We start from the raw sequence: 72,089 nt of genomic DNA, 5'->3' as shown, positions 1-72,089 counted from the left end.
GATAGGGACAAAGGGGCAAGGTGGACTCCTTCCCCCTGCGGGTACAGGATTTCTCCACCAGGACCTCCAGTGCTGCATCCGAGAACCTGTGTGCCCTCTCTCTTGGTCCCTGAGTCATCCTGAAACATGCCGCTGTGCGTCAGCCAGCGCACTCCACACTTTCAGTGGAAGTGGATGCATGGAGCCCACATATACTGCTCCACGAAAATAGCATTTGAGTGCTAATCCTACTGGTGTCTGTTTTAGTACTTCCAGGCAAGTTCAAATTATGGTAATCAGCAATTAGGACCAGAATTGTGCTAAAACCAGACTTTCAAACAGGTGTGTCTTATTAACACAGCAGCCATTTAGCGCCTGTTTTCAGCCTCTAGCCAAAATAATACCCCTCCTCCCCCATCAACTTTAAACTCCGATTTGCTTGTACTCTGCAAACCTGCTTTTAATCAGTGTGTGTGCATGTGTGTGTGCACCAGAAAGGGAAAATTATCTCCAATAAAATAGAGGTCAAAGCTACACTTTGAATGATATCTTTCTTCATTATGATAGCTCAAAGATTTGGACTGTTTAAACATTATGGCCAGAATGTTGCCTACCTGGGCAGGTTTGGTGTGGGCGGTGTCCGTAGCGGGGCACGACCCCGCTGCTGGCTCCATCCCGCTGCTGAAAATGACTTTCCCTTAATAGGGCCTATTAAGCCTGCCCTGCACGATACCCAGCCCAATTAAATGGTGCGGGTCTGGTGACGTCATCGATGACGCGTTTTCAGCCAGGATCTTTAAAGGGGCCATGGCCACATTGGATTTAAATGTCAATGTGACATAGTGCTGTCCGTGCACTACAGCATTGGAGTGCTGCAAACACTGACAAAGACTGCACAGAGGCAGAGGACAGCACCCAGGTTCTCTGATGACTCCCTCCATATGCTTATGGAGGGAGTCAGAGCACGCAGGGAGGTCCTCTTCCCTTCCAATGGGCGAGAGAAACCTCCCCAGGACACCAAAACAGCCTGATTGGAGATTGCAGAGAAGGTCACCAGCAGGGATGTGGTCAGGAGGACCTGGGTGCAGTGCCACAAACATTTCAATTATCTCATTAGATCAGGAAACATGAGTACAAAGCCACACTCACCTTCATCCTACTGTGCCTCTCATCACATCCCCATCACTCTGCCTTCCCAACCCTACCCCTGCACATCCTTACTCACACCAACATACCTTGCACCTCCACCCATCCCTCTCTATCTACATTATCACATCCCCATCTCACTAGCCACCCCTCTCACTCACCCTCATCCTAGTGCAATCATACCAACTAACAACACACAAGAAGGCCACTTGGGTGTTTTAATCAATGTTTATGTAAAGTTTCTGTTAATGTGCTGTCAAATATAAAAATCTTTATCTTCAACACTTTCTGGTGTTGGACAGATTTGTGTGCATCTTTGGAAGTGGCATAGTGAGTTGCAGTGAATGGTGAGACATAACGGTACCCCCTGCAATGGTAGTGAGTGTGAAAGGAATGGTTTGGTCATTGCAGGGACGCTTTATGGTGTTGGTGTGGGGTGGTGCCAACCTGGCGCATCATGTGGCAGCCAGGGTGTACAGCATCAAGTGATGTAAATCTGGCCATGATGAGGCCATCCCTGGCCTCCCGGGCAGCAGTGTGCTCAGGCGCTGATGCCCTCTGTCCTGTGCAGCATCAGGTGATTGCGGAGAAGGTTGGTGGTGGTGTTGTTGGTGCTGCTGGTGTTGGGGCTCATCATGGTCCGATTCTGAGGACCAAGGTGAGACAGTATAAATGGCATCCATGCTGATGGAATAGACGGCAGGTGAAGCAGAGATGACAGATGCAATCTCTCAATGGTGAGAGACTTTGCTGGAAAGATTACAGCCTTCAGAATCTGTGCTGGGAATGCAGTGAGAAACAGCTTCTGCTGAGGAAAGTGATCATCTGTCAGGTGGGAGCTTTTATAATACATTTGATGCTGTCAACTAATCAGCTGGAGCAATGGCCAATGAACTCCCACCTCAGGTTGACAGACGTGGTTCCCGAGCAGTATGTTTCCTGTGGCCATACAGTTAAATTTAAAAGGTAAGGTTAAAACCACTCTTAAGAGTCTGACAACTAGCTACTGATAATTTAAATTGGGTCGCCTGCCTCTGCCGGTCGGGTTGGCCTGGGGGAAAGGCGCGTGGGAGCGGGATGACAGCAGGTTCCCAAAATGCTCCCAAAAATAGCAACTTTCCCACCCAACCTGCTCACTACCACCCCGGAAAACTCCGGCCTATATTGCTAGTAAATGTGGTCCCCGTTTATAAATTGCCACTGTAAATCTAATTACTTACTTTTTGAACTTCTGCAAACTGTTAACGATGTAACAGATGACAGCTGATATGACACTCACTGTACTGGCCTTGCTAGACGTGCTCCTATCTAGTTATCCAGCAAGTTAAACACTTATTCAAATAATTCCTCGTGAAGCCGTTTTGCTGTTTGAAGCTTTACTTGAACAAATTTGTGAAACTGTAAACAAAGACAAAGTATGTTTTGTACATAAACTGAGTACTATACATTCAATATTACATAAGATATAAACGTATTTACAAAAGTAGAATAGACTAATTGTATAACTAACTAACATTTGGACTGTACTTCTGTAAATATCAACTATTACTTCTCATAAACATAGTATTGTCAAAATACTACACTGACAAAGTTGCTGTTATGCTAACAAACAAAGATACTCACAGATATTGCACCTGGCCTAACATATGAGATCAGATTACATTGGATTGAGGATCCCTCATGGAAGATCCTCCATTACTCAGTTAGGTTCTTCCTGGAATTCTACTTCCTGGGTCAAACAGGAAGAAAGGTAGAAAGGTCAAATGACCTCTGCTGCATAGAAACACTGCTAACACAATAACCACCACCAGCGGGTGCTATCTGCATGTAAAATGTCCATAATGTCCATAAGTCCAGAACACTCCCCGTCTGGGGTCGTTAACGACTCCACATAGTCCGAACTCTACTTGTCACTGGAGTCCTCTGGCGACAAAAGAAGAACCACCTCAGAGACGGGCCGTCGGTGTCGACGATAGGATGCAGCTTCCGTAGACTGCTGTGAGGGGGTAGGTTGCGTTCTGCTGCGCACAGTTCCAATCTGGGTATGGTGAGGTCTGGCTGGGGCGCCAACTTACCCCTATCAAAGACGAAGCCGATTTTGCTTTTTCCATCTTGAGTGGTGACCTTCAGATAAGCCACACTTGCAATGGCCTTAGCGGATGCGTCTGCAAAGACACAAAGCTCTTTGAATTGGGCATTTAAGGGAGAGAAGGACATATAGCAGCAAGGTATTCGGATCTCCTGTAAGTCTTGGAGTGAGTCTCTCCATCTGTCCCACTCTGCTTCCATCTCTTCAGCGCGTGTGGAGAGTTCCCTGAGGAGCAGCCTGCCTTGTATGGTGACAGGGGCTAAGAAGCCGAGAGGGTCGTATAGGCTGTTGACTGTAGAGAGCACTCCTCTACGTGTGAAGGATTTCTTGGCATCTAAGACTTGGAACGTGAACGTGTCTGTTGCTATGTTCCAAGACACTCCTAGGTTACGCTGTAGGGGGAGGTCATCAGTGAAGAGGTCTAGATCCTTGACGTCCTTAGCACGATCTTCAGGGGGGAATGCCTTCATCACTGCTGGTCTGTTAGAGGCTATCTTGTGCAGCCTGAGGTTGGATAGTGCAAGTAGTTCCTGAGCTCGTCCGAGGGTACTGATAGCCTCTGCTTTGGTCGGGAATGACTTCAGTGCGTCGTCGACATAGAACTCTCGTTCGATGAACCCTCTCACATCACTGCCAAAGTCATCGTCTTCTTCCTTGGCAGCCCTCCTCAGTCCGTATATGGCGACAGCAAGGGACAGGCTATTCCCGAAGACATGGACACGCATCCTGTAGTCCACAATGTCTCTGTTGGGGTCATTGTCTCAATACCACAGGAAGCAGAGGAAGTCTCTGTGGTCTTCTCTCACCACAAAGCAATGAAACATGTGCTGGATATCGGCAGTGATGGCGATGGGCTCTTTCCTGAATCTCATGAGTACTCCCAAGAGGCTGTGGTTAAGATCAGGCCCCGTGAGGAGTATGTCGTTGAGAGAGACTCCCTGATATGGTGCACTGGAGTCAAACACCACACGGATCTGTTCCGGCTTTTTGGGGTGATAGACTCTGAAGGAAGGGAGGTACCGACACTCTTGGCCTTCCTGGAGTGGAGGAGCTATCTCTGCATGATCGTTGACAAGCATTTTCTTTACAAATTCTAGGAAGTGTGCTTTCATCTTTGGCTTCTTCTCTAGTGTGCGACGAAGTGATTTAAGACGATTATAGGCATACTCCCTGTTGTTTGGCAGCCATCGTCTGGGGTTCTGGAAGGGTAAGGGTGCAACCCAGCTGTTAGAGCTGTCACGAGAGACCTCATTGTCCATAATCTGGAGGAACCTCATGTCGTCGATCGATGGAGCAAGTTTGTGGTCATTGGCGGTGCGACAGAAGACTGACTGACCCGGGTTCTCTCCAGTGAGCATCATCTGTGTGCTGTCTGCGGAGATCAGCGCTGGGGGTTTCTGAGGCTGGGCCGTATGACTGAACTTCTCTGTCACTCGGATCTGACTACTGCATGGGGTAAGGTAGCTTGGACGACCATTCTCCAAGATGGAAGTCTTGAGTGTGCTCAACTGAGATGGCTTGTGAGCGCCCTTGAGGCACACTTCTCCAACAACGACCCAGCCGAGGTCTAGCCTTTGGGCGAAAGGGGCGTCATGTGGACCATTGATCTGTTTCCTTATCTTATGTACCCTCAGGATGTCCCTTCCCAACAACAGAAGTATGCCTGCATCTGGATCACGAGGTGGGATCTCGTCTGCAATGCGTCTCAGATGACGGTGATGACGAGTTGCATTCGGAGTGGGAATCTCAGAACGGTTGTCGAGGACTTGATTACATTCAATGAGTGTAGGAAGGGGGAGGCTAATCTTCCCGTCGGCTGACTCAACAACATAACCGCAGGCCCTCCTGCCGGCTGTCTCTGAAAGTCCAGCACACGTCTTCAGCGTGTAAGGCGACGGACTTCCTTTGATCTTGAAGATGTTGAAGAACTCAGATCTTGCTAGAGAACGATTGCTTTGTTTGTCTAGTATGGCATACATCTTCTCAGGTTCTTGGCGACGTCCTACAGGGTACACATTAACGAGGCATATCTTGGAGCATGCTCTTGCACTCACTCCTTCTCCACACACCTCGGTGCACCTGGATGTAATCTCCGGACCGGCAGCTCCCTCTCTCTCCCCGCCATGCTCTGAGGCGGGAGGAGACGACTCTGACTTCCAAGGAGCTGGGCCTGGGTGGAGTGCTGAAATGTGCCAATCACTTTCACATTCTGTGCATTTTGCATCTACCTTGCAGTTCTTGGCGAGATGGCTCGTGGAAGAGCAGCACTTGAAACATATAGAGTTCTCTTTAAGATATTGTTTCCGATCTTCCAGGGACATCTCCCTGAAGCCTCTGCACTTCTTTAAAGGATGGGGCTTGTTGTGGATAGGGCATTGTTTGCTCATATCCTCAGGTTTCTTCTGAACCTTTGTGTTCTCAGTTGAAGACACTTGCATTTTGTGGACAGATGTTGGTGTCTTTCCATGTCTGTCAAACTTGTCTCTTCTGGCAAGTGCTGGGCGGGAGGAGAAGAGGTTGAAGCTGGGGTTGTTCTTGGCTTTGGCTTCTTTACGGATGAATTTGCAAACGCAGAGAATGGTGGGAAGGCCATGTTGTGCTTTAGCTTGAACTTTGATCCAAACGTTATCCACTTCTCCTGCAGGTTAAATGGAAGCTTCTCAATGATGGCACTTACCCCTCTGGAAGTGTCTAAGTACGATAGACCGGGTAGGTAGCCATCCTGCTTTGCGGCTTCGAGTTCCGACAGCAGATCTCCAAGGTCGCGGAGCTTCTGGGGTTCCTTACTCGTCAACCTCGGAAAGTTCTCCAACCTGTCAAAGAGAGCCCTTTCAATGGCTTCAGGTGAGCTGTAGCTTTCTTCCAGCCTTGCCCAAGCCGTCTTCAACCCCGCTGGCAGATGTCCCGCATTGGCCGCTTTTATCCTGCATGCCTGTCCGGCGGACTCTGGGCCGAGCCATTTGATAAGGAGGCCGAGCTCTTCTCCTGCCGACAGGTCTAAGCCCGATATGGCATCGTGGAAGCAGGACTTCCAAGCCCGATAATTCTCCGGCCTGTCATCAAACTTGATTAACCCTGTAGTCACCAGCTGGGTGCGTGCAAGGTATTTGGCAAGGTCATAGGTACTGGGACCTGTGCCAGGGTTGCCCTGAATAGGGGTTCTGTTGGGGGTCTCAAGGAAACGAGAGGGGGTTCGCTGCTGACTTTCTCTATCCAGCGTTCTATTCCTCTGCACCGTGTCTTCCATCCTGCTGGGGGAGACACTGCGGCTTGAGGCACGCTGTCTACTTTGACCTTGATTGGCAACTTGGGGCATGTTATATGAAGTGCTTGCATCTGTACAGATGTGCGGGCCTTCATCCCTTTCTCTTGTAAACTGTATGTCGGCATGGTCGCTCACGTAATCTATGGTGCGCTGTCGTCGACTCTGCCGCGAAACGGGAATTAAAGGTTTGGAAGCTGCCTCGGGGTCAGCTCCCTCCAAAATTGCCTTGAATACTTGTGTCTCAGCTAATGCAGCATCTATCTCTTTTTGTTGCTGCAGAGCGTCTAATGTGGCTTGGAGACGGGCCTGTTCAGCCTGGCGTTCCACTTGGTGACGGGTCTGTTCGGCTTGGAATTCAGCTTGGGGTCGGGCCTGTTCGGCTTGGAGTCGGGCCTGTTCGGCTTGGAGGCGGGCCTGTTCGGCTTGCGGTTCAGCTTGAAGACGGGCCTGTCTTACTTTTATTTCTATTTCACTGTTCGCATGCGCAGCTCTGGCTTGAGCTGCTACTAGCTTAGCTCGTGCTCTGGCGATGGCCACGCTTACTCTAGAACCACCAGATGACCGTGAACCAGCTTGCGATCTGAAGTAACCGGAGCTTATAGACCGATTGTCACATTCTACAGTTTCATCTGCCTGTTTAAGGTCTTCTCCTCGCTGCAAAGCATTTTCGTCATTATCTTCTGACATGTTGATGTGAGGTAGGTGTGGTCTACGAGGTTAAGGCTCACTCTGAGTTCCTGCTGCTCCACTCTTCACAGCTAGCCGTATTGCTATCTTTTCACTGTACTGGCCTCGCTAGACATGCTCCTATCTAGTTATCCAGCAAGTTAAACACTTATATTCAAATAATTCCTCGTGAAGCCGTTTTGCTGTTTGAAGCTTTACTTGAACAAATTTGTGAAACTGTAAACAAAGACAAAGTATGTTTTTTACATAAACTGAGTACTATACATTCGATATTACATAAGATATAAACATATTTACAACAGTAGAATAGACTAATTGTATAACTAACTAACATTTGGACTGTACTTCTGTAAATATCAACTATTACTTCTCATAAACATAGTATTGTCAAAATACTACACTGACAAAGTTGCTGTTATGCTAACAAACAAAGATACTCACAGATATTGCGCCTGGCCTAACATATGAGATCAGATTACATTGGATTGAGGATCCCTCATGGAAGATCCTCCATTACTCAGTTAGGTTCTTCCTGGAATTCTACTTCCTGGGTCAAACAGGAAGAAAGGTAGAAAGGTCAAATGACCTCTGCTGCATACAAACACTGCTAACACAATAACCACCACCAGAGGGTGCTATCTGCATGTAAAATGTCCATAATGTCCATAAGTCCAGAACACTCACGCCAAAGCTGAGTCACAATTGATGCAAGTTTAACTGCTTTGGAATGTTACTGTTTAATGAAGTAATGAATTTCAAAGACTACGTTGACCCATTTTTATAAGTTTTCTCAATCACAACTTTACAGCGAAAAGAACTCGTCCTACTAGTATGACCTAAGTAAATGTGCAATAGTTTGCAAGACTATGTAACTGTTAATGCGTCAATCCTGTTATCTACTATAGAAACACAACCCATTAATAGGTACTTTTGCCTTGCAATTGGATGGTATAATAACCCTTCAACATGGCACCCAAAGGGTTACAATTCTTGTGGCAGTCACCTAAGCTGATTAACAGCACTCCGCAAGCACTGTGGAACACTATAGTTTACAAAGGTTCAACCTTCTTCTTCCCCTAATGCGTTATTTTCCTCATGTTTTACTTTCTACTAAACCATTCATAATCTCAGCAATATTATTCCAGCCCATTATGTGTCATGCTTTTGAAATGCCTGCTCCATGATATGTGAGTGTGCTACTGCATGACTCAGTCCCTGATTTTCCCTCTGTGGAAGTACTTCACATCTCCAGTCAATGCTGTTCCCCAGTCCACCCAGCTGAGATTGATAGCTTACATTAGAATCATAGAATCATAGAAAGTTACAGCACGGATGGAGGCCATTTTGGCCCATCGTGTCCGCGCCGGCCAACAAAGAGCTATCCAGCCTAATCCCACTTCCCAGCTCTTGGTCCATAGCCCTGCAGGTTAGGGCATCCCAAGTACACATCCAAGTACTTTTTAAATGTGGTTAGGGTGCCTCTACCACCCTTTCAGGCAGTGAGTTCCAGACCCCCACAACCCTCTGGGTGAAGAAATTTCCCCTCAAATCCCCTCTAAACCGTCCCCCAATTACTTTAAATCTGTGCCCCCTGGATTTTGACCCCTCTGCTAAGGGAAATAGGTCCTTGCTATCCATTTTATCTATGCCCCTCATAATTTTATACACCTCAATAAGGTCTCCCCTCAGCCTCCTCTGTTCCAAGAAAAACAGACCCAGCCTATCCAGTCTTTCCTCATAGTCAAGATTCTCTGCTCCCAGCAACATCCTTGTAAATCTCCTCTGTACCCTCTCTAGTGCAATCACCTTGTGAGGAATCATTGGAAAATATCCACATTGTGTGACAGAACACTACAGGCCAACAGTGGTATTAATATTTGGGTTTTTTGTAAACATAAAATTATAGTTTGATCTTGGGGTACGAAAGATAATGTGCTTATGCTTCATTATTTTGCAGTCCAGGATGATTCTCGAATAGTGGGCAGTTTTGACAGAGGAGAGTACGGCCTGGTAAAGCTTGATGTGGTCCTGCCAGTTCTTTTGATGGAAGGTCAAACCAGTTGTGCACAAGATACACTTAAGTCTGCAACCCTTGGACTTAAGGGAGCACAGATGCGGGCCATACAAGGGAGGATAACCAGGATAGGAGAGAGTGAAGATTTTGCTGGAGACAAGGTCATCAAAGATGGAGATGAGGGAAAGGTTGAGCAAATCAACAGCTGCGAAGGTATCATAGCAAATGGAGGGCCCAAAGGTTACACAATTGGGAGCTTGAAAGCGGAGAGGTTTTTCCAAGGCCAAACACTGGAGAAAATGCATCTGGAAGGGGGTATGGGGGTGTGGGTGATGAAAGGTACAAGGAGGTGGTCAGAGGTGCATTATGAGTGATCATGACCAACATAATCCTGGTCAGTGCCTGAGCAATGTACTCCACCACTGAAGTATAACTGCAGCCTTGGTGACATTTTGAAAAGAGAAAGTTATCTTGTCACCCAAGTGCCAGTAGGTGACTACAGTAAGGAATAATCATACCTCTTGACGTAATAAAACTCACTACTCACTTGGTTTGAGTATAAAGCAAGGCTTTAATCAACTTGTTTCAGAACATGGAGGTCTAGTTGTACTTCACTCGCTCCTTGTCTTACAAAATGTCCCTGGAAAGCTGGGGCCGACGCCCGAGTATTTATACTCCTTGGACGGCGCCACCAGCTGGCCGTCCAGCGTTATTTCACGAGTAGTTTCTTGATGAATGATGAGATTTATAACACCTCTCAACTGCCCATTTTGTGATCGAGGTCAAACACCAAAGTCACCAAAATCAACTGATTTGCCAGTTGTACAGAAAACCATGATCCCATTTTCAAATTATTAGAGCAAATCACATTCCACCCTTTGAAGACATTGCTGGTTGAAAGCTCTATGGATAACTTACTATGCCACAACTTTCTACAGTGAAGACCAGAGAATCTTTTTAAACATCAAAGTCAGGCTGCCATTATACTTCAGATACCAGTCTGAGACTAGTATATTTATAGAACAATATACAGCCAACAGACTCAAACTGCAAAGCCATTTGCATCTCATTGTGATTCCACTGAGATGAGCAAAAAGGAGCACTGCGTATGCGTACTTGCATGAGCAGTGCTCCGCTCCCCAACAGCTAACCTTTAATATTATGAGAGCAGAGGTAGAAACATCACTTTTCTCATAACATTGAAAATAGTCAAAATTTTGTAAAACACCGAGTCTGTTGGACTGCATGGGTGCTTTTGAAATGTGGCTCCTAACAGGGCTGAAAGTAGATCTATCCAGCACAAAGCCCAAGAAATGCAAGATCAAACAGCACAAGTAGTCTCACACCTGTTGCTTTAGCTTGCTCAAGAATCAGTTCGTCAACCTCACTCCTGAGTTGTACTGTTAGTCTTTCACCGACGCTGAATCATAAACCATTGCATTGGCACAAGTGGTAGTTTAATGGCAACCTAAGATTAACATCAAATCTTATCAGAGAACCTGTCTTGTTTTCAATACTTTAAATACAGTTTGTAACTCACTCCCAACATTGTTTTTTCTATTCTAAACTGAGGTTGCTTATTAAGAAATTAGATTAATTTCAAGATAATCATAAATCATCTATATGTGAGGGGTACATGGCTTATCTCACGGGATAACTTGTCTTCTAAAATCCTCAGATAATGAAACAGTCCATGCATATCTGCAGCAAGACCTGGACGACATTCAGGCTTGGACTGGTAAGTGGCAAGTAACATTCGTGCCACGCAAGTGCCAGGCAATGACCATCTCCAACAAGAGAGAGTCTAACCACTGCCCCCTTGACATTCATAGAGTCTACGGGCATGATCCTGCCAGCCCTGGGGAGGCGGGTATGGAAGCAGGACTGCCAGGAAAATGGCAGAATTTGGGGGCGGGTGCCCAACCCATCTCCATGCCATTTTGCCAGGAGGCGGGTAGCCGTCCGGCACCGGGTCCCGTCTTCTTGGAGGCGGGAAGGGATTACAGCCACTTAACTGCCTGTTAACAGGTAGTTAACAGACAGAAAATAGGCTTATCCCCATTTTGCCCACACAAGTGAGGGCTTCCCGAAGGCTCCGAACACCGCCAGGGTCACCGAGGCGAGCAGTAGGTCTGCGGGGATCGGAGAGGTGCAAAAGTGCACTGTGAAGGTAAGTGATGGGTGCAAGTGTGGAGTGGTAAGTATCTGAGGAAAGTGGAAAGTGTTAGAAAAAGTGTACTTACCTTTGTTTCTTCCTGCAGACTTCAGTCGGTGGGGATGCGGAGAGTCTCGCACCTCCGTGGTAGAGATGACAGATGGCTGTTGCATTCTCCAGTTCCACAACCATCTCATTTCTGCAAAAGAAAGAGGTTTGATGTGGTCTTGAATTCAAGACCTCATCAAACTACAGAGAATGTCACTGTTTGACAGCTGCATATAGCTGTCGAATGATGACAATTCATCTGTCAAAAGTTTTTGATAGATGAAATGTCATACGTTGACGTTCTCTGCAACTGGCTTTCCCTTAATTGGCCCGCTAAGCCTGTTGGGCGGGCTTAACAAGCTCAAACAGGGGAAAATAGCGTGGGTTGGCCATAAGTTGATGGAGGTACGATTAAAACCCGAGAAGTGGGAGTCCCACCTCCAAAAGCTCCCCATTGGCAAAATCACCCCCATAGAGTCATAATGGCACATAAGGAGGCCATTCATCCCATTGAGTCTGTGCCGGCTCTCTGTAGAGCAATCCAGTCAGTCCCATTCCCCCGCTCTATCCCCGTAGCCCTGCAAGTTTATTTCCCTCAAAAGCCTATCCAGTCTCCCCTTGAAAACATCGAGCGTCTCTGCTTCCACCACTTCTGTCAGCAGTGAGTTCCAGGTCCTCACCACTCGCTGCGTAAAAAAGTTTTTCCTCACATCCCCCCTGTATCTCTTGCCCAAAACCTTAAATCTGTGTCACCAAGTCCTTGTACCATCAACTAGTGGGAACAGCCTTTCCCCGTCTAGCATATCCAAACCCATCATAATCTTGTGCACCTCTATCATATCACCCCTCAACCTCCTTTGCTCTAATGAAAACAAATCCAGCTTCTCCAACCTGTCCTTGTAGCTAAGATCCCCCATCCCTGGAACCATTCTGATAAATCTCCTCTGCACCCTCTCAAGGGCCTTCACATCCTTCCTAAAGTGTAGTTACCAGAACTGGATGCACTACTCCAGTTGTGGCCTAACCAGCACTTTATAAAGATAGCATTCAATACCATTACCATCGCCGAATCCCCACCATCAACATCTTGGGGGTCACCATTGACCCAAAACTTAACTGGACCAGCCACATAAATACTGTGGCTACAAGAGCAGGTAGAGGCTAGGTATTCTGTGGCGAGTGTCTCACCTCCTGACTCCCCAAAGCCTTTCCACCATCTACAAGCCACAAGTCAGGAGTGTGATGGAAGACTCTCCGCTTGCCTGGATAAGTGCAGCTCCAACAACACTCAAGAAGCTCAACACCATCCAGGAAAAAGCAGCCCGCTTGATTGGCACCCCATCCACCACCTTAAACATTCACATCCTCCACCACCGGCGCACCGTGGCTGCAGTGTGTACCATCTACAAGATGCACTGCAGCAACTCGCCAAGGCTTCTTCGACAGCACCTCCTAAACCCGCGACCTCTACCACCTAGAAAGACAAGGGCAGCAGGTACATGGGAACACCACCACCTCCAAGTTCCCCTCCAAGTTACACACCATCCTGACTTGGAAATATATCGCCGTTCCTTCATCGTCGCTGGGTCAAAATCCTGGGACTCCCTCCCTAACAGCACTGTGGGAATACCTTCACCACACGGACTGCAGCGGTTCAAGAAGGCAGCTCACAGGCAATTAGGGATGGGTAATAAATGCTGGCCTTGCCAACAATGCCCACATCCCAGGAACGAATAAATAAAAAACAAATTGACACAGACCTTCACCACATGGACTGCAGCGGTTCAAAACGGCGGCTCACCACCACCTTCTCAAGGGCAATTAGGGATGGGCAATAAATGCTGGCCTTGCCAGCGATGCTCACATCCCATGAATGACTAAAAAAAAATGAACATTTCTATGCTTTAGTGGCTACTAACCTATTTGCTGTTAATTACAATGAAGGAATGCTAAAAGAAATTAAAACTGCTAATATTTCTAATTTTGTTGATGTTTCAAATTAGTTTGCATTATTGTAATGCATATTTGCTGCCATAAAATTGCTGATGAAAATATGTAACTATCTGCTAACTGTGAACAATATGTCCTAAAATAAACCAAAACAACACAAAATTCTGCTAAAGCGAAGTGCTGAGCCAAATAAAACCGGTTCACTAAATGGACCTTCAGACTTCCATTTCCAGCATCCCACACTATCCGAGATTACTTCAGACTAGTTATTTCAGCACTTTCAGCATTTCGGACTAATTTAAGATTTTACGTGTACCTAAAGGAAGTCGCAGCCAAACATTTCTGACTGGAATCTGACTCCAAATGGAAGCACCAGAGACATGATTTAGCAGTTTGCTCACACTGTTTGTTCTGAATTTTTACAAAGTAGCTTGAACTCAAGCTGAGAAGTTTCCCAAGCCCTCCGCCAAGTTGCAGGTCCAACAAGTAAACACCAACACCAGCCGGTATCGTCCTCAAAATTCTGAGAACTTTGCCATCATGGGAGACATTTTTTCATAGTTTAGTGCAAAAAAAAAGCAATCAACTCTAAATTGGCTTTAGAAGAAACAATTCAAAAGGGAAAAGAATGTGAACAGTTCCAAGTGATGTTCTCATTGGTTAATCTATAATACTTTTCCAAAAGATTATTTTTCTTCTCTGCAACAATTTTTTTAAATGCTACTGCCAAAATTTCACAAGTTGCTAATAACCTGACTTTCATATATAAAATAATATTGTTTTCAACCTTGACTGGTTTTCAAAATACTGGGTTTGTGACTTATCTAGAAGACATAGTTTACTGAAAATTTCTATTAATGATGAATATTTTAAAAGGAGAATTATAAAAATATACAGAATCACAGAATATATCTTCATCCTTCATTCTTAGACTCAAATTGAAAAAATAACCACTATTAGAGTTTTGGTTTTGGTGAAGAAATCCTACTGCAACCTCAAGGGCAAAAATTGAGTTATCGAATGACTGAATAAGATGCTTTTCATTTTTTTAAAAATTATTTTCATAACAGTAACCAACTTTGTAAAGACAGAAATGAGAATTACAAGATTATGTTATAATACGACAGCAGCTGCATTCTGTAGTGAGCTTTAAAAAAAAAACTTTTTTGAAGTCTTGGGTAGAACATGCAATCTATTTTTAACTCCAATTTTTTTCCTTCAGACTCATACTGTTGCATCACATCACTACACGAACTCTTGTTTTTATGTGTAGAGCCGGATTGCTTGCAATACATACTTTTCTGCTGTATGCTCCAATACCATTCTCTAGTGTATCAGCGGGCGGTCCATTGATGTGAATTAGGACTGCCCCCGCTAGCTTCCTTCTCCTCGGCCCGCGCCCAAAATAAAATGCTTCATCTAGCAGCCAAAGAATCAAGTCCGAGTGACAGTCGACACCGGGTTTGAACCCAAGCACTCCAAGGGTCGAGTACATTACAGTACCTCTAAAGCTACAAGGCTGCAGCAATCCTGGCTTTAAGCTTCTGTGCAATCGTAACACATGCCATTTCACAGCTTGCTTGCAAAAGATCCATCTGTAAAAAAAAAAGACCAGAACACATCAGTTTTTTTTTGCCTCTTCCCAAACTCAGAACACCTACCACACAAGCCAAAAACCGGTAAAATCTAAACTGTTCCGGCAGCCAGCCACAAAATGCAATCCTGTAACTATCCACTTGAGAAGTTAGGACTGTAACAATTATGCTACCAAGCTGCCCGTCGGGAGCCAACTATATTAATTACAAAGTGCTTAGATTCAGCTAATTTTTAAAGGGGAGCTGAGCCTAACTCCCAGGATTTGGGAATCTTAGAAATGTTTTCAGGTAGTGGATGCACAATAGCGTTTTTTTATAAAGAGCCAATATGAGCAGCAGCGAAACTTAGCTGTCCAAAAACAGATTACAGAAGCTGTTGGTTCTAAGCTGACAAATCTCCAACTCCCCTTAAATCTTCATCTTTGTGGCAGTCCTGCTCGGTCTCCTATGAACCATTTTAGCAGTCTAAAATAGTATGTTTCAGTTCTTAATGTTCTTTTTGGATGCTGTAGATATTCTATGATGGAAAACACATTTTGAAAACTGTTAAAGATACCCTGTACTGAGAAGAGTTAATCAAATTCTGTTAATCCACATTCAGGCATGCCATGTTGTGTTAAAAAGAATTTCTGTACAAAATCACTTGAAAAATGCAACTTGTGCGCATTTTCTCCAGAAGGAGGAGAAATTAATCGCAGAACATAGTTATGTGACTTTAGACTTTATTCAGAGACAGAATCCAGAGCAAATTTTTCTGTTGAAACACAGCAACTTTGACTACTAGCTGATTGAAGGTGAAAGGTATAATTGTAGGTGAAGTATCGATCATAAGTAATCAGGTCGTGATACTCTGAAATATCCCTGATACTTGGAAACTCCATCCATAGGAAATGAAATCATATTGAATTCTTGTAGATTACTCAACATGCAACAAATTGACCGACCCATATTTGAGTATGGAGCAACAAAATTAGGAATGCACTTTTATATAAAGAAAAATCCCAATACCAGTTAAAACTTCAGACTTTAGCTGTCCTTTACTGTCGGAATAAATCAAATAACGAGATTACAAAATAATGCATATTTACAAATCATCTATCATCTCATGTACTTCTTTATCTCAAAATGAGTTTATGTGCTCAGCATTTAACTCCCCACAAAAAAATTAATACAACTTCAGGGATATTTCAGGGACAGGGAGACCAACAGACACATTTGCTCTGCTTTAACCATCACTCCTGCTGACTGATCCATCACACAGCATTTGCAGGCGGTGCTGTGATCCCCAGGAAGAGAATTCATCACAATGAGGAAGGTCATAGAGGGAAAAAAATAAATCAGGACAATAGTAGTGAAGGAAGAAGAGAATGTCAACAGAAAAATCACCACAAATCCTTCTTGGACAGCCTGCACAAAACTTGAAGCTTCAAAACTTTTAATACTCAAAACCGTTAATGTGCTCAAAGTTTCATTCTTAAAGGTACAAATTTATGCAGGAGCTTAAAAAATAATATTAACACAGGATCTTTCAAGCATTTTAGGAATTTAAGGCAAGGAAGTTCAAGAATTTGCCTCTAAGTAGGTGGAAAGCAAAATTCAGAAGTTCAACTGAGCGTTTTGCAAAGCAGGATGCTTTATAAAAACAGGGCATGTATCTATGCAGGAATCGTCATGCCCATCCTATGTCATTCAAAGGGAGATTAAATGAGCAGAGTTCTGTATTAATCAACGGCCACTTGACCGTGGATAATTCTCCAGGCAACCAAACTCCCTGGCATCAAATAAGCAAAACAAGCAACCAATCTAATAGGTTGACCATGAATTAATTCAAAAAGAAAACTTTTAGATAAATCTACCAAACAACAATAAGCTGATGAAAACGTGTAATTTTATGGGTAAATTTAAACCCAATCCCTCTCGGTCTCCATTCAGAAGTTAAAATCCCCAGGCTTGTGACGTTGATTTGTATAAACCAATGTCAGGTATCTCAAAAAAGTGACAAAAGGGTTTTCCTTCCTACATTGAATGAGTCATTCAAAAAGCAGAATGCAAATTTGTTTAGATTCAAATTTAGTATTTATACCAAAGGAAACATATGACATAACTTCCTAAATCAAATAAAAGAATTTGTCCTTGCAAGTGAATTATAACCTTCTCCCCTACTGTACAAATAATGATGAAACTTATCATGCAGTCCTGTGTAGTTAGTCCTCTCTATAAGCATACATACACACTATTGAAATTTGAGCACAATACAGTGAACAAAACAGTTGACTGTAATAATTAAATGAAAGCAACAAATTGCAGTTACGTAACGCCTCTAATATAATAAATTAACCAGGTGCTGAGAAACGGGGGGGGGGGTGAGAAAAATTAAGGGCGGTACCGGAAAACAAAATCAAAGGGTAGCTTCTGAAGAGGCTTTTGATAGAATGGAGAAAGGTAGCAAAGCAGAGAGGTTCAAGGAGCATGTTCCAGAGTATGGGGCTGCAATAGCTGAGAGATTTGCAGCAGAAGTAAGCGGAATGCAAAGGAGGCCAGAGCTGGAAGACTGGTTGGGAGGGGTGAAAATTTGTAAATGAGGATTTTGAAATTGATGTGTGTGGAACAGAGAGCCAATGAAGTATGGCAAAGCACAGGAGTAATAGAGGAAATGGGACTCAGTACAGGACAGGATGCAGGCAGTTGAGCTTCGGATGAGTTGCATTTTCTGAAAGGCAGAACCTGGGAACAATGGAGTAATTGGCCTAGAGATTCGGGTATTGGCACGCGGGGGGCAAAGGGTACATGCCCTACACCTGAATGGCGAGGCCCGAGGCTCCCCCGATATTGGGCCTTGGGATAATGGAGCCAGCGAGGCGAGACAAACCCGCCAGAGAAGAGGAGTGCAAGATCGGGCCACTGCTAGCACCGCAAAGGCCCACAGGTTAAGTGGGTCTGGGGGTCAGGGCAGGGATCAGGGTCAGGGATCAGGGTTGGGTCCGAGAATCACGGGATCGGGGATCGAGGAGACCGGGGATCGGGGAGGGGGAGGCGGGGCCAGGGCTGGAGGGGGCCAACGATCGGGAGAGGTGTGTTTTTAAAGGATGGGTCGATGTTGCAATGGGCAATCTTGAAAAGCAAGAGGCAGATCTGGGCTAGAAATTCATTATAGCCCAGGAATTGCCGGTATCTTTAGAAAAGTTTGAGAATTAGCTCCAGGCGCTAATGCTTTAGGCTGCACACAAAATTCATTCTCACTGCTCAAAGAAATGATTGGGACACTAAATCAAGTCTTAAAGGACTAGCTCAGTAGCGTTACACTCAAAGGGTGGAGCAATATCGGGTGCAATCTAATCTCAACTCATCATTGCCACAGGCTTCTCCCAGTACTTAACGGGGAGGATCATTGACACTGCAGCACCTCATTCTCAGCATTGCTCGCTGTGCAGCTGCCTCAACAAGGAAAAGCACAACAAGGAGAAGGAGCCAGAGGACTGAAGCAGGTGTGCTCATGGCAGATCCACCCCAGTCGGGTGGTATGGGTGATTGAATGCTTCAACAAATGCTACATATCACCATCTGTACCACAAGCTTCACACACTGCCCAAAGAACCAGAACCCCACCAACAATCTCTATCTATCAACACTCACACCCACATCTCACACCTTGCACATAATGGCAGCTATTCAACTATGGCAGGCACAAGGGTCATTCATTATTAGAATGAATGTGATATATGCGATATCTTTATGTGTAAATGTATTAATGAAGTTTGCAATATTTTGTGGTGTCTCTCATTTCACCTTTGCACCCAGGAGGATGCTGTGATATGGCATGAGACAGGGACAGTACGATGGGCATGTGGTGAGCAAAAGGGATCTGGGGTTTAAGTCATCCTGGTGTGAGGCTGGAGGTCTGTTTGGAGGAGGTGGCAGAGTTCTGTGACCACCACCTTGGTGATGCGGAGCCGTCTAATACACTGCTCCTCGCTTACTTGAGGGTAGGAGAGGTGCTGTCAGAATACCCTCGGAGGGTAAGGCCTCCTGGTGAAAGCCCTGATGGCCCTCCTCATCCCTCTGTGCACATGTTCCCATATTTCTGGCTGCCTCCGCTCCCTCAGCCGTAAATCCTGGCGGACGTGGTGGCGCCAGTACAGCCCCCATTAATGTTGCCAAGTGTAGCAGTTTGAATCTTTGAACAATAAATGTAGCCACTTTGCACTTGCCAGAAGACTGCTGATAAAAAAGAAGCTTGAAATTACTCATACAAACTGCTCCACTGGCTGAAATGGACAAGAAACCACTGAAACTAACCTGCTCTGACAGCTGCGAGTGATTAATGCTGATGCCTTTAAATAACGTCGCTGGAGCCGGCTTCCTGCAGCTGTGGTCCTGTTCTCCCTGTCGCTGTCTGGTCGAGGCATAAAGGTAAGTGGCGACAATGAACTTTCCAGATCCGGCGCCCAGTTGTACGCTCACTGGTGTCCCGATCTGCCTGGCGTTGAAGTCCCCAGTGGTACCTCATACCGGCGGCGCAACGGGGCGGGGGGGTGGATTTGCTTTGCGGGGTTGGATTCACCTCGCCCCGGTGCTACTTCATCAGCGACCCATTATCGCCCTCTGAATCTTTCCCCCAAAGCCTGAGGAAAGGGAACTGATGAGCCCATGAAAGAGCATTAGGCCAAAGTTGGTCTAATGGAGGATATGAGCTTGGTGAGGGTCTGGGAGGAGATTAGGGAGAATCTGTAATGTGATATGAAGCCATGGCAAAGGTATGGGGGTATTAGGAGAGTATAGGGTGGGAGAAGGGGAGGGGGCGAGGGATTATGGCTAGGGCAACTAAGTGGATGGTTTTGCCCTTTGAGATGAAGAAATACATACGTTCCTCACATATGAGGTTTGAAGCAAAGATGGAGGGAGCAGAGGCAGGAGATCAGAGAGGACAGGTAGATAGAAAAGCCTGGTCTTCCACTAAAGTGGGTCTAGTTGTCAATGAGCTTCTATTACGCTACTTTGCTGCCATAATAACTAAAAATAAACCACTTCCCATTTGTTATATACAAGCTGGCGTGGACTTGTCTTGGCATTAAAATAAGGAACAGAGCCTACTCAACCAACCTTACAAGAAAGTCACACTTTCAGGAAACCAAATTGAGAAATTTTGTGAAGGAATTTTTAAAGCAACAGGACATTTATTGAGTCTCCTGCAAAAATAGTGTCAGAAAGTGTTTGCAATCATAACAAAAGGTTTTTTTAAAAAAATACCCAGCACCACCAAAAATACATGAAAATGTTTTTAAAACGGTCTAATGACCATACAAGAATGGCTTTACTGAAGTTCGCATACAACCAGGAATGTAGAACATCGTAAAAGTGTAATCGTGCGCTACCAGCTGCTAAAAGCCATGGGGTTATGATCATCCACATTCTTATGGCGAAGACCAGAACAACTGACTCTGTCTCTAGTACGTTCATTTATAACATAAGATCATGCAACTCATTCTGCTCGTATATCAAAAGAGAGTAGATAAAATTAGATATTTGAAAAGATAACCAAAAAGACAAAAAGCTGGTATCTTGTAACTTAGTTACATTTTCTAAATAGAAGAGGAATTTTGAAATTAACAACTTACTTTTATATAGCACCTTTAACATAAAAACGCATCCCAAGGTGCTTCCCAGATACTACAGCATTTCCTCCTCATGGAGGGTATGGGCAGAGGTTTGTGGGACCACCACCTACCACCAATCTCTCTCTCTCTCTCTGCAGTCATGTGCTATCTTTTTGAAAACAAATGCAAAGAGTGAGAATTACATTTGGTTGCCAGAGGATGCAGTAAAACCCAGGTGTCAGCATGCAGGTCACCATGCACCAAGCAATTTCTTGATGCTTTTAGGTTACATGTAAGGCTTTGAGTGAAGCAACACTTCCAGGTGAATGCTGAGAGCATAAAGGGCACTGCACATCCTCCTGAGCATTAATGGTAGCAATTCAAGTACTTTAACAGAATATGAGGGGAAGAGCATTATAAGTGAGAGACATGCTTAGCACAACGTACTGTTGAAAGGTGTGGCTGGTCCTTCTGATCTTGGTAGACCTGGTAAGGTCATTAAACTTTTTCCACCGCTGAGTTGCGATGCGTACAGTGGTCAGGTTTGGTTGTTATCGCCCTGGCCGCCTCCTGCCACTGCAGCCGTGTTTCTCCCTTTGAGGGCCTGATTCCATTTGTACGCAACAAAGCCGCCCTCCACTGGCGGACATCCTGGAGACACACTTGCACGGTTTTGTCTCTGAACCTGGGTGCTTTGGGCCATCCACCAGGCCTCACTGAGGCTCTTCAAAGAAGCCAGCTCTTTGTTCTGCAGCCAAAAAGTTTTTTAGTATTATGGCCCTTTTAAGCACACTAACTCCTTCCCCCAAATGGCAAGCTCCCAATGACTGGTATCCTAATGCCAGGAGCTTGCCATTATTATGGTAATTAGCAGGGTCAGTCTATTTCCTCACGCTCTGCCAATTTTCTCCTTGGGAATCTGCCTGGGTGAAAACTCTAGGCTCTTGTCTCTGGGCAAATAAACAGCAGGAGTTTTAAATACTCCCTATAATATCCATATCTATTAATTTGCTATGAAGCTAATTCTGAGATGATTGTTAGTCTCCTTCGGCTGTTGTAGTCCTTATTGCTTAAATAAAGAATGTTCTATACACCAAAGGAAATCGCAAGACACTGTCCCTTTAGAAGCCAAAACCCACATGATTTTTGCTTTGCTCCCTCAGCCAAAGTCAGTGCAAAGGTAAGGTGCTTTTTTTTAAATGAGCAACATGAAGTTAGTGATAGCTATAGTTTCAAAAGAAAGGAAGATTTGTTTATGCAGAAACAGAGTAAAGTCCCAAGCCATAACTATAGATTCTACCGATGACCTAATTTCCCATGTCCTGTTCATAAATTTAGAAATTGAAGAGTCCTTTGGGGACACATGAAAGGCTAATCTGGCATCACAGTCTAATATCTTTAAGTTTGAAGCCCTCATCAAAACGAGAGCACAAATGAAATAATACAGATGGGATCAGGATTCTAATAAAAAGAATCCTCTTTTCAGCCCTGACAGCACAAAGCCAATTGCTATTACTATTCTATTTCTATTACCTTTCCAGGAATGGAATTCCTGCGCCATAATAGTGGTAATGACCTGATACTGCAACCCAATGGTATTCAAACACTCACTCTTAGCAACTGATACCCATTCATAGCAACAAATGCAAACCAAATGAATCTGTAATTTAGCTCCCATTTACAACCATAAATGACACAACTTTGCATAATCCAAATGCTTGAAGCTCCAACGTTAATCGCTGCCTTTGCTTTCCCACCATTGTAAAGAGTAGTAACGCTGAAGGCAAAAGCTACACAGTCAGAATGTCTGACTCTTCCAAAACCTACTGGTCAAAGGCCTCCTGCATGACCCCAATGCCATAATCACAGTACAGTGATGTTGCTCCTACTTAACAGTATCCTGCTTCTCTAGTTATGGAAGAGGTTTGAAGGTGTTTTGAACATACTGCATATGAACCCACACGCAGCATGAGTAAGCAGCAGCTCCTCCAATTATTTCTGACCTTTCACCCTAAAACTTCACTCATTGCTGGAGAAGCAATGTACCAGTAAATACAAGCAAAGCTGCTGTGTTAATGGTAGTGGGGAAAGAAGCAAGAAGGTTCAACTTCAACAGGCCATGTTTTCCATTTTGTAATCCCCTTTTTCACAAAACTGGCCTGCACTATAAAAAAAGGAGAATTTACATTTATATAGTATCTTATCACGTCCTCAAGACATCCATGTAATTAAACAGGATGGGTTTTTTGGCAGGAGGGGAAAAGCCCTACAAGTACAGAGCTGCTTTTGAAAGGAGCTCTGCAATATAATGGGGAACCAACAATCATTCCTACTCCACTGTTAGCAAACAGAAAGTATGCTTTCGCTGACGAAGAATTATGCTGCCATATTATTCCCCCTTCCATAATCTACCAGCCCATCAACTAATAAACTCTCACAGTGCTGACAGACACATTTAAATGTCAGCTGCAACTGAGATTTAAACTCATGACCAACATATCTATCACTGGAGATGACAATATATTTTTTTAATTTTTCAGCTATTGCACCATGGAAGTATAAATTAAACATACACATCTGTACCTTGGACCTCACGCTCTGTTGGGAACATTTCAAGGTGCCTACTCAATAAGTTATGCATACTTCAAAAGAGAGAAACAGAATCATATTAGGATGTTAATTATTTTTCCTAATTCCTCCCCCCCCCCACCCTCACCCACCACCACGAGAAAAAGTTTTCCTCATTGTTCTCTCCCTGCGAGAAATACTTTTCATTCAAGTTCAACCCAGATTCTTCCCCCCCAAACCATCCCTGAGTTCCCGTAGCTCAGGACAAACAAATCAGCAAACACCAATTCCCAGCCCTCAAACAATCCAGGGCTCCAGTCACAAACAGCCCAACTGTAGAGATGTTGGCTAAAGCAAACAAGAGGTCACAGGAGATGGAAAACTGCAGCTGCCGTAGCAGAGAGGACGATTAGGACAATACACTTAGTACTTAATTTCTCTTGCGACACAAGGTGGGAGGTCAAAAATTATTAACACTCACTCCATGAATTAACATGAAGGTCATTGTTACAGTACACTTGCTGATGTAAGCAAAGCGATGGAATGGGCCCAGTGCCATGTTGACTATTTAGAAAAAGCATTTTTTAAGAAGCCAAAAGTACACTTGTGGTTACAACACTTCCAACACTGGAAGCTCTTAGGATTTTTTCATACATGTAATTAATTTAGAAAATCGGCTTCCAAAAATACTTCTAAAAAGGTAGAAAGTTGGTATTTGCCATAACTAGATCTGACTGATGCACTAAATAAAACCTTTGACAAAGTACACATTTTCACTAAGAAGCTCTCCCTTGTGCTAGTCAACAAATGCTTCCCAGCAATAATTAAGCCATTTTCTTTGAAAATGAAAATTTGAAATTTTATATATCAAATATATGTTCCTGCTTTATGCACATCTTTACTTTTTTCTTATCCTCAGTTCCTCTCTTCATCCCTCTAAAAACCACTATGCTTCCATCTTTTTCTGACTTATAGCATTTTCTGCGATCACCATGAATGATAAACTAACATAAGACAACAGAAGGCACAGTTGCAGCAAGAAGTGACAAGACTATTAGTTTTTCCCCTTTAGAATTGGACTTCCCGCCATTGCATAGAACTTCATCTTGTGGACCAGCCAAGGAACTTGTTTTCGCTAGCAGCACTTGGACTCAATGGACAGGTGAGCCCTGGACTCAAACCAATAACCATCCAAATACCAGGCAATTGGTGTACTGCTTATATTTCAATTAGTTGGTCTTCTTTCTGTAAACGCACAATACAAGAAACCTTGTAAATATTTCCTTTCCAGTTACATGATGTTGCCTTGTAAAACCACTTCTGTAAAACCAGCCAATGTAAAGTCTAAAGTCACCCATGGTGATAAATTCACCTAGCTGAAGCAGTCCTGGAAATCAAACACCCAACCATACCATTCAGCTGCTGGGCCATCTGAAGTTTAATTTGTTTTTATTTTAGTTGTGATCCATCCAACATTTCAATCAAATTTTTGAATTGTTAAAAATAACCAATCTCAGCATATTTGGAGTAAGTTTTGAAAAAGTCTAGCAGATCAGAGTTAAAGAAAAAGGTGCTGAGGCAAAACTCCGTACCCAGTCCCAACTATTTCAGAATGAAGTACTAGCACTAGAACTCTAGATGGAAACCATTCATATTGCCTCAACTTTAACTGTGCAGGAGTAGCAAACAGCAGATAAGACTTAAGTGCAAGGATAAACTGAAATGCTAAGAACTCTACTCAAGATTTACACATCGAGCAGAATTGATTCAAAGCAGATTGAATGCATCCAAACCAGAGCAGAACCACAGCAAGGAAGGCAAAGAGAGAGGAAATTAACAAGGGGAAAATAGGGGTAAAGCAAAATGGCAGGCAAGAAAATATTTGACTTTGTCGAGCCTCGATGTGACAAAGGCATTGTTGGGAAATAGGTGAGGGTGGAGGTGGAGATGTTTTGGAGGTGGAGGAACACAATCTCGGTAACAGCTCAAGTGTGGGAAGAAAGCTGAGCTTAGGGTTAAACAGTACACCAAGGTTCTGCACCTTTGGATTCAGTCTTGGGTGACAGCTGGAAAAGTTCATGAATTCAAGGCCGTAGGCATGTAATTGCTGTCGGGAGCCAAAGAGGATAATTTTCCAAGAATTAACTAGAGGTCTAAGCGCCAGTCAACTAGTTAAAGAGTGTGGCAACGAGATCAATGGGCGAGGCGTAGAGTTAAAGCTGGGTGTCAGCAGCATATGGAAGTTGGCTCTAAGCTTCCAGAAGATGTCACAGGGCACGTAAGTAATGAAGAAAGAGCTGGGCGAGTTTGGAGCCTTGTGGCACAACAGAAGTGGCTGAGTGGGCATTAATATTAGCATTAATCTTATATGATGCTTCCACAAAAAGAGATAAATAAGTGCTATAGAATTAGAATGCAAGCAATAATACAAGTCCTCCCAAAATCAATGTCAATGGAAAGCTATCTTCATCAAAATTTAGTCTTGGGACATAGGTCAATGTTAGACTAAAGTTACCCGTGGTGATAATGACAATCGGTTTGTCCCACTTTCCCTATAAACCAAGATAATGTTATAGGTTCTTAATCTTGAGTCAGAATTGAATTAATCTCTTAGCTCGCACATCAATGATTGTGTTTTGAAGTAATCATTAATGGACCAGTTGGTCAGCTTTGCATGTTCCTATAACCTTTTCTCACTAGATGATGATTTCAGGGAAGCTACAGATGCTGATGGCTGAAATACATGGAGAACTAGGATCTCTTTAACTGTAAAAATACTAATGATTAAACAGAAGAGTTTTCTGCGCAATATAACAAAACTAACTAGGTACAAATCTCAGGACTTCCTGCTTTTCAGGCAGATGCAGGTCATTTCTTCAAATCACCAACCAGTGCAAAAAAGAAGCCATTTAAAGAAAATAGAGGCAATTCTGCATTTATCATACAAGTAAAGTTGGCCTTATAATTCATTAGTCCAGGCAACAATGTTGTGAGTGAGTTATATATAGGGCTGGTTCACAAGTGTGAAAATTACAGCCTTTCCTGGCAAGTATTCTGCTTATACAACTGTGCTGGAGTTTTGGGGGAAAAAATGGTGGATTTTATCTGAGTGTAAGTTTTTTTTTAAAAACATGGAAACACGGAGCCCCATGAATTGTTAACTTCCGACACTTTAAGGGCTGACAATTCCTCAATTGCCTGGGGTCTAGTTTGCAGTCTAGTTTTTTTTTTGCTGAATCAGAACTTGATTAATTTTGCTATGTTAAAGAAAAGGTTTATTTTTGGATTCAATTGGGGGCTAGCTTGGTGTTTTCTTTCTGGCCTTGCGATAGTTTTTGCCCCCCCTCCTCAGTCTGCAGCAAGAGGCAGCAACAACTGCTGCAGAGTTCACAGGTGGTGCAATTTGCAACCCTCAGACACTGACTTATTTTTGCTCAGATCCTCAGGAGGTACAACTGCAGTTTGCAAACATAAATGAAAAAGAGAATACTGGAAACGCACAGCTGGTCATTCAATCAGGGTTTTGCTTTTAATTGACTGGCCAGCTGTGCATTTCCAGCATTTTCTGTTTGTTGCAGCTTTTCAGCATTTTGTGTTTTCCTATTTTCCAAACACAATAGTGTTACACTGCAATAAGAAACATTTCACATTCTGTTGCAATAGAACAGCATCGATTTATCGAATTACAAATACCTGCAGAACAACACCTCCAAACCGTTTGATGAGTGCTACCATAAAAGTGGATAATATTCACTTGTAAAATTATTTTGACTGTGTAAATGAAATTGTATAAAGTAATGATGTTAGCAACAAAATACTGCATTTGGAGTGTCGTACACACCAAATGTAGATGCACTGGAGACTCGAATTTTCTTTAAGATGGATTTGATTGGCCGCATAATTACACTACAGTGAATAGTAATATTTGTGCTCATGGGGAAAAGCTGACTTTAAGAACGTCCCACTGAACTTATATAGCCATGACTGCTACCTCTTCATTCCACAAAACATAAAGAGTTTCATAACTAATTTATTGTTGCTGTGGTTAACTTATTCAACAAATGTCTTTTGAAACTAATCTATGATATTTAAAATTAAAATGCTTACATTTGCAAATATCAAAACAATTGAGGGCTATTTACATATCAACTTGGAAATCACTTGACTCGCACTTGATATCTTTTGTGACACATTAATCCTTTAAACCCCAGTCACGTAAAAATATAACTATAAAATGCTATCACATTTGAGTAAAAGTAATTAGGTTCCACAGTAACCCAATGTCGATTCAAAATAATTCTAATACAAATATACAAAATTGACGGGCAGGAAAAGACCAGCTGGCCCATCACACCATGATGGCTGGAGCATCGTGACTAGATACTTCCCAATGTTGCCTTTAATTTTTTTGGGTGCGCAGCCCCTTTAAGGGGCTGTGCGGACCATTCACAATACAGCGCATGCGCGGTTTTTCCTATTTAAAAGCCGATGAGCTGGCTGCGTGGGAGCTGCAGAGCGCTGCGCGGCCGCGCAGCTTAAAGGGAACATTGCCCCTTACCCCATACCCCGTGGCCAAGTAATCCTGGGAGAGGCAAAAAACAGAGGAAAAAACCCAGGGTCAATAAGGGAAAAAAATACCCTGAAAAATTCTTCTCTGACCCCCTCAGGTGACCAGAACCAGTCCAGAAGATCACACGGACCACGTGTTCTCTATAAAGCCACTTACTTACCTTCTATATGATACACTCTCTGCTCCCAGTCTAATAACAATCTATAATGTGGATAAATTCCAAGTATCAATATATGTAAATTTAAAAGGTTCAACTAGAGTTCTAGATTCTACAAAAGTGGATTAGGATAGCATGAGCTGCCAGAACTTAGTGTGTTGAATTCTATAGGGTTTAGCGACTACCTTTGAAGCATCTCTATTTCAAAACACCTGAAGCAGAACCATTCAGCTACTCTCAGTCCTCAATTAGGATACCCCACTGCAGAAATTCAATCTCCTCATCTTTGTTGGGCTCAAATGCTATCCCCAGTGTGCTCAGCTCTTCAAAGTACAGTTCAGATAAAGTTTGTAACACAGAAGGCGCTGCTTACATTTAACTGAGTTATGGGATCCAACCCATTCTAACTGTACAGAAAAACCTGCTGTTTTGACAGTCAGAGACTGACATTGTAATATTTTTCTTTCAGGCTCTCATTATCTAAAGTCCAGTTGCGAGATGCTGAGCCATAATTAAAACTGGACTTACAGACCATCTCACAGCCTAGACGTCCAATCCACAAGAGATTCTGTGTCAAATGACTGCAATTCAGAGCAAATTCCTTGACAAGGTTGGCAGGCTAAATGGAACAAAATTCATTCTGCTTCTAGTACCACGTGCAACAATTAAGAAACATCACTTTCTTAATGTGATTTCCACATGGAATTCTACTTTCCACAAGTTTTTTTGTTTCCATTTTCCTCTTTCTTCAGACAGACATCTTTATGAGTTTGTATGTAATCAGAAAGCTGCTACATTGTTTGTAACTCTATTTTGGAAAGACAAACATCTTTCGGTAGTACTTCAACCTTCACTTTCTCACGTGCGTAATCAAAAGCTGTCGGAGCACACATGTTTCCATTTTACAAACACAGTCCGTATTTTAACTGAGTTCATAATTTTATTTGCAACAGTCAAAATATTCAGGCTTAACAAAAAAATTATAAAGTATCATTTGTTAAATGTGCAGAACCAGAAGTGATGGTTGGGTTGGAAACGTTAAATCCTGGAACCTATTTGAAATATTACAAAGTATGAAATGTTCAGAATGTTGAGGTAGATTTTCAAGTTCACCACCACCCAATTTTCAATCTTTTGATTTCAACGGATGAAAATCAGATGAGTTCTATAAAAGACACACTCCGCCAGATCGCCACTCCGGTGGTGAAGACGAATGTCAGCACCGCTGTCTCTACAATGTTTTGGGTGAATTGTTGTATTCATAAGGGTAGCAGGTCGTTGCTGGGGGAGTAGAATATTTTCTATTTTTAGCTCCCAGTGAAAGCATTCATCGCTCCCAGATCTGGCAAAGCATGGGTTAGATTATTGTAATGTGGATTCTGCAGTGCCCCAACTATGTGCCTTAAGTTCAATAGCAAAAGTGCACCTGCTATAATAGTGTGACATTTCCATTTTCCACACCAGGCTGCCTGTGTCCCAGAGATAACAGTAGTGACACTAACCATCCAGCCTCAAAAATAATATTTCTAATTCTAATAGTTACTGTTATGAATTAGTCATAGAGTAGTCTAAAATAGCACTAACATTGATATTATAAGATTTTGGAGCATTTATTTGTCTGATGGAAATAGTGAATGACAATAGTCTACAAAAGATGCAATGTCAAGTAAGTGTAAATAATATAGAAGCATTGCTAACCAATTCTAGAGCTGTTACATTAAGGAAACCATGAAAATCACATTTATAATCAGAACAGTGACACAGATTACAACCCCCTTTCAACATACGAAGCTGTGCTTGTTTTAAGACGCTATTTTCTTTTAAAATCAAATAGTATAGCTGCTATTCCTAAACACTGGCACTTGCTGTATCTTCAACACCAACATTTTTACTCCCTGGCCTCATATCTTTGCTTATTAATCGTTAATTGATTGACGATTCAATAATGGGGCTAAACCAGTACAGAAGTACATTAAGTATATGCATTAATATTATAAACAGTGGAAGCCTAGAATACATGCATGTTTATTTTTCTTCAAACTCCTTTTATCTTTCTCTGGTCTGTTTTATTGCCCGGCCTTTTGCTCCAACAAGGATTCCCACCTTTGCCCCCACCGGCACATGGGTGTCGTCGCGGGGCTGGCCTGCAGACGGCGCATGCGCAACCTCACCTCTTGCCCTCTTCCGCCTCCCAAAATAAGTTGCCCAGGAAATAAAGCAACATCTGGAATAAAATCATGATACCCTGACAACGATACAACAAAATATCACAGATCACTGCGCGGCAGGCATACAAATCCCATTTCGCTTCCATTCTGCTGATGTTCCTAATAATTGATTTTTTTCTTTTACATGGACCCACTCTTTTAATCACCAACTGAAGACCTTGCAATTTCACTTGCTTTTCGACTTGTTATTCCTTTTTGGCGGGGTTTCTGGTCTATTTCGAAACATTCTGGCGTGACTGATTATTGAAATGCAACCCAAAAATGATAGCGCTCTGAAAAATCTGACAGATTGTATCGAATCAATTGTTAAACCGCTTTTCAAATGCACTATTTTTCGACTCGCTCAGAACGCTTGTGAGCAGAGTTCAGACTTTAGCAAGATTGCTACCTCGGGAGGAAGAGATGGGGCAAGTGATTGTCTCTGGCACTTCTCAGTTTGTGTGAGTGCAATGTGGAGCGGAAAACATTGCCAGTGTTTTCATTAGATTTGCTTAAAAAAAAAGAAATAGGTTTCAGTATTCGAGCTAAACCTCACGATGTGCATAGCTGTAGAGTGATCCGAAATTTAGCAGCGGTGTTGTGCATGTTTGCCTCTACTGTGTTTTTTTATATTTACTCGTCACTTACAAGTTTCTAACTTGCTTCTCGTACGCCACCGATTATTTTCAGGATGCCTCTCGTGTATTCAAGAGAAGTAAAATGAAACAACAGGTTTCAAAGTAAAATGAATTTATGTTCTTGTCAGGGAAGCATCATCTTGCCCTGGTGTGCCCTTTGCTTATTCAATGTTTGTCGTGGCTTCGAGATTGTACGCGCCTTTGCTGTGGGCCATTGAACTTCACTTTCCAATATTTCGCGATAAATTCAAGAGAAAACACAGCCATAAAACGGTAACATTGCAAACGAGGAGCAATATAGATCCAGAGTACAATTCGGTGAATGCTGAATTCAAAAAAATTGGACCATTCTTTACACAAACACATGGAATGTGAAAAACTTTAAACGCAAGTGTTACAATACGTTATAAAATAACCTCCCACGTGTTTCGGAGAATTATTTTTTTTAAATGGTGTGGACTTTGAACCAGAAGTTTGACCTGAGTGACTGAGAGGACGCACAGTTGAGCAGGGAGGAAGAGGGGACCACTCTTTTAATTACACGTTCATTAATGGGGCAACAAATGGAGATTATGAATCGCAGCGAATATATAAATAAACTTGCGGCTCGGGGGCACCGAGATAATAACGAAAATGGTTTGTATGTATTTTGAAAAGTCCCTGTTTCGTTTTAAGCTGGTGTTGGCATATAGTGTTTCAGGTTCATTTCAGCAGGAGCGCTGACATAACGTAAATAAACAAATGTTACAAGCTGCAGAAGACCAAAAGTCCCCCCTGCAAAACACAGGACGCGTGCTTTGAAATGGATTTGGCCAGCGACATCTGAAAACGATTACAATTTAGAAGCCTCCAATTAGCTCAGGTGCCCGCAACCACACGCGCTGCCCGTATTACACCCAGGAATTATATTTCCACAACTTTAGAAAACAAAATAAATAGCCGGACTACATAACAGATTTGTGGTAACTTGGCGAAAACGGGACTCACAGGGCGAATGCTTTTATAAACCCGAATAAAATGTTAACAGTCGTTTTAAAATCGATGAATAATGCAATACTGTCCATGTGTTCTAAATTGGAATCCGTATTATTGTTATTTTCTTCTGTGTTGCTTTGAAATGTCCTTGTTTTATCTGGTTACCACGACTTGTGTTACAAGGGGAGGCTCGTATCATCGCCCAGCTGACAGGTAGTCCATATGTCGCCAGTGTCTCTGTGAAATACCGCATTCCACATTGCTCCCAGTCCCCTGGCTTACGGTCGCACTAAAGTCACTGTAACAAGCAGAAATGTTCAGAGCAAATCACATCACCATTCCGAGGGATTTGTGGGCAAGACTCAGTAATAAAATTCATTCGACATGGAGCACCAGAAATTGTAACGAGAGCCTATTCTTCCTGAACAGTAAAGAATTGCTTCGTGCGTTATTCTAGGATTATAAAGTAGGGATGGAAATGACAAGTATAACAAAAATAATACCGTTCGCGCTTTGATTTTTCTGCACATTTCTTCCTTGTGTATAATTCTACTGCACGACAGGCGGAAGTGTAATCCTGATGTCAAATATCAAATACTCGTCCCGGTTAATACTGCATCTTCAAACACACGCTAAAAAGCAGATAAGACACGGGACGGGCATGGGTCAGGATCTTTATTGTAATCCTGCACAGCCACAGCAGTTCAATACTCGGGTGCAGATAAACACCAAAGCAGTATTTCACCCCAATAAACACCTTTTTAACCAGTGTTATTTCTGCGTAACGTGTTGCATGGTGTGAATTAGAATTAGTTCAGAAATCGGTTTAATTTTAGTTGCTTTCCCAAACCACGAATTTTCTCGACCTTAATCTCTATAGAGTTTCTCTCTCTCTCTCTCTCTCTGACCTTTGGACTGAATGTTAAGCTGAAACCTAGTTTCTGTTCAGTTCTCTCTCAGTTTAATACGATATCACTGATTGAAACCTACCTAATAACAATGCTCCCATTGTAAGAGTGTTAACAGTGACTGGACAATTTTCAGAGTCGACAAGGTGATACTGCCACGCCGTTTAAGGTGGCTCTGTGTCCAAGTTTGTTTTAAAAACTCTTCCCTAACAGTGAAGCCAATATTTCTCACACAAGGCAAGAAACTCCTGAACTTGCTTAAAATGCATTGTATGGCATGCAATCGTTAACATAAAGTAGAACTGCTTTCTTGAAATGTCTGGACTAAGTTTTATCTTGTTGAGAAAGTACAGCCAAATTAAATAAAACGCCAACATTTAACCTTGTCCGGTTAGTAATTATATAATTTGTTATATTTAAAATGGACATTCTGAAAGCGTGGGTGATCGAACCGCCACGCGAAAAGAAAAATGTGGAGACTGGACCAGGCAAAAATCTTCCAGTATATATGCAACTTTTCACACAGTAAATGTAATAAGATCAACTCAATCTGGGCTGAGCAGGAGCTCGTTTTGAAAAAGAGTCGAACAAAACAATAATAAGGATGAACTAGGGATAAAGTTGCTCTGCGAGCAAAGGGTCTTATCTGAGGTGTTCTAAACAGAAATCAGCTGGATAGGTGCACAACACTTTAAAGATCTCTTTTGACTACCTTAAAAAGGAATCCTGCACACACTATCAAAGTAGACCGAATCAAAGTGGGGAGATTTTTTTTTCTCTGACGTAAATGTTGCACAGTTTACGGCTCTGCCTATTACATCAAAGCCCATGTCAAATGTTTGTGTTGTGTCTGACTCATAAAACATATACAAGCTCTTCAAAGCTCCCGATGGTTTTAAAGACAAATAGGCTTGCTGTCAAAGATGCCCTGTCACTCGTTCAACTCCCCGGGCATGCGCAAGAAGGGGCTCAGCCTCTGGCACAGGACACGATGAAACTGGATGTCGGTCTACTGTTTCCTGTGCCTCGCATTTCCTATGTGTTAACGGCAGCAACCACGTTTAATTTTTTGACAAACAATATTTGTGAAGACCTATGCTGTTTTAATATTAACTCCTGTCAACCTTTGGTGTTTATCTGCACAGTGACTGGACAATTTTCAGATTCTACAAGGTGATACTGCCATGCCGTTTAAGGTGGCTCTGTGTCCAAGTTTTTTTTTAAACTCTTCCCCAAACAGTGAAGCCAATATTCCACGAATCTGACTCGACCCTGGAAGTCCAAAGTTTTTGATCTTGGCCTATTGGTCATGAAATGAAAAAACGAAAATCATTTCCATAAGTGACGTTAGCTGTGTACCTTGCCATCCACGATGTTCCTCCCATTGCTTTCCACTCTATTACATTGTTGTAAACTCCTTCACTGTGTGTCTCCCAGACGTTTGCACTTTCTGCCCTGCAAAAATCGCACTTAATTGTACAGTAAATGTTGAAATATCTCAGTCTCGTTCTTAGAGAGCTAAACAGTGTGGATTACGTTGTGTGAATCTTAACCTCAGGTAGCAATCTCCAAGCAACCGCACAATCATACGAAGGACAGAATCATTCTGGCAACACACAGTGTATTGTCCCAGGGACTTAAAATCACCGTCCTTTGTGCAAAGTTGGTGTTAAATGTTATTTTCTGTCAATTTAATACTAAATGCATTTATTTCGTTGATGATAAATAATAATAGAATGACTGGGAATCGCTAATTATCTGCATGTATCTGTAGGCGTGTTTCTTGAAATATAGCATGATAAAACCTCCGTTATCTTTCGAGTTTTTATTAGTCTATTACTCACCACTGTCCTCTAAGGTTGACACCGAGGAGGGTGATGAATGTGTGTATTTCCAGCGCGCGGTTGTCACTTTTTACACAAATGAGTGTATCAACTCGAGAATGTTGAGGATTGATATGATTATTGCCCCCATCCATCCAGACACGATTTGATTGATGGTGATTTTGCAAAATTGACAATATCCGTAAAAGGGGCACCACAGGTTTGGGGCTCGTGTAACCCTATTGATCTTACCTCAGAAAACATGTGCCGTACATGGATAACAAAACGACAACTGGGAAGAGATGTATTGCAAACGCCTACACATATAAATGAGGCTGTTTTGAAAATATTCCCTGAATCCGTATTTCTAAAATTTGACAGGATTATAAAAAGTGAAAAATTCTGTCTCGAACAAATTTAGGCAGAAGCAATATAAAGGTAGCAAAGGTGAAACAGAGTATTGTAATTGCAATAATGAAAATACTACTCACCGAGTTAGGGCTTTGTGGTCAGTTTAATTTTAGATAAGCATCGCTGTGATCTTTAGCCCATATCGTCTTACTTTATTTTTAATTAACCCCTTAAAAGTAAACCATTCTGTGACATGGTAAAGTAATAAAGGGTCCCCCCCACCCCACCACCACTTAAAATATTGTATCTGTGGTTATTTTATAAGTTATCAGAAAAAGCTAGCTGAGTTCATTCCAGTACATGCAAGATTGGTCAGGCGAACCAATTGCATTAAGATTCGCGTTTCATCTGAAATACATTTAACCAGACTTGCAGGAGACAAAACGGAGAACTGACTGACTCTGTCATGACTTAATATGCAAGGACTATAACTGCTTTCTGTTAAGCAGCTTGCATCTATCAGAACATTGTTTGTATCGCAGCTTTATTTAATGTTATCTTTATACTATTTAGTCGCGTGTTTCAAAATGCAAAGATGTACTTTAAATGTTGGTTATGTTTATATTTTAAAACGGTGCCAGTAAAAACAAAATAAATTCTGCGGTTTGTTGCATCTTTAGACGCTTGCCGATATTTTATCAGTGCTAAAATAATTATTTCTTTGAATAGATATTTCGGGTGGTTGAACGTGAACTTTGAGATTTAACGAACTATTAAAAACTAATGCATTGCAAGTAACATCGGAGTACTGCAATTCAGTGATATGAAATTAAATTATAATTTCGCAAGCAAAATATGGCAATGCAGAGCGATTACGTGTTGTTGGGTTCAGTCACTTACATGCAGAGTGACAAGGTGCATTATAATGCTGTACTTGGAATATAAATTCACCTTTCATTTCTTGCTGGGGAAATTGCAAGATTCGCGACCCCTTGCTTCTGCATTTATTTAAATGGTTTTTTTTCTCCTAAAGTCAAACTAAATGTTGGCAGTGGAGACAAAATAAAATGCGGATCTTTTCTTGGAAATGTCATTAATGTTGGGCTTTTTTCGAAAAAAAAAGGCAGATGCTCAACAAAAAGACCCCGCACCGAAAAAAAATAAAGTGTGCTCACTTTTTGTTAAAACAGTCCAGCAAACGAGTGCAGCATATCTCGGAGGTCGTTAATTCCTCGTGTTGTGATTCCTCTATCGATCAATGGTTGACACAGTCACACTCTCGCCTTCCTACAGGATGAGTTGAGAAAACTTGCTGAAGTTTTTGGGAACGTGGCGCCACCTCTGGTTACAATATAGTATTGCACCCCAAAAGTTCTGGATTCACGAGTTTGTTTACAAGCCGTTATCTCGAACAAAGATAAACAACAGTCATTAATGAGATAATTAAGGCGATTTTTTTCACGGTCGGTATATTTAAGGGGAGGCACTCGCCAATTCCACAAACTCGTGCCGGCAAGACGATCGTTCGTAAACATAAAGCCATAAAATGAGTCACAATCGTTTTATTATGTAATATTTCCCATATCGTTCAAAATAAACCTCATGCAATACAATTATTTGTCTGACGTTCCACCGTTGCAAAACGGATCTTATCGGAACGAAATTAAATTAATATTGCAACTTAATTTCCTTGAAGGCGAATTTGGGAGGTTTTATTAGAAATATATTTTTGACATCGATCAGAAGACTTTTTTGTCAGCGTTTGCTGCCCTTTCACACTTATCCAAAAATGGATTTAAACAGATCTCAATTCGAAAATAAGAGCGATGCGAAGAAGTTTAGGAGCTCGATGATTTAAAAAAAATTAAACTCTTGACAAGAACTTCCGAGAAATAAATAAAATGCGCTGGCTGGAATGGTTTAACATGTTAAACTATTCTGATAACGAAAAGCAAAAACACAATTGTTGCCGAGAAGGCGTTCAGTCACAACATCCAAAAGACCCATTAAAGTCATTACTAACGTGTCCTGAATATTAACAACTCTCATTAAAGTGACTAATTTACTTAGCTCCGTGAAAACTGCAATTAAAATCCCAAAGCATAGTGTTCAAGCAGACATGTTAATCAGGATTTAGTGTTCCTGTCTGCAATAGCTATCTATTTGGCCAAAACATACCTCCATATGTTTTTATCAAGGGTGGACTGAATGCGAATACAATGCAATTATTACTAGGAGAAGGTTATGCCAATACTGCCTGGGAGTGTTCTTATCTGCAGTTATTGCTAATTGCAATTTACAGAAAATTGCATTAAGATTCGCGTTTCATCTGAAATATATGTTGGGGGGGGGGGCGGCAGAATCCTACTGCAGCTCTGCATCGCACCGAGGGCAATCACTCGCAAAGAAAGCTTGGATTATTTTCCACATTAAACCCCCACGGAAGGATTCCCCAAATCCAACAGTATTTGGATTCATCACAGGACCCATCGCCTCACCAGCACAACTTCACAGGTCATTGTTTTTTGCAAAGCGCCGCCAGCTTCCCCACTGAAGATAAACTTGCTCACTATATGTTATTTAGGGCCTTCCAAATATTTATTTACCACATCAGTTTTTTTTTAAATATTTGTTGGAAGTAACTTTTTTTTGGTTACCAAAGCTCGGAGAGCGCGCAATTAGATTGCTTCAGCCTGTTGCATCAGCACCGTCTCCAGCACAAAACGTGTGGATCAGACATTTTAACAGGATTCAGATACAATACGAGAAGTAACTCATTGGGGAGGGTGAGGACCAGGGCATTTTTTGAACAAATCCGCACATGCCACGAAAGGACACAAACTGCGCCTCTGCGTTCAGCACTGACACACACAAACATGTTAATGAAACACGCAGCCAGCTCGGAACTTCCATACAGTATCAAGTGGGCGCGCTAATAAAGGATGCTGTCATTCCCAATGTGCAACAATGGCATAATATAACAGTATCCAGACATCAAGTATTTACTGATTTGTATCTTTGCTTTGCTGCTGACATTTTACATCTGCTCGATTGTGCATTTGATTTATATATAATTAAATTTTTAATTAAAGTTCGGCCATGGTTATCGAGTTTTGATTTCTCCGCACTGAAAGATGCCCATCAGAGGTTCATTAAGTCGGACTATGGCGACCCGAGTCTTGCTGACCCAGTCCTCCTCACACGAGTATCTCGCTGCTGGTCAGACCCCCAAAACTCAATGCAGGAGCGGAGCGGCGCACCGTGTACATACTGCACGCCTTTATCTCTGGCATTTCATTATCCGGCACCGAGGAATTTTGCATGCACCTTCCCTGCAGTGTTAACTAATCCTGAGGACTGCATAACAAGCAGGGACATCACCTGATTTATAGTGACTGGAGGAATTTGATTAGATCCAGCCGAATGGCATTCTCGCAGTGAGACTGAAGTCTACACTTGGCATCGCCAAACGGGCGAAACTCTAAAATCGCCAAAACCTGTTTAAACGGCAGCTGGGGGGAAAAAAACCAAAGCCACATTCAAGAGGGAAAGTGTTTCAAAAACAGCGCAAACTTTCTCAAATAAACTGCAATAACTTCACCCTCCCGACTTTCGGAGAACAATACGCTCAACTATTTCCTGTTTACAAAATAACGCGGCTTCCAAATGAAACACACGCCATGTGCAGACACACACACACACACACACACATACATGTATAGATAACAACACAGTAAAAGCATAAGGAGACTGCTGCTAAAGCTACCGGTATCTGTCGCTTTATCTAATTACATCAGTTCAAGTCAAGAAAAAAATTGGAACTCAAATTTGATCGATCTTCGGTTTCTCAGCTGAGCCGAGATTTCTTTCCCCTGGACTCCTCCCATAACTTTGAACCAATTGCACAGATGGAAACCAGTAGGCGGTTTATTCCGATTGGTGCCTGCAAGTTTATGCCCCTCTATTTAGCAAGTCAAATATACTCAGCAGACAGCCCGAGTTCCAGCAGCAGAGCCACTTGGTTACAACTCCGAGCGGATTGGAAAGTTTCTCCGCACAGAGAGAGAGAGAGAGAGAACAAATTAAGCAAGCTCTCCACTACTACCATTTTATTTCCTTCCAGTTGCCTAGTGCAGTCGCCTCTTTTTGCATGAATCTCCTCAATCCCTTCCTGAAAATGACAGAAGAACACGAAAAGACGCTCTCCGATGTGCCCAGCCCCACCATGTCGGAGGAATCGGCCGATTCCCCGTGCGGATCTGGGGCTGGCTCCGACGCCGAGAACACCAAACCCGGCGAGAACGGCCAGGACGATCTGTGCGCCCAGAGCCTGGACTCCAAGAAAGAGGACGACGACAAGTTCCCGGCGTGTATCCGGGAGGCGGTGACCCAGGTGCTGAAAGGATACGACTGGACCCTGGTGCCCATGCCCGTCCGTGTTAATGGCTCGTCCAAGAACAAACCTCATGTCAAAAGACCCATGAACGCCTTCATGGTCTGGGCTCAGGCAGCACGCCGAAAGCTGGCAGATCAGTACCCCCATCTGCACAACGCCGAACTCAGCAAAACCCTGGGCAAACTGTGGAGGTGAGTGACCCTGACTTTGCACATTTCATCTCAATCAAGTTTAGCAAATGGCAGATTATTGAAGGTGGCAGTTTGGTGCACGGTCATTTTTATGCTCGTTATGTATCTGTTCCAAAAACCAATCTCCCCAGCCTGTTTCTAAATAATATGCATGAATTATTTAATGTACAACACATGGGATTTTTTTATTTAGAATGAATGGTTTGATCTTTGATCGATGCAGTAAAGCACATAGATAAAAGGCATTCCTCCTGGATTGAAACAGCGCTGGGTTGTATCTGAAGTAGTTTGGATGCAGAGGGACTTTTTTTTTGCACGTCTTATCGTGGAAACAAACACGCGTGGAAATAAATGCATTTGAGAGAAAGACTGGTTGTCGTACGTCAAACGAGTAAGAAAGAGTTAGCTTGCAGAATGCAACCAAACCAATCTTCTCATTGAGGCCAGGAAAGATTTAGAGAGTGCAAAAACTTCACCGCAGACGGTGCTTTGCATGGATTGGTGCTGGGGGCGAGCTGTGCAGAAAGGAAAAGGGTTCAGGCGCGTTTTATTGCTGGTGAAAGTTGGTGCCTGTCTGCTCAGGGGAGGGTTGGACGTCAGAACGAGTTTGGTTGGTTTAAGAGAGATTTTCTCTCTCTCTCTCTTGAGTTGAGTCCCAGTTGAACCTGTCTTGGCCGCGCGGTAATTGGAAAGGAGACTTGTCCAAAAAGAATCGATCCGTTCGAATTCCTTCACAGTTCATTTAGCCCATCTCCAAACCGGCTTTGGCTGAACGTGTCCCGACAGAAACCTGGGGATACGCCTGAGCTGACTGGCTCTGAGATAAATGCAACAGTTTGGGGGAAAAAAAAGTTTTTGGAATTATGCATAAACTGATGTCACATACATTGTGATTTCCTGCTTTGCAAACGCCCCTATCGTCAACACGGTGCTGAAGCTGGCCGCTATAGATTTTATTTTTTATTTTTAAATCGGGAGCATTGTTATTAATGTTTTTTTTTTGCTTTCCGGGTTGGCTACAGATTGCTCAACGAGGGCGAGAAGCGCCCATTCGTGGAGGAAGCCGAGCGCCTGAGGGTGCAACACAAGAAGGATCACCCCGACTACAAGTACCAGCCCAGGCGGAGGAAGTCGGTGAAGAACGGGCAGGGCGAGAGCGAGGAAGGAGCCGACCAGACTCACATCACCCCCAACGCGCTCTTCAAAGCCCTGCAGGCGGACTCCCCGCACTCCGCCTCCAGCATGAGCGACGTGCATTCTCCCGGAGAACACTCAGGTAAAGGGCAGAGACGTGTGGAAATAGTGATTGAGACTGAGAAATAACGGCAAAAGCTGAAATGCATTCTCTCTTGTTAAGTTGCTAACTTTTTTTCCAAAAAAAAACATTGAGTAGTAAGTTGGTTTGGAGATTGGGATGTGTTGCACACGTAAGCTGTGGCAGGTCGGAATAATAAATGGACTTCTATTTTTCTGGCCCTTAGGGCAATCTCAAGGACCACCGACGCCTCCCACCACTCCCAAAACAGAAGTGCAGCCTGGTAAACCTGACCTGAAACGTGAAGGTCGCCCCCTGCAGGAAGGAGGGAGACAGCCTCACATTGATTTCAGCAATGTGGACATTGGAGAACTCAGCAGCGAGGTCATGTCCAACATGGAGACGTTCGATGTCAACGAGTTTGACCAGTACCTCCCACCCAATGGGCACCCAGGAGTTCCAGTCACCCACGCCGGCCATGGACAGAGTGCTCAGGCCACCTACACAGGCAGCTACGGGATTAGCAGCACTTCGGTCAGCCAGCAGGCGGCCCACCCTTGGCTGTCCAAGCAGCATTCCATGACGGGCCTCACCAGTGAGCCGGGACAGCAGCAGCAGAGGACACACATCAAGACAGAGCAGTTGAGCCCCAGCCACTACAACGAGCAGCAGCACTCGCCCCAGCAGATTAACTACGGCTCCTTCAATATGCAACACTACAGTTCATCTTACCCATCCATTCCTCGTACCCAGTACGAATATTCAGACCACCAGAATACCAATTCCTATTACAGCCACGCTGCGGGGCAGACCACAGGCCTGTACTCCACCTTCACCTACATGAGTCCATCCCAGCGCCCCATGTACACACCCATTGCAGACACCACGGGAGTCCCTTCCATCCCCCAAACCCACAGTCCGCAGCACTGGGAGCAGCCAGTCTACACACAGCTGACCAGACCTTAATTGACCCACTGGTCTAGACTTGAGTACGTAAAGGAGGTTGATGAGGACCACAGAGAGGTGCTCTCTGCACTAACATGAACTGCTGTGAGAAGTAGCCGAAGTGTCCTACCACAAAGTGCTTTGCTGTGTCCATTCAGTACTGGTGACTGATTGAAAAAAAAATGTTCAAACATTCCATGACTGAAAGTTAAGGCAAGTCATTGAATGAACAAGTCTGAGCAGTCAAGTCAGCTGGTTTGGTCATTTCCTGTGTTTGGACTTATTATTTTGTAGTATTGAAATCCTCTGTGAGGAGAATTTTCTTTAATTTTTTTGAATTTAGTATGTACTGTGTATGAGTCATTGCCATTTGCAGTGTGGGGATTTATACATATTTTAGAGAATAAAAGCTCTTATTTTCAAAGATCAATTGCCAAACCACTTTTGGTAGAATACTTAACAGTTTGCATTTGCTATTGCCATAAGACCTATTTTTGTATGAAATAGTATCTTTTTCACTCTATTTACAGTGTCCTTTTCGAAAAATATGTTCCTGCAATTCCTGTCAAAAAGAAAAAGCAGATTAAGGCCAGAATATAGTAGAAGGAAGGGATTGGTGACTGTTTATACCAGTTTAAAGCAGGAATGGCATTTTCTGTTAACTGTAGAGGTACTGATAGTTTTACCAGGCCTCCCCACACACACGGTGCCATACGTTGTGTTATGAAATGGAATAGACATTGAGGTGGATTGAGTTTCTGAGCATTCCTACGCTGAGAACTACAGCATCCAAGCATTAGGTAGTGAATATGCAGCTGACGTCCAGCTTCCTGCATGAGAACTTATGCATAAAAAAAATCCAGGAAGTGTTTTTAACCCTCTGAGTACAGCACACGTCTTGCACACTGCAAGCAGCAAAACAACTTCCAGAGCTTTGAAAGTCTAAATACTGTCAAATCCTCATTGGTACTGCAAAATTTGAACAAGACAGCATTACGAACAGTAATTATTATCTTACACAAGTAAAACAGAGAAGGTTGTACCCCTGTCTTTGGGTGTCCATTTGCTGCTTTAGTACTCAGAGGGGAAGAGCTCAAATTGTCAACTCCCAAAACATGGTTTAAAAACTGAACGTTATTTATCTTGTAAAGTTTCTTATTAAAGTAATTTTTTTTTACATCTTGTACTTAGTTCCTTTCTGTACAGTTGTGTGGATGTTAAAAGATAAACTCAACTTTATTAAGCTAATCAGAAATGTGTAAAGACTGGAAGATCGATTTCACATGAATATGCAGATTGCAAATGTAGTTTACAGCATTTGCTAATTGCTTCAGCTACTACTTTTTGCTAACTAGAGAAAATGAAAAACTTTTTGTAACTTTTTTTTACCTGACATTTACAAAAAACCTCTTAAAAGTTTTCACTCTATTTTCATTAAGCTGTGGCATGGTTGTACAGATTGCTTTTTAAAAAAGACAACAGGCATTCAAAAATATATATTTGTTAACAGTTTTATTGGAAAAGTGTAATAGGGATTCAGTAGTACAGAATTCAATTACTCTGTAATATGGCTGAAACTCTTATTTCTGTATAAAAGTTGGACATTAAAGTATTTCTGTAACTTAAAACTATCAAATCAGATATTTTGCCTTTAGGTGAGTTTGGAAAGACCTGTCTTTAAAATAAACTTGCCTTTTGTATATTATTGTTTGCAATAAATAAGAAATGTATTAAAATATAAATTGTTTATGGTCTCCTTAATACACATAAAGAAGCCACATTATTGAACAAATTCAGCATATTAAAACAGGGTTTGTATGTTAATGCAATACATACTCAGGTATATTACTTTCACTCTATGGTACTTTTACTTTCAGTACTCAAATTTTAAACAGTGTTCTTGTATTCCCCACATGCTTCTGTTATCCTTTTCTTTTGATGTCCATAAGAATCTGTAACAACAAAATGCTTTTGTTCAGCGTTGTTCTCTAACATCTGCAAAAACACAGATGAAAAAATTTGCTTCCAGTAGGACACAGCTTTGATCTGGACGATGCCTATCTAATTTGACCATTCGCTGAAACACAATGGGATAAACCATTAAACTATCCGAAACATGAAACAAAATCATGCACACTGCATAATCTATTCACTGGCGGTTTCTGTGGGCAGTTTTTTCCCAGTAAATGTGCTCATTAATATGCTAGGCAGCCCCATGTGACAGTACTTGGCCCCATATATCCCTTTGGGTGGTCTGTTGTTATGCAAAATCTGGTGGCTCACCCTTAGACACAATTGTCTATTAAAAACAAAAAAAAAAGGCAAGACTGCGGCAAGTTTTATTTTTGAAGTTTCACACCACGTTGCTGCTTTTAAATACAAAGTTAGAATAGAAGATAGTTAAAGCAAATAATTTTGAAGATGCGTTGAGATTATTTGCATTAACCATCTCAACGGAACTAATTAATGCTGGGTTTGAAACAAAATGCTTGTGAAGTGGTGTTAACTTACAATGTGTTGTATATGGAATACTAAATATTCCTGTATTGTTCAACAAAAATATACCATGTGGCCTGTTAGTTGCATGCTAGATGCCAAGAGTTTGAATTGTGCCCCTATCTTGCATTCAAACTTAGTTTCCCTCACTTAGCGAGTTTGCCAATTCTCAGCTGGGCTGCTAGATGGAGCAAGTTGTGGGTGTTGGAGCACTCTTTCTTGATGGAGAGGAGCTTGCAGAAGGGAACTTACTGTTGGCAGAACAGAGAGTGGCACTGCCAGCAGCCATGGAGAAATGCATTACACATCCTCTCATTCTCCCAGTAATAGGAGGAGACACCGTAAGCTGAGATGGCAGTGGATAATAAAACTAAATAAAACAACACATTTTTCACATCTTTCTACATTATCACACATTTGCTTTTAATTATAGACATCACTGCTATCTACTCACCATTAGGTAATTTAATGCCGCAATTTACTCATGTTTCATCTTAGCGAATTGTGGTATTTCAACAAATTACATTTTTCGAATATAAAATGCTGAATAGCTAGCCTTCAATTTCCATTTTTCTTTTCCTCCCATTGTGCTAGTAGTATACTGGCCAATACAGTGGCATACTGGTTAATAAAGTGGTGTAGAAGCTCAGTAACTTGGCTAGCCATGCTGCTTCTCAGCACAGTACTGCACAGATGCATGCAGCAAAACAGATGCATTATATTCTGATATGCAGTATTTTGAATTAGGCAATAATTTGAATTAAGCAATGTAAATAGCACAGCAAAGTGGGAACTTGGTGCTAAAACACTAAATTATCAGATAATTTGAATTAAGCAACCTTGAATTAAGAGGAGAAACTGTACATGTGTTGGTACTGTATCTGGAGTCGGAAAGGGAGAATTTTTAGGTTGACGCGGGGATTTTAATTTACTAACAAATCTGTTCGGTTTGGTACATTTTAAGTAAAGAAAGAAGAAAGACTTGCATTTATATAGCGCCTTTCATGACCACCGGATGTCTCAAAGCGCTTTACAGCCAATTAAGTACTTTTGAAGTGGAGTCACTGTTGTAATGTGGGAAACACGGCAGCCAATTTGCGCACAGCAAGCTCCCACAAACTGCAATGTGAAAATGACCAGATAATCTGTTTTTGTTATGTTGATTGAGGGATAAATATTGGCCAGGACACCAGGGATAACTCCCCTACTCTTCTTCGAAACAGCACCACAGGATCTTTTACGTCCACCTGAGAGCAGATGAGGGCCTCGGTTTAACACCTCATCAGAAAGACAGCACCTCCGACAGTGCAGCACTCCCTCAGCACTGCACTGGAGTGGGACTTGAACCCACAATCTTCTGACTCAAAGGCAAGTGTACTACCAACTGAGCCACAGCTGACACGGTAGCACAAGTTAGGTGTGCTGTTAGTGACCAGAACTGTATCAGCTCTTCATATTATGCAGGCAGTGATGCAGTACAACTTCTCCAGCTTGGGTACATGTCAATGGAGATGGTTTAATTGTGCTAACTTGAATTCAATAATTCTTTACTTCCAATGGTGCACCAAAGTGACACAATGTTCACTGTAAAAAACACATTATGAATACTTGGTCCTTTGTGTTTTATGGATAATGTGGCCCCGAAGCTCCACAGGCTGTGATCCTAGTAGTTGTGATGGGATTGCACCCACCACCCTATTGTGCCACGTCTATCTGTAGTGGGGAGGGGTTGCCTAGACAACACCTCCCAATCCTGCTACTGTTCAGATTAGCTCGCGAGCAAGGTGGCCGAGCCAGAAATTCTTTAAATTTAAATTCTCAACAGGGGCCAGGTCTGGACCCCACCAGGGGGGGCCACATGCCCACTTGTAGGGACCAGTGTATCTCATCTCTCTCGGGGTACCAGCCGCCACTGCTACACTGAGCCAGGACCGGATGAGTCTAACATAGAAAGTCCCCACCCCGGCCCGTCACTTGCCTTGTAAGGGGTGGCTAGAAGTTCCATACCTTTCAAGTCAATACGGAAACTCTCAGAAATGGGAGATCTCCTCTGTTTCTGTGAGGGTTCCGCCAGTCTCCAGTCAGAGTTGTAGCAGGAGACCGGCAGAATTCCCGAGGAATTTCAGAGCCCGTGTGTGTAAGAGAGCAGTTGTACTGCTTAAAGCAACGTGCAGCCGGCAGACCCAACATTTATCAGGAGCTCTGCACCACACTGGGGTTAGCGACAGCAGAGAGCTATGTACGCCCACATGGACACAGATATATATGTGAAATGTCACACTCACCGGCACTGAAATACCAGTTACATTTTAATATTAGCACGAGAGCCAATGGCATTATCTCTGCAAATATTCAAATATTTAAAAATGAATTTTAAACAGTTACTATGTGGACACGTTTTATACTTTGGTTTGTATTGGTTGCAATTGCACTGCAGCCGGTGTGAACCTGAAGCAGTGACAGCTCACTTTCTTGAGGTGGTCTGCCGCTGCTTATTAAAATGTGAAGTGCTGTCCTTGTCCGTACCTGAGCCATTCTACAGATTCTGAACCGATACAAAGCCAGAATCACTTGACATCAACAAAAGCTCTGTGGTGTAACTGGGCTATAATGGTGTCCCTGACAGAGGCTGCCATCTCTCCTGGCTGCTGATGGGCCGAGCAGGTTTTGCACCCGCTCACCTGCACAGTCCTTTGCAGCCACTACTACACTGGGTCAGGGCTGGGTGTGTCTGTGGCGATGCTACACCGAGCAGAAACAAAGCAAATTACAAGACTGAAACAATCCATTATGTGCAAATTTGCTTGTTTTCCTGTTGGTCCCACAACTTAACATGCAAGGTGGGAGGAGATACCATAGAACTAGAAGCCTTTTAAAACAACTTCTTTGAGTGATATTGCAATATAAACAGGTTGTTACTTCAGCAATCAGAAAAAAATAAAAGCGCAGATGTAGATGATAGGTATTGTGCTCAAATACAGCCTTTCTGCACTTAGAGCTGAACCATTTGAGATGTTACGTTATTTACATAATACGGACAATAATTTGTTTTAAATGTCCTTCTCAACTACTTTTATATATTTTTGGTAATCTTCTATATACTATGCCATTTCTTCTTATTCCTCAAAATGTTAAATGCATAGTTTTTCCCTCAATGTTTACTGTAAAAATGACCACCAATTTTTGATCTTGGTTCTCGAGAAAACAGATGGTAGCCAAATGTGAAACACATCGAGATCCTATTTTGAAACATCATTGTTTCAGAGTGCATGCTGACATATGCACGCTGAGAATAACATAAATGTAATAGGCAGGTACAAATTAATTAATTGTAGAGCTTGTAACAAGATACATCTGATCACAAGAGAACAAATAGTTTGTAGGAGCCAAGGTTACATTGGAAGCCTGTGGCAAAATCAGCAAACGGAACAAAGAGTCAAAAAGATAGGACTGAATAAATTATGCTGAGTTATAGTGAGCTGCAGGTTTAATATTGACTGGTATTTTGTTGAAGGGAGGTTTTTTTTTGTAAGAGAATAAGTGAATAAATCTTGCAACCACCAGATCTGCACAGGAAAAACAGGAGAAGTTGGTCCAGGTTCACGTAGCCTTGACTTAGAAGCCCCAGCTCCCACACTCTTTCTCTCGGTTTTGCAATAACTTTTGACGGCACCACACCAGATTCATATCAGAATCTGCAAAGTAACAAATTGCTTAAATGGAGCCCCAAAGAAGAGTATGTCAGATAGGATTTGCCAGGGGATTTAGTCTGCAGCTGAAGCCTGTCTTGCGAATGTCATTATTTTCAAAAATGATTAACCATTTGAATACCAAAACTGTAAGTTCTTTCCATCTATTAAGACCTGCATTTCCCATTATACAACATCATGCTATTTATACAACCCCAAGGTATTTATAGAATTTTAAAAATATTACATGTAGTGAATGTTACGTCTGTCATGTCTCACTTTCTGTCACAATTCCTGGTCACAGTTCAGCACAATTGGTGTTTATATATAAACTGCTTGCAGTTGATTGGATCAAATTTCATATTCATAAAATAGTAACAAATCAGGTAAGGTCCATAGGAACCATTGCAAGGAAAATAGCTAGATAAACTTTCAATAAGGAACGACGAAGAACATATGAAACAAGAAATGAAACATAAGCATTTAGCAAAATCTTATCAATAAAAGGGATAAACTGAACCAATCAAATCATACCAAATATGTTTTAAAAATCCTTTTGCCCAATACACTCAGCATTTACTACTGAAAATGAGCTTTGCAACATAATAAAGTCATAAAAATAGAAAATTTACAAGAAAATAATTAAACTTCCTGACACCATAGGATGTTCTGTGTTTGAAAAGCCAGAATGTTTCCCATCAGAACTCTGTGTTTATGTGAGAACCCAAGCCTTGGCTTCACACAAGCCCTCAGACCCAATATTGTTAGTTGCAGAGGCTACAGCTTCCACTAAGCACCAACTATTAGAATTTTATATAATTGACAGCGAGAATCATTCCTCCCTACTCACACAGCCCAGTCCACTAGTATTCCTAGATGCCAGTGCTATGTCCCCGGTGCCAAGAACCACCACTAGAGTCCTCCCATCACCAAAATTGATCAAGAAATGTGTCAAGATAATATCATAATCCCACCAAGTGTTCCAGAACCCAGCACTCCTACACCACAAAGCCCATGATTACTCCCAGCTCCAACACCTGATTTTCCTCCTGTCACAGCCCCAGTCCCTGCTGGTTTGACCCAAACAACCTCAACTTTCCTCTCAACCACCCACGTTATATTACCTCTGCAGCAAACTCTCCTCACCCCACTTCCAACACAATATGTGTTACCTCATACTCTGTGTACTCTAGGCCTTGAAAAAAGGTAAGAGGTGTTGGCAGGGGCCAAAGGGTAAATACCCTGCGCCAGAATGGCGAGGTCCAAGGCTCCTGAGGTGTTGGGTTCCGGGCCTTATTGTCATGGTGCAACAGCCCACCGATAAGTTCAAAGAATAATCGGGCCGTTATTACTGTGGCAGCATCCGTCAGGCAACCGGGCTGGGTCGGGGTAGAGGATGAGGCCGAGGCCAAGGCAACCAGTCGAGGGGCCTGGAGTTCACAAACTCCTGCTCCTCCCGTCTCCATATTCAGGTAAATTACTTACAACAACAACAACAACTAGTATTTATATAGCGCCTTTAACGTAGTAAAATGTCCCAAGGTGCTTCACAAGAGCGTTATCAAACAAAATTGACTCCGAGCCACATAAGGAGGTATTAGGGCAGATGGTCAAAGAGGTAGGTTTTAAGGGACGTCTTAAAGGAGGAAAGAGAGGTAGAAACATAGAAACATAGAAGATAGGAGCAGGAGTAGGCCATTCAGCCCTTCGAGCCTGCTCCGCCATTCAACGAGATCATGGCTGATCATCCAAACCCTAGCACCCGGTCCCTACACCGACAGCCATCCCACCCAAGCCCTATCCCCGTAACCCCACATATTTAATCCCCCCTAACACTAAGGGCCAATTTTTATCATGGCCAATCAACCTAACCTGCACATCTTTGGACTGTGGGAGGAAACCGGAGCACCCGGAGGAAACCCACGCAAACACGGGGAGAATGTGCAAACTCCACACAGACAGTCACCCGAGGCTGGATTTGAACCCGGGTCCCTGGCGCTGTGAGGCAACAATGCTAACCACTATGCCACCGTGCCAAGGTGGAGAAGTTTAGGGAGGGAATTCCAGAGCTTACCTTCTTGGTTGGCAGACATTCAAGGCAAGCCAATGTTGGGGTGGGGACCTCATGCAGGCATTAGGCAAGTGCAAATAAAGGGCTTAACGCCTGCTGCAGGTGTGGGTAAAGACTAGACAACCAGGCAGTTAACCAAAACTGGCCTGCCTTTATTTAATGTGTGTTAAGATAGACAGCCATTGTGCACGTCCACTTTCTATTGTGGCACGAGCTAACAACGGGCTCAACCACCATTTCCGAAAGGGAAAGGCCAAGCTGAAGTCTGTGGTGATCTGAATTAGAAATACTCTAGCTGTTCGCAAGTTAACCCTTGCTCCAATTTGTGTCACTTCAGGTTCAGCTCACACCCAGGGCATTAAGTTATGACTCCTCAATTCACAGAGGAAAAAATAAACTTGCTGTTTCTTGGAAAGTCAAATTACTAGTTAAAAAGGAAGACTTGCATTCATATAGAACTGTATCATGGCCCTGAAAATTCACAGGGGTTCTGCTGTTCATAACTGGGATTTTTCAATATGCCTTGTAAGGGATGGAACCTCCATTTGCCCAGTTCAAGGAAAATGTCACTGGGGTTGGAGGGAGGTGAACAGAGCCAGAGGCAGTGACTCCCGATGGGAGATCCCACTAGGCTGGCTCATTCAGGATCCGGCATAGTATGGGAGGTTGGTACACCTTCAAATGGGCAGAAATGGACCCCACCTGCGGGCAGGTCAGGCAAGCACCCTGGACCTTTGGGAAAAAAAGGTAAGATCTTTTTCTGAAATCTCAATCGGTCGACTTACACAGGGGGCTGGACAGGACACAATTGGGGTCTGGGAGACCTGGGCAACCCTTCAGGTGTTCCGCTATGTGGGACAGGTGGGCAGTGCAGATGTGCCCACAGTGGCACTTGTGCCTCCACTCCCCATGCAAATCAGATGCCATCCCAACTAACCCTGCAAACTCCCAGGGCCTATCAGGCCTCAAATGTCTCAGAAACATTCCAAAGCACTTCATATGCAATGAATAACTTTAAAGTGCCGTTACCCTTGTTTTGTGGACATTGGTAGTAGTCATGTTACTCATGACGAGCTCCCACAAGCAGCGATGAAATGAAATGAATATTCAGTTAATTTGCTTTTGGTGGCATTGTTTTTGTGGGAAAAATTTTGGCCCAGTCACTGGAATAACTCCCTTTGAAATAGTGGAATATGTAAAGCCCGTGTGAAAAGGCAGACTTTACCTTGGTTTAGCATTTCATTTGAAGAATGGCACCTCCAACAATGGAGTACTCACTCGGTACTGCACTGGAGTTCACAAAGAGTTAAATAACAGGTAATAAAGTGTTAACAGCACGACCTATAAATCTCTATTACAAAGAAATATTGTCCCATAAAAAGGAATTCACTTTTAAATGCACCTTATCTACAATGTGAAACAGAGGCACTAAAAGGATTCTGAAGGTTAACTAGACAGAAGGTATTAACTCCTTAATCACTAGTGTAGTATCTACACACCACAACAAAAGTATTAGCAAGATTAAATATTTGCAGCACGTTAATGAAAAGAATAAACTCCACCTCTTTAGTTTTGCCCTATAATGCTTTGCATTAAAATGTGTAGAGTATAAATCGGTCAATGTTAAGTCATGGAGAATTTGTTAATTGAAAGTCAAGGAGGAAGATAAATATGCTAAGGGTTAGTTGGATGCAGTCCAAAAAATGTTAAGGTAAGATAAATGGCAAGTAACCCATATTAAACAACTTCTTTTCATCTTAAAAAGGATTTCTAATTTCCATTGCTTAATGCCCACAGCCACTATGAGGTCTGGAATTACCCTGTGCTGTAAAACTTAGATAACTAGAGACTCCTTTCCCAGATTCTAATCTCACTTCGTAAATGTGTATGCATTAATAATATGTGGTGTATAGGAAAGTGCAGCATTTCAGCCTCAAGGCACCTATTAAAAAGAGACTTCAGATCATATTCTTAAGATTTTTATCTAAAGTAAAATGATGAAAAGGGGGAAATCAACATTATTACGTTATTTGTCTGAGTAATCAGGGCTAGGGCCTTGCTTTGCATATTGATTGCAGTTTGTGGGAATGCTGACCGATAGGGGAATTACCATGGTAACACACCCACAGGCCGACAATCACAACACCACAGTTGTGGTCCTGTAATTAACTGCAGCACCCCTGAATCATACAGCATAGAAAACAAAGAAAGAATTTATTGGATGATAAAAGATCATGCTGGAAGTCATTCTGTCATTCTACCTGTCTTTCATTACCATTAGGTAATTATATTACTATAATTCAGGCTTCATTTTCTAAAAAAAATCACATTCAAAGAACCAATCATTACTGTCTGCCAGGCACTGTTCTTGCAGGCCTGCCAGTAAATGGTTTACTAAAATAAAAATAATAGAAATAAAATATTGTCTGCCAAATAACAGAGCAGCACATTAGCAATGGATCATTGAATGCACTCCAGGAAAAAGGTTTTGTTCAGATGCTGCATTAAGCAGACCACAGAAAGTGGTCTGGGTCAAGTTCTGTGGTAATGCTGACTTGTTAAATACTCTTAACAAATTAAATCCTGAAATATTGGCATATGCAATACATAAATAGTTAAACCTTTCCCTCATCGAATAAATAAGCTTTTAGTAAAGTGATTGAAGTTTTGGTGAAAATTCCCAAGTGAGGGTATTGGTGAAGTTAAAGAACAGCACTGGAGTGACACAATTCTGCAAGTCAGTCCTCAAATATACCATGGCACAAATTGGTACAACATGGGTTTCAGTAGGGCAAGTTTCTGCTATTTGGGATTGGCATCAAAAGAGGTACCCATCTGAGGCTAGGTGCTAAAGAAAGCTCTTGAGTACTTTATTATAAGAAATATATTAGGACTACCAATGACAGAAACATCAGAGCAGGGCATCTGTCCATTTTCTTGGTGCAGCAATGGTGGCGCACACTATGGGGGAGCCTATAAAGGAGAAGCCTTTCTTTAAAAATAGCGTTACAACTAATGCAAAAGCAACATCGTCCCCTTTTTGGTGAATTCCCAACAATGGTCTGACCAGCCTGCGGGCATCCTGATGATGCCTGTCTGACTTGCCCCACTGAATCTCCTTCCTGAGTTGGCTAACCACAGAATGGCACTGAGGCTGATAGAATAGAATTGTTACAGCACAGAAGGAGGCCGTTTGGTCCGTCGAGCCTGTGCCGGCTCTCTACAAGAGCACTTCAGTTAGCCCCACTCCCCCGCCCTTTCCCCACAGCCCTGCAATTTTTTTTCCTAAAGGTACTTATCCAACTCCCTTTTGAAAGCCATGATTGAGTCTGCCTCCACTACCCTTTCAGGCAGTGCATTCCAGATCCTAACCACTCGCTGCATAAAAATGTTTTTCCTCTTGTCGCCTTTGGTTCTTCTGCGTCCTCTGGTTCTTGACTCTCCCGCCAATGGGAACAGTTTCTCTCTATCTACACTGCCTAGACCCCTCATGGTTTTGAACACTTCTATCAAATCTCCTCTCAACCTTCTCTGCTCTAAGGAGAACAACCCTAGCTTCTCCAGTTTATCCATGTAACTGAAGTCCCTCATCCCTGGAATCGTTCTTGTAAATATTTTCTGCACCCTCTTTAAGGCATTCACATCCTTCCTAAAGTGTGGTGCCCAGAATTGGACACAATACTCCAATTGAGGCCGAACCAGTGTTTTATACAGGTTCCTCATAACATCCTTGCTTTTGTACTCTATGCCTCTATTTATGAAGCCCAGGATCCCGTATGCTTTTTTAACCGCTTTCTCAACCTGCCCAGCCAGATTCAACGATTTGTGCACATGTACCACCAAGTCTCTATGCTCCTGTACCCCCTTTAGAATTGTACCCTTTAGTTTATATTGCCTCTCCTCGTTCTTCCTACCAAAATGTATCACTTTGCACTTTTCTGCGTTAAATGCAAGTCTGTGGCTCAGACCACAGTGCCCTGATAGTTAGAAATGAGCAGTCTACAAGAAGAGAGGAATGGAGGAAAAGGGGTGAAAATTGGCAGTTTTTAAAAAAAGTGATCTGGCTGTTAATTACATTAATGAAAGTCAGACCTTTTTAACGTGTTTAATTTCTGCAGTAAGTCACCTAAAACTGCACAGTGAATTACAAACAAATCACTCAGACCATATGTCAGGATGGGGTATTGTACAATTGCTTCTAATTATGGTTGAGTGTGTAATCTAGGTAAAATATATAGATGAACCAGGAACATTCAATTAAAAAGTAAAATGCAGTGATTAGAAGTCATGCACGACATGTAGACAGGCAATGATTGCGGGTACATCCATTTCATAAACATGGTTAAATTACACTAATCAGGTACACATTGGTGAAATGTATTCTGCTTTTATTCTAATGATTGTGTTTAGTCATTTTAAAACAAAATCAAGGCTCACAGTATCTGGTGGTGACCTAGCAATTATTGATAATGCTTTTAAAATGCGACAGCTATGTAAACCAAGTACAGCACAGGGGAGTGATGCAAAGACAGTGGGTAATGGCAAGATCCTGCACCAGAACAAATATGTTAAATACATGTTTTGTACAATGTGTCAGTTCTAATTGGCCTTGTTATGTGGCATCTTCAGATGGTGGTGGCCTTTGCTGCTCTCACTGTTATTATGGAAGGAAAACATTGGCTGAAGGAATACTACGGGTAAATGTGCTCCACTTTTCATATGGGAATTCACCTGAGACAGAGGGAGAATCTGAAGCAATGGGTGGATTTTTAAAAGTTATTTATTGTCAGAGAGATGCCCAAAGCTTGGAAGTTCCTTTGCAGGGTAAGTTTCTCCTTTGTACCTTAACATCTTGATTCTGTAAAACCTTAATAGGTTTTAGCCCAGGGATATGTAACTGAGGCATTCTCCATGACATTATCTCTAAGTCAATACCTATTAAGTATACTGTCCACTCCTACTTAATGAACTTTTTATGTATAGGTAAATAGGGAATAACTATTCCCACTGGTCAGTGAGTAAGTAACTAGAGGGCATAAATTGAAGACCAACACCAAAAGAATGAAGAGAGAGGCCAGGAGAATGTTTTTTTTGGGAGAGCATTGTTAGGACATGGAATGTCCCACCAGAAACAGAAATTGAAGCAAAATCTATTACAGCTTTTAAAAGGGAAGTGAATAAATGTTTGAAAAAAAGAAGAATTTTAAAAGATAAAGGAATCGGGCAAGGAAATGGGATTAAGTGGTTAGCTTATTCAGAAAGCCGGTACAGATGCAATGGGCCGAATAGCCTCCTTCTGTGCTGTAGGATGCTATCATTCTATTTGGAAGTGTCTTTTACACTCCATCTCATCAGTAAGGCTTTTGGTGTTAAATTTATTCTCAGAGGAGCATCGCCAGAGTGGATCTGCAAAAGTAATCAGTTAACTAGTCTTCCAATGCGAGCTTCATAAGCATTATAGGATCATTTTCAGAGAAATGTTACAGAGTGATGGTTCTCCTGTTGAAGTATATGCTGCAGTGTTGGTTAGACTATGTTGAAGATCATCAATATTTAAGCATTCTGTGGCATAAACTTAATAATGCACTGATACTTCGACAACATTTCAATAAATTCTGCAAATGCTTCAGTATAGACTTTAACCTAAAGTGAAATGCTGGTTGTGTTTGTCTGATGTCAACTATTCCTGGAGTATCCTAAAGGAGACACTGTGTTAGTTTTAGCAATGTCAGTAGGCAATTCTTCTACACACTTGGACAGGCCTCACCAGTGCCATAGCAAGGATTTTACCAGCAACATATTTTATATCAGGCAAATGCCTTATTTAGAAGAATTTGTGGAGAATCCAGGGAAATTAGTCTGTAAACCTATGTCAATAAAAATATCAACACGATTGAAAAAGAGTGAAAAGGCCAATACCCTGAGGCATTTAATTTTCAAGTACATGTGGTTATATCAACATCTGGTGGTGATGTCATGTAAATAGTTCAATATTAGTAAGTGTTATTGGATTTCATTTAGAGAACAATGAAAACCATACACCTTACAAACACAGCAGACTGAAATAAATAAATAAAATAAAAGCAAACCATAATTAGTAATGTCACTGATATGTGTAACATGTGCAGATGCCGGTGAGAAATGTTGTTGCCAAACTTAGCGGCTAAATGCACCATCTCATGAAGTGCTGTCACATAGATTAGGAAAATTGCAGATTTGATCCTTGGTCTGTGTTGAATTAATTGGTCCCAGCTAGGATGGTAAAGGTGCTTCTGCTGCCCCTGTTCTAAGAAGAGTACAAGTGGCTAGATCACCATACACTCGTTCATGCCGCAAAATGCATGCGTATGAATGTTGAGTTGGCTGCAATGTAAACCATTGTCACATTGTTTACTGATTGGCCACTTGGGCGAGGTACTTGGAGGGCTGCTAGCATCCTGGAACCAAAACCTGACACGTGTCACTGCATTTCAATAAAAGTGGAAGAAAATTGGCAAAGCAGAAAAGAAAGTCATTGCTTAATGGGTTTTGGCTGCTAATTTCACTGCCAACACATCACAAATGTGAAAGTCACAAATCGAAAATGGTAGTTAATACATTCATTATTGTTAACTGAGGTTTAAGATTGTCTTGGGAGGCATGCACAGATCAAAAGAAATATCCCACCTTTGATTGTGTTTAAGACATTCTCTCATTCGCAGGAACGTGTCAATACACAAGTGCTAGTCTGAAAATGTCACATCATCATTAAAACCCTTCCCCTGTGACACATATCTACCCCTGATTGAACGGACGCACTGGGTGACTACTCCCAGGGCTCTGACAAAGCTGCTAGGGTGTGTGTGGGACTGGCATGCGTTGACTTATCATTGGATTTGCTCTCTCTTTCTCCCTGTGGAGAAGTATCTTCCCCTCTGCTTAACACCTTCTATTTGACTGTTTGGAAAGCAATGGAAAATAAAACCGTATCACCGCTGGCACAGCGTAGTTCAATGGTATTTAACCTGTGTAAAAGATCAGTATAGCTCATCCACGCTGTCCTTTGCTCATTAGTAGGCAGTGATAAGTACTGAACTGCTGCAGTATCAGTTTAAGAGTTATTACATTCCTGAGAGCATAAAACTTGGACATTAAGGATATGCTCAAGTCTTGAAATATAAACTTTGATGGTTCAATTCCAGACCATACCAGATATGAATTTTTCTGAGGTAAGTTTGCTTTTTCATTTTATTTTTTTATTGTAAAGGGGGAAATGGAGCTCAGCCAGGTTTTTGCCATGGAGTTGTCAGGGAGAAACACTGTAACAATGTAAATTTGGGGCAGAATTGGGTGTTCTGTTCGCTCATTCAAATTTAGCTTGTTTGGAGTAGAATTATATGATTCTGTAGAACTGAGGCAGGAGAAACTTCAAAGCAATATTCTTCTTCAATAGAAATTGGTGTTGGTCCCTTCGTAAGAATAAAAAGATACTGGTACAACAATAGACTGGTCAAACATCAGATTAGTCAATTAAATAAGTCTTTTATACTTGAGAATGAACTCTCCCATAATGCAATGTTGTTTCAATTATACCCAATTTATGCCTTTTCTTACAGAGAATTCTCTTTTTTCTTTATTATTAAATGATTTACAAGGTTTCACTATTGAAAAGGTTTGCCAAGATTAGGAAATTAAAGTTTCCAGTTTTCTTCCCATCGGTTTATTCAGTTCAGAATTTTTGGACTGGTTGAGAAAACTTGCTACAAGTCTGGATGAGGTGGCATTTTGTGAGCGCTCTGATTAAACATTAACCCTGGTTTCGATCTTGCCTCACTGGCCTTCTCTCCTCCTGTGTTTTGAACAGTGACCAGCCTCAAATGCAAACTCCCAATCTGCTTGCACACAGGAAATATTAATCAACACTGCCTTCGGAGACTGGATTAGGTCACTTCATGTTCCTGATTGGGTTTTTACGTGTTTGCATTGCATGGTTCAGGGACTAACTGATGAGACAAGAGGGCATGGCAACAACGCTAGCGCTGCCCTCTGCAATGACCTGAATCCATGCCATCAGGGCTCTTGATTGCAACCTTCTGTGGGTTAGGACAGCCTGTTAACTCTTTACACTCTTCTGTTCAGACAGCTGCATGACATTTTATAGTTCTATCCCCACCCCCCAATGACATATGAGTTCATCAATGTATATTGATCAAAATAGAAACTGCTGTAATCACAAATAGAACACATTTAGGGTTAGGTACAACACAGAACTGTTAATATTGCGAGAATGTAATACGATAGCAATAGCTTGCCTGGGCACTGGATAATCCAAAGAGAACTTTTTTTTTTTAATCTCTTTTTCTCCCCTCTTCCCCTGACTCATACTGGGTCCACAGGTGCCAGCAGCCCTCTGGTGTCTCCCCCAATTGGCCATATTTCATGTGTGACCCAAGACAGTGAATGCAGTCTGAGTGGCTTCATCCCAAGTAATGAGCGAGAGTGGCATTACTGGGTGTGATAGAGGTGGGACGCACGTCTCCCTATTGGCTGCAGGATCTGTGTTGATCAATGGCCAAGGGAAGAAAAAAAAATGGGAGAACAGTTTCCAAACTAAAACTGAAGTGCTGGCTCTGCACTCCATCATAATGAATGGAAGATAGCCCGTATAAACGCCAATATGCAGGTATGAAAACAATTAGCAGCATGATTTAGCTCTATGTGCTTATTTTATTGCAGGGAGTGGGAAGCACTGCCATTATTAGCCAGGCAGACTCACGTTCTGTGGCGATGTTTGGGTTACACTCGGGGAGCCCCTAATTTTTAAAGACAGACGATAAGACAACTGTTTCCATTTTTACCTACAGTCATTTCCAAACTAAAATTATGCTGTATCTTGGAGAAATGTTCTTAAGTTGGAAATAGTAAAATGTGCAATCATATTTAGTTCTCATTGTGGGGTCTGCCAAAATCACTGGATAAGACCAGATGGTGTGGTTATTTTGAAAATGGATCCACATTTGGAACTAGAAACTGAACCACAATTTCTCTTCAAAGAAAAAAATGGATCATTTTAGTTTGAAAAGAACTATAGATCCACAGTAAACTGTTGTGGGGTGTTGCAGCTTCGAGCAATGGCACTGGGGCTAAAAACTCAGACTGTGTGGAATGTCTGATAATAATTTAAGAGGCAAAGTTTAATATCGGTGCATGTACAGTGATTTTCAGTAAATGGATAGGGCTTATGATGCAATCTGTGGAACTTTTTTTGATTACTTCCTGATCTACTTGCACAGTGAATCAGCATCGGAAATGTCAGGCCACAAGAGTATAATTCTGGATGTTTGTTATAGCAATTGAATACTTGACAAGTTTAAAATATTACCAAGATAGACCAGTAAAATGGGATAACACTTTTTTTTTTAAAGGGTGATGTGGGTGGGGAATATTGAAGGAAAAATTATTCACTTCAACTTTATTATATAGCAGTAACTAATTAACAGGCTCCAGAGTTTCAAGGCTTTGGCCATGAATCCACACTTATTTTCCAGATTGAACACTTCCCTTCCAATATTCATATTGCTGTCTCTGCCAATCCCATGTTTTTTTTTGAATAAGCCTTCTTCTTTTTAAGGCATTTCTTCTTCTTCCTTGGAGCTCTGACTGCCATGGAGCAGAGGATAGAAAGGTGACCCGCTCCCAGGGCTCCGCCAATGCTGCCTGGACACAGTCCAGAAAAGTACAGGGGGTGGCTCCCAGATGATCTCTTCCGCTCGTTTCACTCTCCCCTGTGTGGAAACACCCGGACTCCACACCTTGCCTCACTACACCAGCACAGTTAAGACTGGGAACTCCGTGTGTGCAGGAATGTGGGAGTGAACCCACAGCCTTACATTCTGTGGCACAGCATGTCAGTGCTCCAATCCACTCAGCGCTAATTTGTTCTTTCAACTAACATTGATGTTCCACCTGCTACTGTCAATATTAAGTGGTCTAAATTCAATAGCCCCCGAAAACACCAACCTCGTGCTCCCTGCTCATTATAATGATTTCTGCATGCAGCCTATGCTAATCGCACTATTCATTGGCTGCGCACATCAGCAGCAGGCCCAAAATCGATACTTGCTAGCACTACTTAAAGCTAGTCTGCACTGCTTAAAGCTAGCCTGCAGCTCTTAAAGGGGAGGTGCTCTGTGGCTGCAGCAGGTGTCAGCAGTCATGCAAGAAGTGAAGCTGACCTGGAAAACAGTGAAGAATGGCACAACATGGGAGAGAGCAGACTCCAACATTTTCGAATGCTGCACTGGAGGCCTTGGTGGAGGAGGTGGAAAGTAGGAGAGATGTCCTGTATCCACAGGGGGACAGGAGGGCCAGGTGACACACGCTCAAAAGGCAGTGGGAGTAGATAGCTGTGGAGGTCAATGCCAGGAGTCTAGTCCGAAGGACCTGGATGCAGTGCCGCAAGAAGTATAATGACCTCACATGAGTGGTCAAGGTCAATTAATGCATCTTCAAATGCCATATCCTACCAACTGCACCACTAGCCTCAGACACTCCTCAATTCACCACACCCCCATCACTCACCAACAAACAATCCGTATCAATCAGGACTCACACCTAACATTCATATGCTCCACCGCGCCCACACACACTTAGCATTGCTGCAAGCCTCACACCCACATCACACAGCTTGCACACACTGCCAACTATTCAACCATGATGGCCACATCACCCAAACAGATTGCACGACACTCACTGACACACTTCCTTCTCTCTTGCAGGACATGGTGGTGCACACCGGAGGCAGCAGGGACTACCCAGAAGGGGACAGGTGCGTCTGCATGTCCTAATCCCCACAGAGGAGACGGTGCTGGCTATTATGGGAATGGCCATTGCTGAGGCCGTGGCCTGTGGTGGGGCTGAAACCATCAAAGGTGACGGTATCCTTATACTTAATCCTCCTTCTCACATCCCACTTTCCTCCCATCCCACAATCTCCTCTGATTTACAAGCTGCAGATGGTGTAAGCACGCATCTCTTCCCCCCCTCCCCTCACCACAACCTTACCCTTGTGCCTTTTTCCTTTCAGGTACCCAAGAGGTGCAATGTGGCCAGGCAGTGGAGGAACAGGAAGAAGAGAGTGATGATGAAGACACAGCACCGTTCCTTGATCTCACACTCGCAGCCACCAGCTCAGATACTGACACTGCCCGTATCTTAGAGGATAGATTAGAGGCGGGATCTACACGTGGTGAGACACGGAAGGCGAGATCGCACACGGCTTCCGCTACAGAGGACTCAGATGAGGACTTTGATGGGGCAGCCTACAGAAGAAGGCTGATGGGTATACACAATGAAATGCTTGGTGCATTGGGAAGCCTGCCAGAAAGCATGGAGCATGGAGGAGTCCGGCACCAACTTGGCACAGGGCTTTGTGCAGAGCTTGGAGCCCATCCTTTCCAGCATGGAAGTGGTGGCCAACTCCTTTCACACATTTGTGGACCCAACCATGATGCAGCGTCTGATGGCCGATGTCACAACTTCCATTGCAGCAGAAGCAGCAGCCACCCAATGTCTGAGTGCTGCAGTGGAAGCTCAGATGGCTGTCGTGCAAGCTTAGACTGCTGCCATCATGGCTGTGGATTACAGTGTTCAAAGGGCCTTGCAGGGTGTCACAGCAGTCCAGCAATCTGTCCTTCAACACATTAGTAGGATTGCTGAGGCACCGCCCTGGGGGAGTGGCAGTGGCTCCATGGAGCAAGAACCTGCTGTCCTCTCTCAGGATTCGTGCTTCCACCCCTGCCACTCCGCCAGTGCCCTTGCTGTTGCCTGTCAGCGAGCCAGCCCAGACTGCTGCCACCCATGCCGAGATAGTGCACTCTGCAGCCAGGTCTTCTAGGCCCAGAGATGCTCGAGGTCATCGCTCGAGGTCATCCTCCAAGGCCATTTGCGGTCTCCTCCACTAAAAGTCAGCGACCTTCCACCAGCTCCCTGAACACCCTGGGTGAATAAGCCCTTCTGATAAAAGCCATTCTCCCTCTCCTCTTCCTCCCTCTTCTAGCAACTTGTCCTGCTCTGCATGGCCTCTGCTCATTCTCCCAGTCATGCTCGATTCCAAGGGAATTGCCTACTAGTGCACCCATGTCTGGCAGCAACTGGTTTGTGCAGAAGCTTTGAAATCAGGAAAAAGTCCTTTGGCACTTGCCACATCACTCCCTGTAGACTTTTGCAACTTGTAAAAACTATGGAAAGCACCAAACATTTGTAGAATCATACCAGCAGCCAGAAGAAATCAACCAGCAACTAACCTGTAAGTAGTTGATGATCCCTTTAAATAGTGCTGGTAGGGAATCCTTCCTGCTGCTTAATGCGTGTTCAGCCATACAAGGTTAAGAGAGGGCGTCGGTTGGAGCTTTGAGATCCAAAATGGCAGCGCTGGTGTCACACTGATTGACGTCATAATCTGCCTGCTCTGCATACTTCCAGCAGACATTATCTGCGCACACTAACACCTTAACTAATATGGTGTCCAGCGCAAATCATGGCAGAAGTGTTCGCACATTGAACGCCATTTTGTTCCCCAAAATGGCACCCATAGCATCCAAACAACAGGCGCTACCGATCCCAATTTCGCACCCCTGGACTCCACACCTTGCCTCACTACACCTGCACAGTTAAGACTGGGAACTCCGTGTGTGCAGGAATGCGGAAGAGAACCCACAGCCTTACATTCTGTGGCACGGCATGTCAGTGCTCCAATCCACTCAGCACTATTTCACTTTTGCAAATAACATTGATGTTCTGCCTGCTATTATCAATATTAACTCTTTTGCAAAGTACAATATTAATTTCTCCCACCAATTGCAGTTTTGGGATGACTCCAAAATGATCTCACTGATCACAATGTTGATTCGTTCACTGATTGTCATCATCTATTTCCCCATCAGAGATGATTTTACTTCCCTTCACGTAGAAACGATGATGAAGGTTTGAAGTTTCTGCTTTAGAAACACCTAGGCCATGCCAGTGTGATAGTGCAGCACATGGACGGTACAATGTGGCTCACTCCTGCGATTTCCCCACACTGTGGGAAGATTTCCTCTGATTTCAAATTGTAGCAAAATTGTAAATGTATGTTAAAAGAGCATATTTATAACCTTGCTAAAATAGCAATCAGGAGAAATCGTCCTCCACTACGGATGCCTGATTGCAGCTGCACCAGTGGAGGGAGGGGAAAGCACCTCCTATACAGGGAAAATGAGTATGTGAGTGAATCCTCCTGGAATATGTGCCTAACCTCTTACCCATGGATTGGTGTATATCCTAGGTTATAACAAATAGAGGGGGAGGAAAATATTAAGAAATGGAACAAGTTAAAAAATAGCATTAATACTTCAAACCCTCAACAGAAGATTCAGCAACTGCCTTCATACAGCTCTCACACGGACCTAACATACTTGGTAAAGATCAGCCATGGCTCAGTTGGCAGCACTCCCACTTCTCAGTCAGTAGGTTGTGGGTTCAAGTCCCACTCCAGAGATTTGCACGTAATAAATCTCGGCTGACACTCCAGTGCAGCGCTGAGGGAGTGCTGCACTGTCGGAGGTGCCGTCTTTCAGATGAGATGTCAAATCGAGGCCCCATCTGCTCTCTCAGGTGGACGTAAGAGATCCCATGGCACTATTTCGAAGAAGAGTAGGGAAGTTCTCCCTGGTGTCCTGGCCAATATTTATCCCTCAGCCAACATAACAAAAACAGATTATCTGGTCATTATCACATTGCTGTTTGTAGGAGCTTGTTGTGTGCAGATTGGCTGCCGCATTTCCTACATTTAAAAGTACTTCATTGGCTGTAAAGCGCTTTGGGACATTCTGAGGTTGTGAAAGGCGCTATAGAAATGCAAGTCTTTCTTTCTTTCGCATAGAGACCTTGTACAGTGCTAGTATAGATTCAGTGTAGATGTTGTATAACCCACATAGATACCAAGTATAACTCTTGCATGGTTCTACTACAACCACTATACTAGCACAGAATTTATTATAGGCGGAGCGTATTATTTCTGCATCTCATTTCTTCTGTTTTGTCTGTAATCGCTATATCATGTAATGTTGTACCATACATTTCTTATTCAATGAGCATGATTTGCAAATGTAGGCAATTAATTGACATGAAGAGCTGACGTTATTAAGTCTATAGATAGAATGTTGCTGTGTGTAGAGATGTGAATGGAATATAGAACAGACCAATGTAAATTAGTTCATCTTAACTAGATTCTAAAGAAGATAAGTTTTAGTTAGGAATAACTCTTTTTTCTAATATGTTTAGTGTTAGCCTCTGATGTCAGTGCGTTGCCAGAACTTCCAAAGTAAATGATGACAGCTTACAGCTAAGTAAGTACTGGAAACAAACACAGAGACCCTGAAATTACACTGTGGAATACTAGTGGGCAAATGCATAACACATGTACATAAAACTCCTCTCTCCCCAGTTTTAGGAAGGTATTAATCCATTTACTTTAAATGTGTTAACATGGTCGCTAAAATAGTGGAGCGAGGAATTTCAACATCTGCTAATATCCCATGGTGTAATATCAGGGCCACAGTATCATAAATATGGCACAAGAGTAAAAAGTGACACATTTTATTGTCTATTTTTTATCCTTCTGATTTTCTCCCATCCTCTCCTTCAGGCACTGACTCGTGCAGAGGTACAGTTCCAGAGGCACCAGGTGTCCTCGGGTACCTCAATCAAGTGTCCATTCTTCATGTGTGAGCCTAAACAATGCCAACAAGCTATTCGACTGCAGGGCACATGACAGCCAAGATTAACCCTGTCCTAGTTTCACACACACACACACACACACACACACACACACACACACACACACACACATTTTACAGCAGGAGTCACTGGATGGGAATCAGGAATGGGAAACTGTGCTCGTTTTTCCCTTCCTTAGCTAAAGACCACTTGTCCCACTCCTAACAGCCTTGACTGGGATAAGTTAACTCAGCACAGACTAGGGATCAAGTCATGCGACCTTCTTGGGCTGTATGGTTCAGTTCCACACTGGGAAGTGCATTTACCAACCAAGGCAGTGAGGCAGCTTTATCACCTGACTTTATCTGTAATTGGGCACATGTGATAGAGATGGATTTGAAGCTGCCTGTGTAATGTTAAAACAAAATTATGGTCTAATTTATGAAATAAACATTTTTAAACTGGAGTATTTTGAAGTTTACAGCAAATAGACAATAAATAAACATATGTGTCAATTTAAAAAAAAATTCTTTACTGGGACGTGGGCGTCGCTGGCAAGGCCGGCATTTATTGCCCATCCCTAATTGTCCTTGAGAAGGTGGTGGTGAGCTGCCTTCTTGAACCGCTGTAGTCCGTGTGGTGAAGGTACTCTCACAGTGCTGTTAGGGACGGAGTTCCAGGATTTTGACCTAGCGACGATGAAGGATCGGCGATATATTTCCAAGTCAGGATGGTGTGTGACTTGGAGGGGAACTTGGAGGTGGTGGTGTTCCCATGCGCCTGCTGCCCTTGTCCTTCTAGGTGGAAGAGGTCGCGGGTTTGGGAGGTGCTGCCAAAGAAGCCTTGGCGAGTTGCTGCAGTACATCTTGTAGATGGTACACACTGCAGCCACGGTACGCCGCTGGTGGAGGGAGTGAATGTTTAAGGTGGTTGCGGGGGTGCCAATCAAGCAGACTGCTTTGTCCTGGATGGTGTCAAGCTTCTTGAGTGTTATTGGAGCTGCACTCATCCAGGCAAGTGGAGAGTGTTCCATCAAACTCCTGACTTGTGCCTTGTAGATGGTGGAAAGGCTTTGGGGAGTGAGACACTTGCTGCAGAATACCCAGCCTCTGACCTGCTCTTGTAGCCACAGTATTTATGTGGCTAGTCCAGTTAATTTTCTGGTCAATGGTGACCCCCAGGATATTGATGGTGGGGGATTTGGTGTTGGTAATGCCATTGAATGTCAAGGGGCGGTGGTTAGACTCTCGCTTGTTGGAGATAGTCATTGCCTGGCATTTGTGTGGCGCGAATGTTACTTGCCACTTACCAGCCCAAGCCTGAATGTCATCCAGGTCTTGCTGCATTCGTGCATGGACTGCTTCATTATCTGAGGAGTGCGAATGGAACTGAACACTGTGCAGTCGTCAGCGAACATCCCCACTTCTGACCTTATGATGGAGGGAAGGTCATTGATGAAGCAGCTGAAGATGGTTGGGCCTAGGATGCTGCCCTGAGGAACTCCTGCAGCGATGTCCTGGGGCTGAGATTATTGACCTCCAACAACTGCAACCATCTTCCTTTGTGCTGAGTATGAATTATCAGAATATAAACAACTAAAGATACCGTTCAATTGTTACTTGCAAACGGAAAATGTTTTAAACAAATTACACAAATCATGTTAGATGTTATACAATCTATTTATGATAATTCAGTCAATTTTAGCTCTAAACAATTTGAATTATCCAGGAACTTGAATTATGTAACATAAATAACAAAGGAAAGGAAGAATTTAGTGCTAAAAGTGAATTCTCAGATCACCAAATTGAGCATCTTTGAACTAAAAGGAGAAAAAAACCTTAAATTTTTATCGCCTCTTTCATGACCTCAGGATGTCCCAAAGCGCTTCACAGTCAATGAATGTCACTGTTGTAATGTAGAAAACACCGCTGCCAATTTGTGCACAGCAAAATCCTACTAACAGCAATGAGATAAATGACAAGATAATCTGTTTTTTGTGGCGCTGGTTGAGGAATAAATGTTGGCCAGGACAGCAGGAGAAGTCCCCTGTTCCTCTTCAAATAGGACCACCGGAATTTTTACATCCACCTCAGCAGGCAGACAGGACCTCGATTTAACATCTCATCTGAAAGCTGGCACCTCGGATAGAGCAGCACTCCATAATTTCTGCACTGAAGCGTCAGTCTAGATTACGTGCTCAAGTCAGTGGGGCTTGAACCTTCTACCCTCTGACTCAGAGACCAGAGTGCTACCAATGAACCAAGGTTGACAAGTGCTGGTGTCTGGGAGCATGCAATGGAATTGTGGTTGGGACACTTGAGGGCAGTCTGGCATGCGCTCAGGGCTCACAAGTGGGCAAGCGGCCTGAAAAGCACTCTGGGAGATCTTTGCAAACTGGCTTGCCCTGATTCAAAGTCATCTAAGTCATTCTCAACCAGTATATGTGTAGATTATTTCCTGATAACATGCACTTATGCAATACTAGATGGGATTTTGTTTAAGGTCTGAAAGGCATACATGAGAATTTTATTATCTTGGAATTTGCCCCTTAAAAAGGCCAAAATATTCAAAGAAAAAAGATCTGGAGATAGTTTAGGGAATGAGAACAGTGACATCAGTGGATTTTAGGACTCTAAGTCATGAAGAGAGACTCGGAACTAAATTTGTTTTCACTGAAAGAGCTGTGCTGAGGTGTAATGAGTCTTCAAAGTGACAAGGGCCATGGAGTAGGTAGATGTAAGCATATTATTTAATTTAGACTGTAATCACAGAACTGAGGACACAATGTACAAAATTAACAAGCCTACAGCTAGACAAGAAATTGGACTAATCTTTCCTCTATATATGGGTGAATACAGACTTTCATCAAAAGCAGTGAACGTTATGACTAATAATTCATTTCAGAAAAGAGCTGGATAAATACCTGTTTGAAACTGGAATAAAGGTTACGATGATAAAGCTAGACCTAGATTTTCAAATATTACACAGAACATGATCGTTCCTATATGGTTGGAACCAGAGATGCATCTTCTGTTGAATGCAGCTGGGTCAAACTTGAATTGTGTGGATTGTAAGGTTGGATAAATATGCTGATCACCTGCAGGGCATGGAGAGTAATTTCACACAGCTTTATCTGACTGGAGGTTTTCCCTTTGGTTGACTGTGTCAGAAGGTTGAGTGAGTAGAGTCTCTGATAGCACAAATTTAGACCTTGATCATTTTGGTTTAATAGTATAACCTACAGAATTGATCCTCTAAACTTTGGTAAAAATGCTGAAATGCCAAGTTAATAAATAGAATTTGACTTTTTCAGTCATTGTAAACAAATGGCCCTTAGTTTAATCTATTTTGATGCATTTCATCTCACACTGAATAATAAGTACAGCTCCATATATTGTCTCACACTATTTAATCATAAATCACACTCCTAGTATTTCCCTAATATTAGGAATTCTGATCTGTCAAGTGTAAGTGTCTGATAGGCACGTCGGTTAAATTGCATGAGGAAATCTTAGACGACACTTTAAACTTGGAGGCAACATCCTGCAGTAGAATTCTAAATGTAAATTCAATTACTGTGGAAAACAGATCAGCTGGCATTCAGATTAAATTTGATGAGTATCCTGTGTTCAGAGTCTCACTTGACATTGTAGTTGACATCCATGACTCAGGCTCCAAGCACTGGAAAATTGAGCCCATCTCAGGATATCAGATCATACATGCCAATGCCGTCACACACTGAAATCTGACTTGAAGACCACCTGCCCACAGATGACCAACATTACCCAAGAAATGAAGTGGTAATTCAAGCAGTAGATCACCTTGGAGTCAGCCCTAAATCTGAGGATAATGAGCAATTTCCCCAAACAACACTCATTTGATGTAAACAGCTTTATAAAAGTTGAAAACATTTACTTACATCATAACTTGTCCTGTGTGAGTTGAAAATATATAAAACGTTGGTCTTCCCCTGCTAATCAAAGAAATGAATAATGAATTTCTGCACAGGACTGTGGTGATATTGCATTAATCCTTGGGGAATATAGTTGTGGTTCTGCACCAATAATGTAAACATTTCCTTGTGTATTCAACAACTACTATCATGGAGGTTTCCGAAAATATGAATGTTAATGTCACATGTAATTTCTCAGTCTATGGCAGTCTGTTTGTAACAATGTAAAGGGCCTGGGGGGTTCTCATGTTACACCCACATTGAAAATTCTCTGCAGCTTTCTAAATATGAGCATATTTTCCATTACATAACTTGCAAAAATGTCTTTCCATAATTTTTTTTACAGCTGAATATTCTAACGTATCTTTGGGGAAATGTGCAGAAACAGTGTGGGTAATTTTAAACCCCAAAAACGGGTGGGTTTGATTCAGGTGGGAGGTTAAAAAAAAAATCTGAAACAGGCACCCAACTCGCCTTGAACTCACCCACTTCTGGAGGTGGGACAAGGGGCGGGCGGGCGACCAATCCACTCACAGGAGGCGTATCGGATGTTGTAACCTCTTAAGGAGGCTGTGTGCCTCCATTTTAACAGTGTTGCTATTTTTAACCAGTCAGCTGGGTTTCCCAGGCCTCGGAAAACCCGGCAGGTAAATGGAGGCGAGAAGGGCTGGATCCACATAAGGTAGGTGCCTTTACAGCACTGCTTGTGGGCCAGGAGGAGCAGGCGTGTTCACTCCAGGCCCAACAAGCTTACCTGTAAAACCTCCCCTGCAGGACATTTGTGAAATCTGTATTTCCAAGTTTCCGGTTCATAACTGCCCCCAAACCCCCCCTTAACCCCCGCACCAAAAGCGCCACCGAGATAATATCGGGGCCAGTGTTTCTCAACTCAAATTATTCAGAAGGCTCCCGCATTTACAGTTCAGATCAGTAACTTGCGGTACACTAGGATTGGAAGAGTCTTGCGAACACCCAGAGACCTTCTTCAATTCTCAAAATATCTATTTTCATCTAATATCTGCCAAAATGATTCTATCAGGTTTCAAGAGATGGATGTTATTAAACAGAAAATAAAATCTACAAAGCCGAAGAATATTTCTAAATCATAGAATGAAAATTCTGCAAACATCAAAGACCATCCAACCTGATCACTTGACCTGGTTAGATTATATTATCTCTCACACAGAAGATGGTTGTTCTTGAATTTGTGAAACAAACAACCAGGAAGAATAGTACGGTTGCCAGCACTGATTGCTCATGTTGCTGAGCTGTTCTTCATGATGTCATCTATGATCTTTTAAAAAAATGTATTCATTCCTGGGATGTGGGCGTCGCTGGCAAGGCCAGCATTTATTGCCCATCTCTAATTGCCCTTGAGAAGGTGGTGGTGAGCCACCTTCTTGAACCGCTGCAGTCCTTGCGGTGAAGGTACTCCCACCACAGTGCTGTTAGGGAGGGAGTTTCAGGATTTTGACCCAGCGACGATGAAGGAACGGCAATATATTTCCAAGTCAGGATGGTGTGTAACTTGGAGGGGAATTTGCAGGTGATGGTGCTCCCATGCGCCTGCTGCCCTTGTCCTTCTAGGTGGTAGATCCTGTGATAGTAACAATGGTACAAAAGAATTATGCTAGCCCTGCAGCAAATAGGTCAGTCTGTTTTAAACTTGTGGATTTGAGCATGCAATTTACTATCAAATCTTGCTCAACAAGATAAACACATGAGAGAGAAAGGAATAAAGGGATATGTTGATGGGGTTAGATGAAGAAAGGTGGTAGGAGGCTCGTGTGGAGCATAAACACCGGCATGGACCTGTTGGGCCAAGTGGCCTGTTTGTGTGCTGTAAATACTAGGTACTATGTAATCCACCATCAATTGAAGTCCAACCAATAAAATATGATTAGCACTTACTGTATTGTCATCTTCATGCTAGATACAACATGCGGTACCCCTTCGCTAGAGTGCTCTCTGATGCATCATAGGTTCAATCTGATATTCATTGTTTAGACTGCATCATTGATACAGAAACCATGTAAAACATGGCTTTGCACCATGTTTATTGTATAGCTTCCAAGGACAATATTAGATCAAATATCTTCTGTATATGTATCTTATTTGGTCAGAAAGAGCAGTTTGGGAATAGATATGTGTGTACTCTCCCCTACTTAGCTTCAATACTCTTATAAAAAAAAATACATCTCACATTGGTTAAGACTTACACACCTCCCTTTTAAAAACACAGCAATACACAATAAAATTAATGATGTAAGTTTGTAACACATTGAAAGCATTAAAAAGAGATGGTTTAAAATGATTGAAATCTTGGCTTAACTTCTCTGTGAGTGGGAGCCAAGCTTTTAAGCTTTTGCCATACACCCCTTCCTCTCAGCAAGCAGCTAAGATGGAGACCATACACCCTAATCCCATTAAATGTGCACCAGCTACTGTCCAAAAATGCTGTACAGCTTCTCAGACAGGACTGAGTCTTTCCTTTTACAATGCATTGCTCATTTTTTGGCAGAAGGCCACCAAAAGTGGCTAATGATTCAGCTGTTTGAGAGCTGCTGGCTGTGCAATGGCATCATAGATTCAGATATTAAGTAGAAAGTATGCAGCTGGATGGAATAACAGTAAAGGAAGTGTACAGCTGCTGGGTGTACTGGAGTCTGCAATATAAAAAGTACACAACAGAGAAGTGTTTAACGATTCTGTCATACTGGACGACATTTCAAACTGGAATTTTCTGGAAAAGATAGGTGTACGTTTTGTTGCGTTGGAACAATGCTGAAGAAACTATAAAGAAGGATTCCACTGCAGCAACTTGGCCGTTCCAACCAACTGACGTCACGGCACAGTGCCAAGCAAGACAAAGCAAAACAAGGCCGCGAGTAGGTTCTCTCCCCCACACAAACGTAAGCACACAAATTCATCTTGCAATAATTTGTACGTAACTTACAACATGTGCACAGTGCAGCAACAATTAAAGAAAAATATGCTACCATGCAATAGGTTGGTCCCTGTGATTCCCCACATGCAAAATTCCTGATTTTGTCTGGGCTGTCAGGGCAGGTGCTACTAACAAATGTATAACTCTATTTACAGCATCCTTGTACTGACTTGTATCAGTTCACAAGAGGAAACATCATTAACATTTGAATGTTATAAAATAATAATATAAAATAGGTCATCTGCCCTAACATCTCCATAGGTGGTTCAGTTTCCAATTTTACTTTTTGATAACTCTCCTGTGAAGCGCCTTGTGACGTTTTATTACATTAAAGGTGCTATATAAATGTAAGTTGTTGTTGTTGAATGAATGGTCCGATGACAACAACAACTTGTATTTATATAGCGCCTTTAACATAGTAAAACGACCCAAGGCGCGGCACAGGAGTATTTTAAGACAAATAAATTTGACACCGATCCACATAAGGATAAATTAGGGCAGGTGACCAAAAGCTTGGTCAAAGGGATAGGTTTTAAGGAGCATCTTAAAGGAGGAAAGAGAGGTAGCGAGGCGGAGAGGTTTAGGCAGAGAATTCCAGAGCTTAGGGCTTAGGCAACAGAAGGCACGGCCACCAAAGGCTGAGCGATTATAATCAGGGATCCTCAAGAGAGCAGAATTAGAGGAGCGCACAT

At 42.6% G+C, this 72,089-nt stretch overlaps 1 protein-coding gene and 2 long non-coding RNA genes across 4 annotated transcripts; 1 reads left to right on the top strand and 2 right to left on the bottom strand.

Annotated features, from left to right (window-relative positions):
* Positions 1 to 29,408: 29,408 nt before the first annotated feature.
* Positions 29,409 to 38,730, bottom strand: LOC147102862 (uncharacterized). 2 transcript variants are annotated; one of them, XR_015073140.1, is made up of 4 exons: positions 38,486 to 38,730; positions 35,895 to 36,125; positions 33,905 to 34,000; positions 29,409 to 31,935 (listed from the first exon to the last, which is right to left on the bottom strand). It is a non-coding gene; the product is annotated as an uncharacterized LOC147102862 (long non-coding RNA). The 2 variants fall into 2 exon arrangements; XR_015073139.1 differs by having other exon boundaries at positions 35,895 to 38,596.
* sox9a (SRY-box transcription factor 9a) lies at positions 38,715 to 43,248 on the top strand. The gene is made up of 3 exons (XM_085963744.1): positions 38,715 to 39,306; positions 40,329 to 40,582; positions 40,788 to 43,248. The coding sequence occupies exons 1-3, from the start codon at positions 38,870 to 38,872 to the stop codon at positions 41,525 to 41,527; spliced, it is 1,431 nt and encodes a 476-aa protein (XP_085819870.1). The 5' UTR covers positions 38,715 to 38,869; the 3' UTR covers positions 41,528 to 43,248.
* An 86-nt stretch (positions 43,249 to 43,334) lies between these two features.
* Positions 43,335 to 69,262, bottom strand: LOC147102860 (uncharacterized). The gene is made up of 3 exons (XR_015073141.1): positions 68,418 to 69,262; positions 65,808 to 66,064; positions 43,335 to 43,458 (listed from the first exon to the last, which is right to left on the bottom strand). It is a non-coding gene; the product is annotated as an uncharacterized LOC147102860 (long non-coding RNA).
* Positions 69,263 to 72,089: the final 2,827 nt, after the last annotated feature.

Source organism: Somniosus microcephalus, chromosome 21 (genome assembly GCF_052327205.1).
Source record: "Somniosus microcephalus isolate GS21.2 chromosome 21, FLI_Smic_1.0, whole genome shotgun sequence".
Classification (NCBI taxonomy): Eukaryota; Metazoa; Chordata; class Chondrichthyes; order Squaliformes; family Somniosidae; genus Somniosus; species Somniosus microcephalus.
This window is presented reverse-complemented; position numbering and strand designations above follow the sequence as displayed.

Coding starts and splice junctions, on each gene's coding strand:
- sox9a (XM_085963744.1), top strand. CDS start 38,870: ATGAATCTCCTCAATCCCTTCCTGAAAATGACAGAAGAACACGAAAAG. Junction 39,307..40,328: donor ACCCTGGGCAAACTGTGGAG/GTGAGTGACCCT, acceptor GGTTGGCTACAG/ATTGCTCAACGAGGGCGAGA. Junction 40,583..40,787: donor TTCTCCCGGAGAACACTCAG/GTAAAGGGCAGA, acceptor TCTGGCCCTTAG/GGCAATCTCAAGGACCACCG.